At 36.5% G+C, this 72,089-nt stretch overlaps 1 long non-coding RNA gene and 1 other non-coding gene across 3 annotated transcripts; both read right to left on the bottom strand.

Moving 5' to 3' along the window:
- Positions 1-5,903: 5,903 nt before the first annotated feature.
- On the bottom strand, positions 5,904-6,007 carry LOC123572667 (small nucleolar RNA U13). Its single transcript, XR_006697217.2, has one exon. It is a non-coding gene; the product is annotated as a small nucleolar RNA U13 (small nucleolar RNA).
- Positions 6,008-16,011: 10,004 nt separating this feature from the next.
- LOC107129193 (uncharacterized) lies at positions 16,012-35,287 on the bottom strand. 2 transcript variants are annotated; one of them, XR_012433152.1, is made up of 3 exons: positions 35,166-35,287; positions 18,219-18,290; positions 16,012-16,483 (listed from the first exon to the last, which is right to left on the bottom strand). It is a non-coding gene; the product is annotated as an uncharacterized lncRNA (long non-coding RNA). The 2 variants fall into 2 exon arrangements; XR_001489418.3 differs by having other exon boundaries at positions 16,012-16,949.
- Positions 35,288-72,089: the final 36,802 nt, after the last annotated feature.

Consider the following 72,089-nt stretch of genomic DNA (forward strand, 5'->3'; position numbering starts at 1 on the left):
TTGAGATGAGGTAGGAAAAAAGATTACTCTCATACACTATTGGTGGGAATGTAGGTTGATACAAATTTTTTGGAGCCAGTTTGGAAGTCTTTTTCAAAAGTTAATTGATAATTTAAATCTTAGAATTTAGTCCAGCATACATCATTGCATCTGTGTTATCGGGGGAAACCAGCCCCCAATAATTCAATGTTATTTCACATAGGTTCTTTTCTATTTCCCTAAGTGCCAGCTGGTCTGAGAAATAAAGGGAAAGAGTACAAAAAAGATAAATTTTAAAGTTGGGTGTCCGGGGGAGACATCACTTGTTGGCAAGTTCCGTGATACTCCCTGAGCCGTAAAACCAGCAAGTTTTTATTAATGATTTTCAAAAGGGGAGGGAGTGTACGAATAGGGTGTGGGTCGTAGAAATTACATGCTTCACAAGGTAATAAAATATCATGAGGCAAATGGAGGCAGGGCGAGATCACAGGACCGGGGCAAAATTAAAATTGCTAATGAAGTTTTGGGCACACATTGTCATTGAGAACGTCTTATCAGGAGACAGGGTTTGAGAGCAGACAACTGGTCTGACCAAAATGTATTAGGCGGGAATCTCCTTGTCCTAATAAACCTGGGAGCACTACAGGAGACCAGGGCTTATTTCATCCCTTATCTACAATGGTAAAAGACAGATGTCCCCAAAGCGACCATTTTAGAGACCTCCTCTTGGCAATGCATTCTCTTTCTCAGGGATGTTTCTTGCTGAGAAAAAGGATTCAGTGATATTTCTCCTATTTGCTTTTGAAAGAAGAGAAATATGGCTCTGTTCCACCTGGCTCTCAGGCAGCCATACGTAATGGTTAGCTCCCTTGTTCTTGAACATCGCTGTCATCCTGTTCTTTCTTCATGGTGCTCAGATTTCACATTGTTTAAACAATTTGTGCAGTTAAAGCAATCATCACAGGGTCCTGAGGTGACATGCATTATCCTCAGCTTATGAAGATGACAGGATTAAGAGATTAAAGTAAAGACAGGCATAGGAAATCACAAGAGTATTGATTGGGGAAGTGATAAGTGTCCATGAAATCTTCACAATTTATGTTCAGAGATTGCAGTAAAGACAGGTGTAAGAAATTATAAAAGTATTAATTTGGGGAACTAATAAATGTCCATGAAATCTTCACAATTTATGTTCTTCTGCCATGACTTCAGCCAGTTCCTCCATTCAGGGTCCCTGACTTCCCACAACACTGTGTAAAATGAAGCATGCACAGAAATATTTTTTGCAATATTATTTATAATAGTAAAAAAAAAAACAAAACTAGAAACAAATTTAATACCAATCTATGGCTGCACAGTTAAATTCACTATGATGTTGGAATATTATGTAACTTTAAAGAAAAATGAAATAAATTACATTGGAAACATGAAATGACCAAGCAAGTGTTAAGTATGAAAAAGCAAGTTACAGCAAAACTTATTGATCAAATTTGATTAAAAAAGAGGAGATCTAACTAGCTGCTACGATCTGATTTGTGTCTACCTAAAATTTATATGCTGAAACCTAATTCCTAATGCAATAATATCAAGAGGTGGGGCCTTTGGGAGATGAGTAGGTCATAATACCACTATCCTCAAGAATAGGACTAATGCCCTTATAAATGAGGCCCAAGGGCTCCTTCAACCACATGAACACACAGCTAGCAGGGACCATACCTGAAGCAGAAGGCCCTCACCTGATACAAATCTGCTGGGCCATGATCTTGGACTTTCCAACCTCCAGAACCATGGGCAATAAATTCCATTGTTTATAAGTTACCCAATCTAAGGCACTTTGTTATAGCAGCCTGAATGGTACTATGACACTAGCCTACTAATGAGATATAAAAGAAGAATGTCTGTAAATCTACATGAAAAATGTAACCTGTAATGACCTCTGAGGGGTGGGTTTAGTGTATGAGGAAAGAGGAAACAATGGATCATCATCTCATTTTACCTAAAAGTTCATCAAATCACTTGATGTTTTTAAATAAGTAATATTTTATTTTAAACGTTTAAAGGAAGAGGTTTTTTAATTTTAAAAAGATAAAAAAGAAAGAATAATTATATTCTTTACATTACAGAATATACCAAAACCAGTAGTACATGGACACAAGAGGTAGATCTAATGGTGAAACCTAAAAGATCTAAAGGGTTTCTCACAATTAGAAAGATCACTATAAAGATAAAGCATCTGAAAAATTACTGACTAGAGTACTTGCCTTTTCATTTAATGTATATGTTTGCATAAAATATGCATGTGTATTTTAATATATGCATATAAAATTAGACACACATGGGAAATATGACAACAGGGCCAATTTTCTGAATGACAACATGTTTTACCTTATATGTATTTGTGTAAAGTTTCTTTCTTTCCAAAGAACAGTAACTGTGTTTAACCATAAAGTAAAAAATTAAATTAATTTTATATGATTGCTATATAACATCTAACAATCTGGTGTTGGACAACAGCCTGCACATAAGGAAGTGTGTCTTGTTCAGCCTGACCAAGGACAGAAGAAAGGATGCAGCAGCACAGGAAGAATAGATTTTCCTTCTACCCTTGTTTGCTTTGGCATTATTAGATCCAATAATGAGAACCTGGACTAGGAGATTGGATATTGATTATTTGCATTCTCTGTATTTAGCTGCTGGAGAAGGTGAACTGGGGAGAGAACTGTGTTTGGTTATCAACTTCGCATAGCCCAGTAAGTGGATTTTTAGATTCTGAACACTTTCCCTTGAATTGTTCGACTTTTCTGCCTTGGAATTGCATCTGTCCCATGAAGGGGTAGGGTATTGCCTTTTGCATCTGACTAGTCACCCAGTTTCTGGGGAGAAATGAGGTTACTGCTAAGCTGTGTGGATCACAGACATTTTGTTTGGTGAGTCTGTTTGGGAATCTCCAGGCAAGTGGTGGAAAAACTGGTTCCAAGTTCATTGTATCCTTGTTTTTTTCTGACTATGATTTCATTCGGTAGGAAACAAGTGAACTTTGACCTCTCCATGGGGCAGACACATGGCAGGTGCTGCAGACTCAGTGTTGAGCACCACAGTGGAGAGTGCAGGGAAGTTCAGCAATAACTTATTTATAATTCTATCTGATAAAAGCTGCAATGCAGAAGTGTGTTATGGACTGTATTTTGTTCCCCCAAAATTGATGTGTTGAAGCCTTAATTTAACCTCTAACACCTCGGAATGTGACTGTATTTGGAGACTGGGTCTTTAAAGAGGTAAAATTAAAATGGTGCTATTTGGAGGGGCCTTTATCCAATCTGATTGATGTCCTCATTAAAAAAGTTGATACGGACATCCTGAGAGACACCAGGGATGCTCACATGCAGAGAAAAGGCCATTTGGAAGCCAAGGAAAGAAGCCTTGGGAGAAATTAAACCTGCTGACATCTTTGATCTTGGACTTCCAGCCTCTAGAGCTGGGGTTCTTTCTGTATTTGAGTAACCCCATCTGTAGCACTGTTGTATGGCACCCCTAGCAAGCCAATACAAAGTTCAAGGTGCTCTTAGAAGGAGGAAGGACTGCTTTCCACCGGGAGATCGATCTGAAGAATGATTGATGGTTAACTGTAGGGGTCCTGTGAATGCAGTACAGTGAAAGGATCCTAAGTGAAGGGAGAAGTCATTCAAATATTTAAACAGGGCATTCCTATGATCTCTTTGAAATTTTTTAAGTAAATATAGCTACACCATGGTAACCAGTGAGGATCTTGGGTCAACAAAAGAGACTGAAAAGCAGTGCACTGGCATCAGGAAACGAAACAAGAAGAGTGTGCCTTACTGAGAGCCAGAAAGTCGAGTGGTCCTCAAGGCACCTTGAGATCAAGAGGTTAACTAGATGTTGGAGAGCTTGGTGACTCTGACTAGAACTTCTGATGCAAGTCCAAAGTTTAAACCAAATTCAAGTGGCCCGAGGAGGGAATGGGAGTAAGGAACTGGATGTTCTGTTATTAGACAGCCCTTTTGAGAAGGGCGACTGTCAAAGACAGAGGGAGTTTGAACAGCCGCTGGTTATTTGGAGGGTGACACAGCTAGCTTCAGAGTCCTCTAATACCATACAATGGTTTTCAGTGTGCAGAAGCAGCAGCAGCATCACCTGGAAACTTGTTGAAATGAAAATTCTTAGGCCCCGCCTCAGACCTACTGATCAGAACCTGTGGGGGCGGAGCCTAAAAATCCCCTGTCCTAGAACAGTCTTTCAGGTTTACAGAAATAGGCTGACTATAGTCAGAAGAGCCCTCATCCCTGATGGAGTTTCCTTCCCAAGTTTTAATGCCTTTAGTTCATTTATTGCTGTTTCATAAAGGGAGATATGCAAAGTGTACCCACACTGCCATCCATACAAGAAATAGTAGTGGGTGGGCCGGGCGCGTTGGCTCACGCCTGTAATCCCAGCACTTTGGGAGGCCGAGGCAGGCGGATCACAAGGTCAGGAGATCGAGACCACGGTGAAACCCCGTCTCTACTAAAAATACAAAAAATTAGCCGGGCGCGGTTGTGGGCGCCTGTAGTCCCAGCTACTCGGGAGGCTGAGGCAGGAGAATGGCGTGAACCCGGGAGGCGGAGCTTGCAGTGAGCCGAGATCGCGCCACTGCACTCCAGCCTGGGCGACAGAGCGAGACTCCGTCTCAAAAAAAAAAAAAAAAAAAAAAAGAAATAGTAGTGGGTGAGTCTAAGAAAGGTGAAGCTTCTTGCCATAATAGTTTTGGGAGCTTACTGTCTTCAGTTATATGTTAGAAGAAGTTTGATTTTTTTTTTTTTTTGGTGTGCTTGTTTCTTCTCTATCTACTTTCGAATCTCACTTGCATTGACTTAATATAACTTTTGTTATGTGCACTCAGTTTATTTGAGGAATTTTTTTTTTTGCTTGTATAACCTGTCTCTCCCTCTTACATACAGTAATTTCTCCCTTGAATAATTGCTTAACACTTCTTTCAATTTTAAGCTCTGAAACACTTATCTCCTTTATATTAACATCCATATACCCATCATCTTTTCATACCTTTTATTAATTCAGACTTTTGGAAATTCTGGCATTAACCATTTATTTCTCCTATGGCTTTATTTTGTATTTATTTGTGTTTATCATATCTCTGAATTTAGCAATGTCTTCTTTACCCACATCACACTATCACCATCAGCACATGTGGCTGATGGTGAGGAATACAGAGAGGCCTCGTGCCTGTGTGTCAGTGCAGAGCTTAGCATGTAATCAGACACAATGCCGGTTAGCCGTTCTTATCACCATGAGGGGACTGCAGCCAATGCTAACAATGGCACCTCACCAGACTGTGCTCTGCACTGGAGCTTCACTGTTAATTGACTCATTCAGTCTTTCAAACAGTAGTTAGCTTTTTGATTCCATGAGCTTGATTTTGTTTAGCTTTATAGGTCTCATGTGCACAAAGGAAACACCCCTCTTTTGTTCTTTCTTTTCTCAGCAAGAACGATAAAATAACCATAATCTTTTCCTTGTGTATTCAAAATACTCTGACTGAAAACAAACTTAAATTCTAGAAAGCTTTATAATGATTTAAATTACAATGGCACCGGTTTTTTTTTCTGCTTGTCATTATCTTCCTAGGCTTTGTCACTTCCATGGCAACACATACTGTATTTTACTTTGTGTTTAAAAATTATTTATGCTGAGCCATAAACTAGTTTTTTATGAATATTCAACAATGCCTTCCAAGTGGCAAAATGTTCTGAGCCTTGTCTTAAATCCTTCCCACGCACAACTTTTAAAATAATGCTTTGAAGTGCAGTGCTGATCATGTCGCTCCTCTGCTCAAACCCCATCAGTGGCTCCCCACTGTAGAGCAAGGAAAGCCTATACCCCTTGGTCTGACCTCTGCCTCCTTTTTTTCTCATCAGATGAGTAATGCACCAACATCATAACAAGGTTTGAGGATGGCACTTCTCACACATAAGCATGAAAACCCAATCATCACGCTTAGAAACTACGAAAGGATCAGACTTCTGCCTCCTTCATAATCTTGTCTCAACTTGCCTTTAATGTCTTTCCATCTCACATCTGACCTCCTAATATACATCTGAGAATGCCTCGTCTATAAACTACAGACGGCTTATTAAAAGTGGCATCAACAATGAAGACTCTATTACATCACAGAAAGGAAGTATGAAAATAGGAGGGCAATGACTGTTTACTTTCTCTGCAATTCTCTTGGTGTTCCCTTAATAGTCCAGGGATGGTTGTTCCCCTTCTAATGGTCACCTGCTGAAGGGGCAGAATAGAGAAAACTCATCTTTTGTCTAATACCATGAATGAGACAAACCTTCTCTGAGCCTTCCAGCAAACTTTCCTTGGTATCTATTAGACAGAGTGTGTTTCACACAGACCACACACCTAGACTGAAGAAGGAGACATTCAGAATTGGCCGAAGCTAATGAGTAAGCAGCTTGTGGCTCTGGGCAGATTCCTGCTTTCCACAAAGGACATGAGTACTCAGAGGAAGATGAAGAAAACCAGAGTTCAGTTGTTGAAGAAGGGAGGAGATAGCTACTGTGTGAACAGCTTTGTTGACATGAATGACACAGTTGGTGGTCTACACCCTAGTTTTCAGACTAGGGCCAGGTGCAGTGACTCATGCTTGTAGTTCCAGCACTTTGGAGGCTGAGGTGGGAGGATCACTTGAGCCCAGGAGTTGAAGACTATCCTGGGCAACATGAAAAATCCCCAGCTCAACAAAAAATACAAAAGTTAGCCAGGTGTGGTGGCGCACACCTCTGGTCCCAGCTACTTGAGAGGCTGGTGGGAGGATCACTTGAGCTGGGAGGTCAAGGCCGCAGTGAAGCATGAGGGCGCCACTGCATCCCAGCCTGGGTGGTAGAGCAAGACCCTGTCTCAAAAATAAATAAATAAAAATAAAAATAAACCAAAACTAAGACTAAGAATCATGTATTTCTTTGTCACTACAGTTGCAATCCTGGGAGAAGGAATTGTACTCACCCCTGGAAAAGCCTGTATAATATGTACTGTATCTACTTCTTTTCGAAATCAGATTCCTACACTAGGCCTAAGATACTTGAAGCCACTTATCTCACCTAGGGTCCTTCTGACCTCTTTTGGCTAATGTCAGTCTCTTTCATGGAATCCACCTCCTGCAGGTTTCTGAGGCAGAGCTTATTTGTGACTGATGGGTCCTAGGAATGCTTCTCCTCTGGATGCTTTCCAGTGAGCAGATAGCACTCAGGCCATCCTATGAAGAGACCAAGCTGGCCCATTCCTTCCGCAGGCTTTGGAATCAACTGGCAGCCCAAGACTCCATGACAGTTATTATGCAGCAGCTCCTGGATGTATCTACCTGTATGCTCTCCTATGTTGTTGTTTATACAATTTCTTTTCCCTGGATTGCAGCTGTTACCCTTCTCCCCTCCTTAAATCCAAGTGTGTATTTGATTTGTGTAGCCAAGTAATATTTTATTTAACAAATTTTCACATGATAAAAACATAAAAAAGAGGTGATTTTTAGGGGATCAATGAAGTTGGATTTTTTTGGTCACAAAGTAGAAGTATAGGTATAATAAATTTACACAGAATTATTTTTTATTTTCTTTGAGGTAAATCAATGACAAGTATATGACTATAGACTGATATTTGTCTTTAAAACTGTTCATTTATATATGTAGAGGTACTAACTTAATAAATGCATTAATGAAGAAAAATATACAAGTTTATACATATTGGACAGAATAACTTGAATTATTGTTAATAGAAACATCTCTAGAAGTGTTTTCTTCTTTTGAGATGTTAGAATTTGGTCATATAACCAACAACATAGAGAATCACTCACATAGAGGAAATGTGATACTAGCCAAATAAATCCCTTGCATTATTTACAAGAAGCATTAATTATTTATCCACTAATTTAATTGATTTGAACTATAACCAGGAATCAAACATAAGGGCTTTTTGCAGTAGGTTTAGAGCTTGAAGAATTTAATCTCATGAGTATAGTAAATGAACTTGTTCTCCATATTACTCCATCTCCAGTAAGCATAGCTTGAGAGAAATTTCTATATTAATTCTGTCAATGTTCATATTATTTGAAATGGCATGTAAAACACACATGATTAAAGTTAAAATTATTGTTTTATTATATCATTGAATAATTGAAAATAAAACTATTCACTAATCTGAATAAGACTGAATACAATACCTATTCTCTTTTACTAGATACCCTTCCTTTTTCAACATAATTGTGTTATTTGTTTACTTGTTTGATTTTTACTCTTTAGAACCTGCCTAATAAGTAGTGTATTTCTTGCAAACACCTTTAACTTTGATAAAGTAGGCACCACACACAACATTTTAAAATGCTATCTTAAAATATTGATAATACTTCCAGGTAAGAGGCAAAATGTATGTATTTCATGTTTCCAAATAAAGTCTATTTCTACTTGTAAAACGTTATTTTTTTGAAAATTTTCTTTTATTGGGTACTCAGTGACTAATATATAACATAAAATATTGTAACTTTTTGCAAATTTTATTTTATTATAAATGAAGAAATTGATATATACTTTCATCTTCCTCTTAAAGTGTACCTTCCTAACTAACATGGCGCCCATAAAACCAAATGATCCAGTAGTCATTTCTAATGAATTATATGATATTCACATATTTGAACTGGTCCTGGGAATTTATAGTCTGTGATGACTTTTAATCCAGGAAGACTTGATTCACAAGCTCCCTGCCATTCTAGGAAGGTTCTTGTTTTAGTCTGCACTACAGAAGTGCCCCTGCAATCTCCCACTAATCGATCAACCTGAGCCTGCCTTGCCTCTACTCATATAATACAACCCAGGGAGTCTTCTGGGGCCAGAAAACCAATTTGCTTCTCTGTGAATCTGTACAATGTTTGGAATTTGTCTGAGTTGACAGTAAAACTACTTGACTGACAAGGTATGCTGACAGATCCCCCCACCCCCGCACACACACACTGCACACACACAATCTGATAAATGGGGGGAAAATATATAAAGCTGTGGTAAATTCACTAACGGCCTAACTCGGTAGGAGAAGAGATCAGCAATTTATAATTTTAGCAAGAATTTTTCACTTGCTATCTCTATATAAAGGAGGAAGCTTTCTCTATCTTAATTATTTTTCAAAATGTAGCCTCTGACAAGGTCAATCTTGACAGATGTCCTCTATAAAGAAAAATGGTTGCGGTATGTTCTCCCAGAACAGTGCTTTCTGTTGGGGAAGCTTGATAACAAAAGCGCTCGAGTGGAATTTCAGGGCATTTTCCTGTGTGCCACTGAGGAACACTGGTCCAGCGGCTTCCTCTGGTTACTGCAGCCATCAGTCTTCTTCTCTCTTTGTCAAGGAGGTAGTCTTCATCATGGTCCATATGTCTACCTCCCAGGGATATCAAGCATCTTCTTTTGTCTTAAATGATTTTTATAGCTTCCATTTACAACGATCACGGAGGCTTACAGTCTCAGCTGAGATTCTTCAAATTTGTGTATTCTTGTGGCATTTGGGGTGAGATATAGTTAGATCTAGGTCGTATTTAAGATCTATCTGAAAACTTTCTCACTATTAGTGGACAAATGCTGCATCTCATAAGATTCCCAGGAGCCTACAAGATCATGGCAAAAACTGTGGCTGGAAATTCCAAATATCATTCCTCCCAGTTGCAAGTAAAGGCTGAAGGCTTGTTCTGATTCTTCTGACTATCCTCCCACTGCCTCTGATGGGTTGTGGGTGGTCACAATGTTGGCTCAACAGTGAGGTTTGAGTGACTGAATACTGTAATGGGTATATGAAATATGGAACTTAAAGGTTTCCTCCTTTGAGCTGAGCTGGAGGTGTCTGGTAGGCTGCATGTCATGAGTAGGAGGTTCCACTATGTGTTCTGGCAGCACCATATACTTCTCTTTTGTAGCACTACTATTTATAGCACTATTAAATTACTGTCTCCATAATAAATCTGTGAGCCTTATGAAGGCAGAGAATGTACAATTTGCTCACCATAGCTTTTTTGGTACCTAGATACACTCCACTGAATCAATGTGTGTATGTATGAATGAAAGATTTAGTAGTTCAATGTCTTATATTTTAGAGACTATGGTATGCATATATGTACATTTTCAAACCAGTATATTAAGTCATGAAATAGTCCCCACTTATGCAGTCATATTTTAATTATTTGATTACTACCCTAAATCATTTGATTTCTAATAACTCAAATGCAGATATCTCAAAATGCTAATAATTACATTACATTTTCTTAAATATCAGACCTTGTGAACTACTTAGTAAAAGTACTAAGGAACACAAAAATTCCAGGGGTTATTGGATTGCTTTCAGGCTACTTCATTTAGGCTACCTTATTCAGTAAATTATTTTATTTTGCACCTCCTTTACACTAAAAGAGATTAACATATCTTTATATTTCAACTTCTGTTTGGCCCCTTGTGTCAAACATGGCGCACTGCAAAATACTGGTATGATCTACCAGATTTGTCAAAGGATAGTTGATAGTGCTTTCAACTGAACACATCCTTTGTAACTTTTAATAAAGAGTAATAACATTTTATATGCAGTAAGGTACAATAGCCATTGAAAACACAATATTCTCCCCAGGATCACTGATATAATAGCACATCCCTTTTCAGTTGCTGAGATTTTTGTAATCGTCTTTTTCGTTCTTGGTTAGATAAAAACTTAAATGTTGTTTGCCGAATAAAAAATTATATATTGTTGATATTTCTCCAATACAAGGAATAATTTAAAATTATCAATCTTTTTTCAAAAATAGCAATGCAAGTGGGGAAGTAAATGTGGCCCTGAATACAGAATAGGTGAAATCATGTCATTACTTTTTTTCATAATCAAATGGCCCTGAAAAAAAAAACTAAACACTCTTCACTGGTTAACATGATTAAATGAAGATAAGGTTCTCTCATTTCCTCTGAATGGGCAACAAATAAATAAAACACAAATACAAAACGCTCACGGATACTTTGTACAAGAAGTTAGAAGAATAGTAGTGGCTGTTTTAAGTGTAAAAGAGGGAGAAGAGAAACGCAGGGAAAGGGAAAGGGAAAGTAAGAGGGAAGGAGGAGGAGGGAGGTGAGGCCTCTCCCGAGTCATAAGCAGCCCTCTCTACATATGAGCATCCAGACACACCCATGCCCACCGGAAACAGCAGCCAGCCAGTCACACACCTAGGCAAAAAGCGGAAATAAACGGCTTTTATGGAGCTATTACTTCTAGGATGTATAATGCATTGTGAATAAGCAATTACTCGAATAAAATCCTAGTTCATTCCAAATGTTAATTATCTATTTTTCTAGATATACGAAAAACAAGCTTAGTCAATTCCCCTTTTTATTAATTAATGCATGTTTAGACATCCGGTTTATAATGTTAAGTAAAGAGGCTTGCATCTTTTTCCTTAAAGCTGTACTGACTGTGAGATGCGAATGTCCCAGGAGGCAAATAACTAGGCACTATCAAAACTACTGCTCCCATATTTCATTGGTAGGGCCAGAAAGAGACAGATACTCTGTCCATGCAAGTGAATCCCTCTTTCTATGTGTGTATCGCACATGGCCATGCCACCTTCTCTTTCCGTTTCTCCTAACCAGGCTCAGCCTGCACAAGAGCATCCCTGATCATGCAGAACTGAGTACAGATCTCAAAGGGAGGAAGGAAGGGGGTTAACCTCCCAGCTACCACAGCGCCTCTCTTCTCACATCTCCTTTAGGAGTCTTTCTTCTCCACAGTTGCTCCTTTCAGCTTCTTAGCTGCCAGTTCTGTCATCTTTCTGCCTCTGGATTCAGGGAAAAGCCGTCAAAGCCTTCTAGACCCATCTCTTGCATTTCCTAATCTTCCCTCACCAACTCCACGCAGATTTTCTTCTTTCCAAAGAAGGGTAATTTAAACTATGTTTCCGTCTCCAGCTCTAAATTTTGCATTCTTCCAGCCCTACTTAGGTATGTCTTTAAAAAGACGGAGTAACTAGGAAATATGGGGCTTACTTATGAAGCCAAAGGACTTGGCCTTTGCTAGGGGATACCATTCTGAGTAGGCAGTGGAGCCATTTACATGAGGTAGAGCAAATAAATGAGGTTGAGTCACATGAAGTGACCAGTGTTGGACTGATTTTGACCTACAGTAATGGAAACTTCATATGATCAACCGAATACATATATTTTTCTAGGCACAAGTTTAAATTCAAAATGAAGAGTTTATTGCCTGCACTAAGCCATGGTGGGTCTGATAGAATTTTGTCAGCTTTAACATACACAGTGCTGTCTGTAGGAACTTGAACTGATTGTATCATCATCACAATGTTTATCTCCTTAGTTTTCCTTCTTGGTGAGGTCTGTTAACAGGAAAGCTATACTCTAAAATATTTTAGAAAAGTTTATTTTAAACCTCTTTTAAATACACATATTTAAAATATGGTGGTCAGATTACAGTTTGGTTTTACACATTTCAGGGAAGCAGGAGTGACAGGCAAGGATGTAAGTCAGTATGTGCAATGTATACATTGGCTTGCCCTAAAAAAGTGGGGGCTTACAGGTTATAAGTGGATTCAGAAATTCTTTAATTTTCAGCTGGTTAAAGGAGTGCGGCTTTCTCTAAAAATTGCTGTCAGCAGAAAGGAATATCTAAGATTAGGATGCTATGTCAGAGTCAGCCACAAGATGCTGGGTCAAAATGCCCTGTTTAGCCAGATTGATGGCCTGCAGGCAGGACTTACCCTGGTCTGGCATCACCTTACATCTTGGTTTTAATTTGGTATCTTATTGTCCATGAAATCCATTCTATTAGTCTTATAATATTTATTTTAACATTAATTCTGGGCAATTTTGTCTAAGCTCCTTAAGGGAGGGGTTATAATGAGCTGTATCCAACCTCCCTTCCCATCATGGCTGGGAACTCAGTTTTTAAGGTTTCTATGGGATCCCTTTGGTCAAGAGGGAGCCCATTCAGTGGGTGGGGGATAAGGGTTTTATTTGCAGCTCACAAGTCCTCCTGTCTTCCGTGGTCCACAGTCCAGAGGACACAGGCTTCACTTAACCAGACGTCCTGACAACAGCCCACAAAGGTCAACACTATTTGCTTTCTGTATTGGTGATATTCTTTGAGTTCTCCTCTGCTATCTGCATCAAATTTTCACTGTAAGCTGTAACTTAGCAGGTAGAATTAGCCTTTTAAAAATTATTTTAAAATATGTTATTTAAAACACTCTTTCTCAATGCCTTTTAGTTCTCACCTTATCACCATGGAGTGATAATGGCCCCTGAAACCATTTCCTTCATGACCTTTGCTTGTATCTAAAATTATCTTGATTGTTTTTATTTACTTTTATTCACAGTACTCACTTGACTTAATTCTCAAATAAACTATCTGAACAAAGAGATTTTTTGTCTTATTCACTGCTAATTTTTTAGCATAGAGAACAGGACTCAACAAAGATGTATCAATGGATAAGTAGAAGATTAATTGACAAATACACTGGCTTCCACTGGGAAACCACAGGGAGATGAGTATCCCTGGTGGCTGGTAGACCTGCCTGTGGTCCTCCCCACCCAGTGTGCCCACCACCAACCCAGCCACTAAAAACCAGAAGGAGACTTGCCCAACATCCACATTGAAAACGAGTTTCTCCTGCCTCAGCCTCCTGAGTAGCTGAGATTACAGGTGCCCACCACCATGCCCAGCTAATTTTTGTATTTTTAGAAGAGACGGGATTTCACCAAGTTGGCCGGGATGATCTCGATCTCTGACCGTGTGATCTGCCCACCTCGGCCTCCCAAAGTGCTGGGATTACAGGTGTGAGCCACTGCACCTGGCCCATAATAATTGTTTTTAAAAGCTTATGCAGAAATGTAGACAATATGCTGTTGGTGCACATACAAATATGCATGAGCATATACATATAATATACATGTACAAGATATGTACAATATATAGTACTCGAATGTATATATATATCTCATACATAGTATATGTAAATATAAATTGCATATGTGTAATAAATACAAATGTATAATGTGTATTTCATATGTACATACCAAATATATATACATATACATATACATACACATACAATTGCAATGAGATTTAAAATTAATCTAAAAACATTAAAAAATTGAAAATTAAAATTTTGTATTTTTATTATGCATTGAACATATGGCATCATGTAATGTAAAAACAAAGCAAAATTCTGACTTTTTAAAAATAAAAACTGTAATCTGACCTCAACATTTTGTGTTTCAGCAACTGGGAGACCAAGCCTGCCTCCCTGCTGGACTTTCTCCCTCCTGCAGTTAATGCTCATCTAGAGAGAAGACAGATATTGTAAATCACCATGACTTTATACCTCACTTCTCATTGCTGAAGGTTTAGCATTATTATTTCCATTGGAAACAACAGAGTTAAGGAAGAAACCAATGATTTTCCCCATAAAGGGGATCAAGGAAGTAACCAAAGGAAGTGACATTTCGATTGTTCCTTTAAAGAGAAGCATCTTTTTAACAAGTAAAATGTAAGCAAAAGTGCAACTCAAGCGCTAGTATCCACATGGCTAAAAGCAAGGAGGCATACTTGTTTTTGGCATCTTTAATGATCACAAAATACTAATAGTGGTAACACCTTTGGAAAAATTACTATGGGCCAGACTCTGTAATGACTGATTCACTTTGGGTTTCACATAAATCCAGTCCCCCAACATGGTAGGAATATTTTTCTTCTTTCTAATCTCTCTTTACGTCCCCTCCCGCACCCTGCTTTGGGAAAACGAATAGTTGCATTTGGCAAACTCTGCAGAAATGTTAAGTGGGATGAAATGTCTTTTGGGTGGGGGCAATTGGTCAGTCTCTTTTTCCTTTCAAGACTCTGAGAGGTGTAGATCAGAGGGAAGCACTCAACTGATGAGAGGGAAGGTTTGTTGAGGAAGCTTATGATTAAAAGCCTAAGAATAGTAGATTTTCTATACTGAAATTTTAGGTGCATTTATTAACTACCACTATGGCAAAAAGGCATTAACTGAGCACCCATTAAGTGCAAGGAATACTAAGAAAATTCAACATAATCCTTGCTTATAGAGATCTCCTGGTGGGGACAGTGTGTTGCACATTGTTTGGTGAGCTATCTGTTAATATGCCTGGCTGGCTGACTGAATGAGGAGTTGATGCCTGTGCACAGAGGAGTGCAGAATGCCTTTGTGGGCACCGAGCACAGAGTTGAGACCAATTAGAACCTCTATTTGCAATGAAATGAGCAGATACATATGTTTTATATCTGACCAAAAAAACAAAAACAGAAAAAAGAATATTTAGAAAGCATGTCTGCAGGTGATGTAGTTTTTGTTTGTTTTTCGTTTTGTTTTTTTTTCTTTTGATAGAGTTTTGCTCTTGTTGCCCAGGCTGGAGTGCAGTGGTGTGATATCGGTTCACTGCAAACTCTGCCTCCCAGATTCAAGTGATTCTCCTGCCTTAGCCTCCTGTGTAGCTGGGATTACAGGCACCTGCCACCACACCCTGCTAATTTTGTATTTTTAGTAGTGATAGGGTTTCACCATGTTGGCCAGGCTGGTCTTGAACTCCTGACCTCAGGTGGTCTACCCCTCTGCCTCCTAAAGTGCTGGGATTACAGGTGTGAGCCACTGTGCCCGATGTAGTTTTAATGCCAGTTTTTGCATTGCATGCTCCATTACTGCAGCCTGTCCCCAGATGAGTACCTGCTTGCCTAGAGCATGATTACAGGCGCTGCACTGCAAGGGAGACAGTAGTGAGGATGAGCCACTCTGATCATTTATTTTGGCCACATGGAGGTGAGAGGAAGGAAACATTGCAAGAGGGAACAAGATATCGCTAATACAAAAATGCTTCTTTTTACTTGTCAGCTGAGATTCCACACATAGTGAGGTTTCGTTTTCATCACACAAATGTTTGAGGAAGAAAAATTCCTGACAAGTCATATTAAGACTGTAAAATATTTTATTAAATATTAGTATTTCATTAAAGAAATGGTAATGTCAAACATTATATGAGAAAGAAAAAAATAGCTCAATGCAAATGAAAATTTGATCAAATGCATACAAATTAGAAACATTTTAAAATATGTTAATTAAAATTACAGGCTTTATTCCCATTTCATGATTTACTATCCTGGAATGCTGTTCACATGTAATGAAGGAGGTACTATTAAACAAAAGTATTGAAAAATAAAATCCTGTTTACTTATAGGCAGTGGTCAGAACGAATCGCTTTGCTCCGGATTCCCGACTGCAGTACTTGGCAGCTGTTATTAAGAGCCTCACATCCTTTCCTCACGTCTTCCCACAACTCAGTTCTTTTTCTCATTGTTCTCTGCATTCCAACCCATGCACTTCATCATTCTTACATCTGAGGCATCGGCACAGAACAGGGCATTCTAGGTGCAGGTCAGCAGAAGTGTCCTGAAATGGAGCGTAATGTTCCTGCTTCATGACATTATGTCCATATTGTAGCTCAAAACTGTATTAGTTTCCTTTTGGCTCAAGTCTTCAGACAAACAAATATGTACATTATTTGGCCTCCAATAAAATCACGACTTTTAGAACTTTGCCAGTATATCTTAACATATTAAAATTTACATACTCTCAAATAATGACATGAATTATTTATTGTTCCAGGCATTTGAAATCATATAGGTTAGCAAGGAAAATATTTTGTATATTAAGTATATGACATATTATTATATACTAAATCAAGAGTATTATTGTTGCTGTTGGAAAAATGCTATATATGATGAGTGTATTAAACAGGGTAAATGCACATAAATTTTTCCTTTTCCTTCCACAGTATAGACCTCCCTTTGAAGACTGGCAACCTGGCAAGGGAGATTATTTTCCAAACTCTTGAAAACATGTGAGGACTCATAATCTGTTACATCAATAGAACTTGAAGAGAATTGAAGAATATCACTTCTGTGCCAGGTAGCCTAACGGAAAAGGTTAAGCTCTGCCGTTAGGCTCCACCCTCTTTCCTCATCCAACAGCTGTATGGAAGGATACCAAGGCTTTAGGAGAAGGTAAAATCCCATGATGGGAGAGGCCTGAGCACCTCACAGTGTGTGGAAACCAAGTCCTCACCAGGAACACATGCAGTAGGCCTATGTGTGCAAGGCATTCATCTCCATTGTTGGAGCTGACCTTTTGGGTTATTTTGTAACAGCAGTTAAAATTACCTTGTTAACACAACAGAACACTGTCAAAGGAATGCTCTATGGTGCCAACCCACTATTGCCTCGAAACAGAGATTACTTCACATATTGGTCAAAAGTCTCCAGAGAAACAGCAGCAATAGGATAGATGTGATTTTCATAGATAGATAGATAGATAGACAGACAAATAAATGGACAGACAACTAGGCACAGACAGACAGACAGACAGAGATATCAATAGATAGACAACTAGACACACCAATAGATAGACAGAGATAGATAGATAGTTAGACAACTAGATACAGACAGACAGATAGAGATGGTGGATGGATAGATAAATAGATATATATATAGATCTAGATAGAGATAGATAGAGATAGATATAGATAGATATAGAGAGATAGATGGACAGATAGACAAATAGACACAGATAGACAAATAGATAAATAGATTGATAGATATAGATGGACAGATAGACAAATAAACATAGAGAAAAACAGATAGATAGATAGATAGATAGATAGAGATAGATAGACAAATAGACATAAAAAGACATAGAAAGATAGATAGATAGATAGACAAATAGACATAGAAAGATAGATAGATAGATAGATATTTTAAGGATCGGATTGGCTTATGTAGCTATGGGGCTGGCAAGTCCCACATCTGTAAGGTAACCTGACATCTGGAAACTCAGCAGGATTTCTGTGGTAAGATCTGGAGGCAGAAATCCTTCTTCTTCGAAAGCCTCAGTTTTTGCTCTTAAGGTCTTTGATGGGTTGAATGAAGCTCATCTGCATTATCAAGGATGATTTTTATTTTACTTAAAGTCAATTGATTGTAACATTTATAAAATACCTTCAGAGCAGCATTTGGATTAGTGTTTGACCAAAGAACTTGACACCATAACCTGGACAAGTTGACACATGAAATTAACCATCTCACCCCCTCCGCCACCAGCTCACACAGAGGGCCAACTCCATCCTTACCTTTGATCATGTAGGAATGGGCACCTGACCCTGGGAAAATCCAGCTAGGGCCGATGATGTACATCTTGTGACCTAAAAGGAAAAATATACGTTTTACCCAAAGTATTTTTTGCAGTAATTTTCAACTGGGAAATATGAAAGCTGGGTAAACAAACAGGAAGGCAAAAGGCAGAAGCCTGTGTAACTTTAAGACAGGACCAAGACAATCAAACTTATGTACCAATCGGCATTATGAGGAAGCAGCAAATACAAGGTGTTCAACTACCGGAAAGAGCCTGGCTTCAGAGAGCATCAGAGATGACGTAAGGTAAAAATGGAGATACCAGAAAGAAGGATGATGATGCTGTCTCAATGCTAATTGCAGCTTCCATGAAATCTATCATAACTGAAGCTTCATTTTCAAATAACCTGTATATCCTGAAAGCAACTGCTAGTGCCCAACTAGTGATGGCTTGGGTATCTGCTTTTCTTTTAAACAAAAAGCGCTAACTAAGAGAAGCCAATAGGAAAGCTTGGCTAGATTAAGTGTTGTTTAATCTCATGTTTGAGAAACAAATGGGTGCAGTAAACAGAGGCAAAAGTTCAAACACATTGTGCATTTTTCTCCCATTCCAGTCTGTGCTCCACTTCGCAAGGAAAAAGGGAGAGAAGGTCCAAAAAAGAATTCTAAGGATGGTAAAATTTATGCTGTCAGCAATAGGAAGCCACAATACTCTGCTGACACTGATTAATCTTGAGTGAGTACAGTGTAGAGGTCATTCAGTTTTCACTTAAAAAAATTATTTATTTATTTGTTTTATTTATTTATTTATTTATTTATTTATTTAGAGAAGACTTTTGCTCTTGTCACCCAGGCTGGATTGCAATGGCAAAACCTTGGCTTACTGCAACCTCTACCTCCTGGGTTCAAGCAATTCTCCTGCCTCAGCCTCCTGAGTAGCTGGGATTACAGGCACCCCCACCATGCCCAGCTAATTTTTTGTATTTTTAATAGTAATGGGTTTTCACCACATTGTCTAGGCTGGTCTCAAACTCCTAACCTCAAGTGATTCACCCACCTCGGCCTCCCAAAGTGCTGGTATTACAGGCGTGACCCACTGTGCCTGGCTCAGTTTTCACTTTTAAAAAAAATTGTCATTGGATTTTCTGTGAAGTAAGCATGTATTTTTTAAGTAAATACAATCAAAACAAAAATTAGGTACTTATCTTTGTAAAATATGATACAAAGGTAAAAAGCAAAAAAGTCAAATGGTAAAAATGTAAGCAATGCCTTTAGAATTAATGAATGTAGATTCAAAGCAACCAAAATGTCAGACTGGATTTGCTTAAGATCCTTCTGGAATGTGTGGCTAGATTGTGGGGGTGTAGAGATGCACACAAGCCAAAGCATGAGTTAGAGTTGGCACCACAGTCTAGGCTGACGCAAGGCCATGGAGAGCCAGTCTGCGTTTAGGGCTGGTGTGGACGATGACAGATACAAAGCATGTCAGGTAGGCTTCGTGATGCTTTCCATCAGCTACAGTGTGGGAGGAATGACAAAGGAAAGCTAAACATGGCTTCCAAGTGCCTGACTTCAGCAATTAAGCCGATATTAATTATTTCTCTCAGAACATAAATGCAAATATGTTATGGATAGCCTACTTTAAAAGAAAAGGCAATAGGGTTGTTTTGAATTGAACAAACACATATAAATTCTCAAGTAATTAGGAATAAGAACTGGAATTACAAACGTTTTTAAAACGTTTTAAAAGATTAAGAGAGTTGCCCTCAACGGTGCTCTAAAATTTTGTTTACGAGAGAGCATATTTGGGGGTTTATGGCTGTAATATGAAGAGGGAAGAGAGAATACCACAAGCTGCTCCTTGCTTACTCTTTATTCTTTTCGACAATTCCAGGGAATTACTGGATATTGAGTTGCTTGGATACTACCATGTGAAACGCAGACCTGCCATGACCCCCATTTAAGTAGTGGAAGTTGGAGAACTGCACCTCTGGAGTTGGCTGAACTTCAAATCAAACTGCCTGAAACCAGAACTCTAGTGCTGACTAGTTACGTATGTTCTGCTTGCTAGTGTCTTGATTGGAACACACTCCATTTTAAGTCATCTACATTTAACATAAATATTTAATCAAAGTTGTCAAGTGTGCTTTGAAGTATCAGGCAACAGTCATTTTTCAACTCAGGTGTCTAGACTAATCAAACTTTAAGAAAGAGTGCAACATTTGTAATGACACTATCATTTTATTGAATCATTCTAGTTAAATTTGATTTCAGTGCAAAAATCACAACATTTGCTTTTCTCTGATAGAAATGCAGCTCAGAACTACAATTTTCATTTTGATTGAAGGGTATACAGCTTGCGGTGTTTTGGGCTCCACATGAAATTCAAAACTATGTGACTCTCATTCAGACCCACATTCCATGACCCTTCCTCTAAATTGAGAAAGGAAAGGGGAAACTTTTTTGACATCAATTCTCTACCTCCCCACTTCTGTCAGGCTAAATTTCTGCTTTGCTGAAAGAGGTAAATCTTTTGCTAAAGCTGTTGAACTGCACAGATAATATCTCCAAAATATTATTCTCAAAATATCAAGAGAATGATGTTATTGGAGGTTATATTATCCTTCACTGACTCCCAGAGTTGAGGTGAAGATTAAGTTAGATGGTATACATGGATGCTATTGATGGAATCACTATTAGAAAAAAAGAAACTATAAAAATGTTCAACTTCCATTACAACGTTATTGAAAAGAGCATACGTTTGTTTGTTCCAGTAACTTTTCTAAAATTCTTTAAAGAACATATTTGATTATATTGAGATATAGACTTTTTGTTATTGCCTGACTCATGAAAGAGGTACCTTTGGACATTTTAAAAGTATACGAGTTTACAGTACTAACAGATTGTTAAAACTGAATTGCTTTGGTTTGGAGCAGAATTATTATTAAATAGTGGTAAAAATGAAAATCAAAAGAATGTTTTCAAAGCCAAGTAGAGAACGTTTGGTGTAATTTTCCAGCAATAAGTCCCAGGAGAAAGCCTTGCCCAAGATTTAGCCAATGGGGCAATTGCTCACTCAAGGCCTTGGTTTTTTTTTTGCCCAAGTGTATTTCTGTGACCAGCGCACGGGGTAGTGTGACAGGAGGCAGCCAGCCAGATAAAGCTATGGTGGTAAAGTAATGACATCAGGTTCAGAGAAGGAAAACTGCATATACTCATATGGAACAACCAGTAAATAGATCAGATCCCAAACAGCATTCTTCACAAGCCACAGGCAGAGATCGTGCTTAGCATTGGGCCGCATGTTCTACCCTGCCAGGTACAGGCATTCCTGCTCAGTCAATTGAGGTTGGATGTTTTCCATCAGAGAGGAGTCTGGCCCTCAGGTCCGCAGGAAGTCGTATGAAATCAACAACAGAAAACAGAAAGTAAGCTGGTGGCATCTGTGAGTTCTAATGTGCAAAACTCTAAAATCCAAATGTCTGAAAGTCCAGAATTGTCTGTGTAAGTTTGAGGCAAAGCTGAAGAGGAGATCGAATGATTAAGAGTGGGTAAGCTGGTGTCACTAGGTCAGGAACCGAAGATGACATGGCAGTGAAGATGTGTCCTGCAGGGCTGGGGCTGGACAGACATGGAGAAGAGGAGTCGCAAAGCTGGAAATGCATGCAGCCAGAAGCTTAGGTTTCAAAAGGCAACATATTTTAAGATGTGGTATAATTTTGTTGGCCAGTTTTAAGCTGTTTTCTCTAAATTGTGTAAGCTTCGGCAGATCCCCTAAACCTAGATACAGCCCTGAGTACATGTGTCTGGAGAGGATTGAGTGTTTGCGGGATGAGAATAAAGCAACTCACATCAGACTGTAGCCTCTTAAGGGCAAGGTATCCCACTAGTGCCTGTAAACAGCTGGCTTCTACAGAGACATGATGTGGACATTGACTTTATCTGTAATGTATTCTGTAATTTAAGTTAATATTTACCATTTTTATCAACCTTGGCTTGAGGACTTTAGGCTACAGTGAAATGGCAGATTTAAAATAATGTACAATACTGGGCAATTTAGATGAAACATTTTATTTTCCATATTAAATTTAAAGGACAAGTTGACTCTCCCTTATCCAAAATGCTTAAGACCAGAAGAAGTATTTTGAATTTTGGATTTTTTTTTTTATATTGGAGTATTTGTATTATCCTTCCTGATTGGGCATTCTGAATCCAAAAATCCAAAATTTGAATTGTTCCAATGAGTATTTTTTTTTTTTTTTTTGAGAGGCTTCTTGTCAGTACTCAGAAAGTTAGAATTTTGTACCATTTCGGACTTGGGGTTTTTGGATTTGGACTATTCAACCTGTACCAATTTTGTACCTGCTACTATCCTACAATCTCATGTCTCCTTCTCCCTTGTGTGGCCAGCAGACTGTGAGTAAAAAATCCATGGGGTATTTCTGTGTTCATGCATTTGTGGGATGATTCATCCCTAAAAGACAGCTCAAGGCCTCTTCAAGAATCCTCCAACTTTCTCATTTCCTGAAGTTCTATATATTTTCATTTGCTACTGAAAAAGCAAACTAAATTTCATGATTTGCTGTTCATTGAAGAGTGTATTTTTCTCTGGAACATTGTCATATGAGTGTGTGTGTATGCATGGATGTGCATAGTTTACATGGGCATGCATAGTTTACACTGTACAATTTGTTTGTTGACTTACGTTAGTGTATTTCTGTTTTAATAGTTCCATGGAACAGAGGTCTTAATTATATCAGGCCGATTCATACAATTGACATTTTGTATTTTACACAAACTTAGTGGTAATGGTGATCTATTTTTTCTTAATTTTAGGTCACTGAAAATTAGATTTGATTTTTGTAGTTCAGAGAGTAACTCCTTTATCAAGTTTGATATAAGATGTTTCTTGATATGAAACAAAAATTATTAATATTGACCTTACATGTTTAGAGAATTGGGTTTTGGAATTTAATAAATATTTTCAAAAATCATAGGTAGATTTTACCAAGTATGTATATACACAGCCCTATATGATTTTGTCATTGATGCACTTTCTGAATGGTTTATTCCCACGCATTTTGAGAATGAAAGTTTTAGAGACATTTAAAAAAAAAAAAAAAAAAACTAAGCAGCAGAATCCTATTGACTTGTCAGCCAAAGATGAACTCATTTTCTTCAACTCCTAATGCTCACTGACCAAAATCCATTTTTTTTTTTTCAAAAAGTCAAGGACTAAGAAAAGATGTTTTTCAAGAAACACTGCAAGTTACAGATTAGAGAACATTTAATCAATCCGATGATTGGAGATAATCCTATTACAACAACAATCTTATCTTGGTTGTTTCCTAACAGGAATGAAAGAAAATCTGAGTGAAATAAACCCCAAAAATTTAAATGATAAACTTACATTTATTGAAATAGTAACTCAAAAAATAGATCGAACTTGATGAGTATTTTGTGCTAGTTGCTAGGGATACAAAGATGATTAAAATAAACTCATATTAAAATCTGTTAAACCTGTAAAGTAAAATGAATTAAAATCTGTTCTTTGAAGAGTTAGATAAATAAGCAAAATAACAATTAGTGTAGGAAAAGTGATAGTTTTGGGTTAGGGCAGGTGTGTAGGGAAGCACTTCTCAATTTCTTCTCTAAGATTCTCACTTACTCTCCAAATGTCAATGTGCCTTAGGATTTTATCCCTGGCCATTTTTCCTTTACAGACTATTAGCAAGTCTTGTGTGAGATTAGTCTTAATTGGCAGCTGTAAGCTGAGAGTGTCCATATCTCTATCTCCAGCCCAGATTCTCTGCTAAGGGCCAGTCTCACATATTCCACCTTGCATTAGCCATCTGCCAAGTAGACAGCCTAGACCCCTTTCATGTTCATAATGGAGAAACAGAACTCAACCAATTCTTTCTCTCAAATTTATGTCCTCTCTGGTCTCAATAATTTATTCATTCTACACACACACACACACACACACACACACACACACATGCACACATATATAACTTATGTCGGATCCAGAATAAGTTATTAAGAATAAAAGTTTAATAGAACAAAATATGCATTCATGGAGCTTATAATTTTTTTTTACACAAAACTAAATTATCAGTCACTTTTCTGATAAATAATTTGAATTGTGGAGTGTTCTAATCAAGCCTAATCAAGACAAGTAATAGTCATCCAGGTTACTTAGCAGACATATTACTAGCTTTGATTGGGAAGTGCAGAAAGAACTCTTTAGTAAGTTGTATTCCAGTGATCAATCATCCCCCATCATATTTTATTATAATTGCAACCCTTATCATATCTGTGATTATTTGGATAATTTATTTGTTTACTCCAATGGTTCTCAAAGTGTATCCTATGTATTCACAACACTTTCAACAAGTTTACAAAAATTGAAAACAATTTTTAATTATACTAAGCCATCGCACTCTGCGATGGCTCAGTGCATGTTGTGCAGTGGCAGCAAGCTGTACTAGCAGCTCATTGAACTCTTCATTTGCAATACTTGCAGTAAAACAAATAAATAAATACATAAAGCCAGTTTTACTTAAGAATGTCTGTTAGCTGTGAGTGGTGGCTCACGACTGTAATCCCAGCACTTTGGGAGGCCGACGTGGGTGGATCACCTGAGGTCAGGAGTTAGAGACCAGCCTGGCCAACATGGCAAAACCTTGTCTCTGCTAAAAATACAAAAATTATCCAGGCATGGCGGTGAGCACCTGTAATCCCAGCTACTCAGGAGGCTGAGGCAGGAGAATCGCTTGAACCTGGGAGGTGGAGGTTGCGGTGAGACGAGATCATACCACTGCACTCCAGCCTAGAGGACAGAATGAGATTCTGTCTCAAAAAAAAAAAAAAAAGTCTCATGATGAAGCACAAAAAGTTAATTTCACTGTATTTTGAGCTATTAGTACCGGTATTATTAATGTCCTGTGCTATGAAATAGAAGTCTGTGTTAAGCACTTCCACAGCATACCAGAGTATGACGGAATTCTTGAGGAAAAGTGCTCGTGAAATTAAGTTGTGAACTGGACTAGAGACTTTTTCATAAAGAATCATCTTTGCTTGAATAAATGACTGAAGATTCTTTATTTTTTTGAAAATGAATAAAGCGAGCCTATCATAAAACTGATGGTATTTTGTTGCCAATAATAAAATTAAAGCTTTGTATTTGCTACCGTTGACAGCTTCCCAAGATTTAAAGTCTTTTTGATGATATTTGAGATGATACTAACAAATCCGATTATATATATAGTGTAATCAAATGTGTCAACATTTGGAAGATCTTCATAAACCTGTGATTCACTATTTTTCAAATGACTAATACATGATTTTACAGAATCATGAATGGGTAAAAGATCCATTCAAAGTGCAAGATGAAAGGATTTGTATATAAAGGAGTCTGGAAATTTCACTGATACGACTTCAGATCCCACATTGCAATTCATCTTTATGAAGCTACCCTTCAGTGTAGTATCAAATAATAACTGAAAGGTTATTAAAGGTTATTAAAATATGCCTACCCTTTCCAAGGTAGATTTTCTTTATATACTTCATCCAAAACAACATATAACAGTATTTAACGCAGACACAAATATGAGAATCCAGCCATCTTCAATGAAAGTAGATATTACAAAAATTTGCAAAATTGTAAAACAATGACACTCTTTTCATTGTTTTAATTTCTTTAAATGGAGTTATTTTTTCATAAAAATATTTTCATGTTAATATGTAATGACTTTCTTGTTATTTAAAAATAAATAAATAAATAAAATCTTAAAATTCCACAGTGTTAATTCTGACTACAGTAAATATCAGTGGATATAACTCACATAAACAAAAGTTTTTACAAGATCTCAATTTTTAAGAGTATAAAGTGGCCCTCAGTCCTAGGAGTTGGAGCAGTACTCACTGGCCAGATACACTGTCTCTCCCCATTAGAAGGTAAGGATCATGAGAACAGGGACCTTGCCTGACTGCCACCTCTTTTATCTCCGCTTTGTGGAACACGGCTGGCAAATAGCACTGAGAAGAATTTCCTCAGCTGTCCATGCTTGCACATTTGGTTTTAATTCACCACACCCCAGTAAATACTGACCTGCAGGCCAGCAGCTTCTTTCCAGCTATTGGCTGAGTCATTTTTACATGCCATGTCCAGGCCACTCAAATATCTCTTCTTCTTCCCTGGGCTAATCAAGTTCTCACAGAGCACATGAAAGCCAGGAGAGATGAGATGATATTTTAAAGTTCTACAAATATTATTTCTTTATTTAGGAAAGATGTACTTGCGGATGATCAGCCACAAAAATGGAATCCAAACTTGATTGGAATACTTTAAATTACCCTGCAGTTTTTAAGCATAGGGTCCTGGCAGAACTTTTAAGAATTAACTATATCTGCCAATTTCTTTGTCTAATTATATTGAAGATCGTATTTACTTTTCCTATCTTTGTATATTGTGGATTTGTAAGGATTGCCTTTCTGAGAGTTGTCACTTCTTATCAGTTAAAACTTCAGAAATGATGCAGGCTCTCTTAATATATTCCTATTGAAAATTACTCTGCAGTGGTGTTGTAACCACAATTAATTGGTTGCAATTTGATTTGGGATCCACAGGAGGAAAAGGTGAAACATGATTTCCAAGTAGTTATGTTTACCATTATGGTTTAGTGACATGTGTTAGCCATACAAATGCAAAAGCGACATAACCTAGGGACAGGATTCTAGTACTTTATGCATAGAAGCAGCCAAGTGATTCTCATTAATGTTTACAGAAGTTAAACCCACCGTAAACCTTAAGGCAATGATTAGAACATATTGCCTGGTGTTCTTACAAGTAAACACCATCTAAGAGAGAGTAGTTTGGTATATGAATTTCAAAAATGACTGTTATTCATGTGAACACCCACTGGAGATCAAAGTGCATCTAAGCACAAATAAAAGTTTCTTAGTTTTAACTAGTAGTTAGGAGTTTTTAAAAGCTGTAACTCAGTAGAGAATGTCTAAGCAGAATGATGATCACAAAAGTAGTAGCACATATCTGCTGCAGTGACTAAATATATCCAGGACCTAATTTCTTTTTCCTTAAATCTGAAATATTGACAGATTTTCTACTATGTACTTCAGACTCAGAGTAGTACTACACGTAAGTTGCTAAGTGTAGGGTGATTATTTTTTAAATGTCTCTCCTAGAAAGCTAAAAAGAACAGAAAGAAAGCCACAAAAATAACTGTTTATAAACTGTGTACTTAAAAGGAAATTTGATTCTGGCCTTTTGCCTGGCTGAGAATAAGCTGGGAAGTTGTTACTCCATCCTAACAACAAGTGAAAAGCTGAATGAACTGAAAATCAACAGTCCTTCTTAGACCCACCGAAAAGTGAGGTCTCAGGACGAACCACTATGCCTAAAAGTGGAGAAACAGACAAACAGATAATGAGAATCACAGCATAGTGAAGCAGAAATCTCTGCAGGAAACAGTACCAGACACTTCATGTTATACTTTCAACAAAAAATTACAAGGCATACTAAAAGGCAAAACATACAGCTTGAAAAGACAGAACAAGCATCAGAACCAGACTCAGATATGGCAGGGATGTGGGAATTATAAGGCTAGGAATATGAAAGAATAATGTTAAAGGCTTTTTTGGTAAAAGCAGGCAACATCCAAGAACAGATGGGCAATGTAAGCAGAGAGTTGGACATTCTAAGAAAGAATTAAATACATTCTAGAATCAAAAACATTGTCATGGAAAAATTTTAAATGCTTTTAATGGACTGGACATGCCTGCGGAAAGAATTTCCATACTTGAAGATATGTCAATAAGAACTTCCAAAATTTAAAAGTAAAGCAAAAATTAAAATAGAATATTAAAGTATCTGAGACAATTACAAAAGGCATAACATACAAACACAGGGAATGCAAGAAGAAAAAGAAAGAGAAAAAGGAACAGAAGAAATATTTGAAATAATAATGACTAAGAACTTCACCAATTAATGTGACACCAAACCACAATTTCAGGAAGTGAAGAGAACACCAAGTAGGATAAATGCCAAAAAGAAAAAAAAGGACAAGAGGAGAGAAGGAGAAAGCCCTACACTTATATTCAGGCATATAATATTCAAACTGCGGAAAATTCAAAATAAAGAAAAAATATTGACTGAAGCCAGAGGGAAAAATATCTTATTTATAGATGAGTAACTATAAGAATTACATCAGATGTCTCAGAAACCAGGCAAGCAAGAAGAGAAGAGAGTGAAAAATTCAAAGTATTGAGGAAAAACCACCAGTCTGTAATTCTGTACCGTGCAAAATTACCCTTCAAAAATGAAAGAGAAACAAAAGCTTTCTCAGATAAACAAAAACTGAGGGAATGTATTGTCAGTAGACCTGCCTTGAAAAAAGTGGTTTTTAAAAAAGTTCTCTAGAGATAAAAAAAATTATACGGATCAGAAACTTGGAGCTACATAAAGAAAGGGAAGCTTTAGGGAAGAAATCAGTGAAGATAAAATAAAATCTTCTATTGCCTTATTCTCAATTGAGCTAACAGACAACAGATTGTTCAAAATAATAATAACTGATACATTCTATGATTATAGCTTATGTGTAAGTGAAATGAATGAGGGTAATGATACATGGCATGGGAAGGAGGAATTAGGAATATAATACTCTAGTACACATATAAAACATGTAAAATAGAATGTCTCTATAATAGTCCTTTAACATAAGAACATGTGCCAGGTGTTGTAAGAGAGTTAAACAGTGAGAAGTAATTTAAATTGGGTGGCTAGGGAGGGCCTCTCCAGGGAAGGGTATTTAGGATGAGACTGGAAGGATGCATCAGTTAGCCAGATGGAGAGCTATGAAGAGTGTTGTGAGCAGAAGCGAGAGAATGTATCAAGTACCATGCATCTTGCTTCATGAGAGACACCGAAATAGAAAGAAGCTGCGAGATATAGAAGAGGAGCCCAGGGCAAGCTGGAGAAGGAGGTCGATTCAGTTCCTGCAAGGACTTTTAGGTAATGGGATGCTGGTGTGTTGAATTTTATGAGATGTGTTGACCATGGGTATGACATGATCTTAGTTATGTTATAAGATAATTATGTTTGCTATGTGGAGGATTGATTAATTGTGACAAAGCAAGATCGAAAGTACAAAGAACAATTAAGAAGCTACTGTGTAATTTCTGTGAAAGGTAGTAGCTATTTGCTCTAGGTACTTACAAGTGGTATGGAAAAAAGTGAATAGATTTACACACACATACACCTGACATAAAAACAGAATTGTTATTTCTTGGCTTGTAAATTTCTAGCCATATTAGTTTTACTACAACATCGGCATAGAAGAATCAGGTGACGAAGGTCAAATTTGAAGACTCTAGAGCATGCTCAGGCCCTATCACAAAGTAATGGTAAATAATACTTCGTTCTCGAACAAAATAAGTGGAACTTTCAGTTTGGTTGTAATTTCAGTAGCATAGGTTCTAAGTAAAATCTGTCTTTCTAGATAATCTCTGAAATCATCTTTTTCTTTCTTTGAGAATCTGCCTTTTAAAACTCTATTTCAAGGTTCTCTCTCATTTTCTTCTATTGGTGACATGGCCTCGTTTTCTGTCAAGGAACCAACTGTTCTAAAATTCTTGAATCCCTGCCAATATATTTGAATCTTCCAGATTTAACCATTTACCTTTATCTTCATATGTTGCTGTTCCTACATACCTTCAATGAATTTTAAATGATGTAGTATTTTGCTTAAGTCCATGCTGCAATAAATACCCCGGTACATGCCCCCTGATGCACTTGTGCAAAACATCCCTAGGATATCTCATTGAGCAATTCTCAGCTGGCTCCAGGAATTCAGAAAATATTATCCTGCTGTCTCTGGCTTCCATTAGTATATGGGGAAGCCCATTGTTGGTCTAATCACCATTCTTTTACAGGAAATCTCTGTTCTCTTGGCTGTTTTAAATTATTTTCTTTGCTTTGCTTGTTTTGTAGTTTTATTCTGTACTTTCATGTACCTGGTGTGATGTTTGCTAGCTTTCCTGAATTTAAAGATTCATTTTGCTCATTAGTTTTAAACAATTCTCACATGTTACCTCTTAGACTATCATCCTGCTCCATTCCTATCTTTTTTCTCTCCTCCTAAAACTCGGATCAGTAGTATGTTTGACCTTTTCGTTTTCTCTCTTATACCTTTCCATCTCTCTTTTATATGCTTATTTCCTTATCTTTGGGTTGCGTTCTACATAATTTCTTCAACACTAACTTCCAATTCAGTAATTGTCTCAGATGCTGTTTATTATATTGCTAGACATTCTGCTATGCTCAATTCCTAGTCTGCCTTTTCATTTTTAGTCAAAACCTTTGTTTATTTAAAAATCATATTAAGGAAACTTACTGTATAATCTATAACTGATCACTCAGAGACCTTCTGTGATGCTCAACCATAAAGAAAAACCTATAGACACACTGAAAATAGAATATCCTTACAGTTGCCTCAGTGGAAAGTCTTGTGCATAATTTCTGCCCGCAGAATTAAATTCTGACCCTTCCACTTACTAGTGAGGTGATTTTGAAAAATTTTGTTGACCATTCTGAGTCTTAGTCTTAATATCTGTGTAAGATAGTATTAGTTCCTATCTCCAAAGAATGTGGTGATGATTAACTTAGCAAACATATATTCAGTTTTCAGAACAGAACATGGAAAACAGAAAATACATTTGCAAAAAGGAAATATGAGGAAAAAGAATCAGCAACTGATTTTTTTAAATGTCATTTAAAAGCTACAGCTTTCTCTAACGATGGCTCATTGGCTCTGTTAGCCTTTAGAAATAACTACATAGCAAATCACTAACAGAGGAACAATTAAGTCAAATTGTGAGTCACTCATTACTGCAGAAAAAATTAAATTGGAATTTTTAGAAAAAGCTATATGACAAAAAAATTACCCTTTATTAAAATGTGAGAATATCTGCAACATTTAGATGGGAAATCAATAGTACATGCTAAATCAAGCCATTGCTGTGGCTGCTCACAATCCACGCTGAGGTAGAATGCCCCTATGTGGGTTCTGGGAAAGAGGTTTGTTATTTGGTAGTGATGACAGCCGGGGGCCGCAGAGAAGGGAGAAACATCAAATGAGAAATGCATCCTCCACTTGTGGGCTGGGAAATGTACTTCAACACTGCAACTGTTGTTGTTTGCCCCAATTTAGCTGTGCTGGACATTGGAAGCAGGGGCCAGACACCTCATATCCACAGGGAATATAACTGAGTCTGCTTTGCAAGAAACTCAACTTTAGATTCAAACAGCACAATTATCAAAATAGAAAACAAAGTTAAAATTCTTCCCAAAACAAATACCTTGCCCAGATGGTTTTATAGGTGATTTTTTTTTTAAACCAAACATCCAATACACAAATACTTAGAATTTTATGTAAATTCTTCCAGAGAATAGAAACAAAAATACTCAGCAATTTTATGAATGTAAAAGATGCCACTCTTAGGTAATTAGTGTGAGGGATTTATTGTGTCTGTGTCCCAGTGGAAATACAAAAGAATGTTTGTGGCAACATTGGTTGCCATGGCCTCAAGGGGAAACAGTTCAAATGTCTAACAACTGATGAATAAATTTTGGCTTATTGACATAATATATCCAGAGGGGAAAATAGTGAATCAGAGCTAGACATCAGCCTGGACAAACTCAGAAATCGAATGTTGGGGAACAGAAAAAGAAAGTCACAGAAGGCCTGGGCATGGTAGTCCCAGCACTTTGGGAGGCTGAGGCGGACAGATTGCTTGAGACCGGACGTTCAAGACTATCGTGGGCAGCATAACAAGATCCCTTCTTTATAAAAAAGTATAACAATTAGCCAGGCATGGTGGCACACATCTGTAGTCCTAGGTATTGAGGAGGCTGAGTTGGGGAAGACTGTTTGAGCCCAGGAGGTCAAGGCTGCAGGGAGTCCTGATTGTGCCACTGCACTCCAGCCTGGCCTGGGTGACAGAGCAAGATCCTGACTTGAAAAGAAGACACACAAAATGACTGGTTTATTGTAAAGTCCAACCAGGCAAATCTGAACAACATATTGTTTAGAGAATCATTCATAGGTGGTAAAACCTTTAAAGAAATTCAAGGGAGTATTTTAGAGGAACCTAGGCTAGCAGCTATTTGCCCCACGGTGGGGGTGGGGAGATGATATGATGTAAGGTGTGCAGGGCAGGTTTTAAAAGAATTGGTGACTGTCATGTGCGTCCGTGTGAAGAGACCACCAAACAGACTTTGCGTGAGAAATAAAGCTTTTTAATCACTTGGGTGCAGGCGGGCTGAGTCCGAAAAGAGAGTCAGTGAAGGGAGACAGGGGTGGGGCCGTTTTATAGGATTTGGGTAGGGAAAGGAAAATTACAGTCAAAGGGGGTTGTTCTCTGGTGGGCAGGAGTGGGGGTCACAAGGTGCTCAGTAGGGGAGATTTTTGAGCCAGGATGAGCCAGGAAAAGGAATTTCACAAGGTAATGTCATCACTTAAAGCAAGGACCGGCCATTTTCACTTCTTTTGTGGTGGAATGTCATCAGTTAAGGCACAGCAGGGCATATTCACTACTTTTGTGATTCTTCAGTTACTTCAGGCCATCTGGGCCAATACGTGCAAGTCACAAGGAATGCTATGGCCTGGCTTGGGCTCGGAGGCCTCACAGTGACATCATTTCTTAAGATGGATACATTGGTTTTAGTATCATTCTTTAAGCTTAAAATACACTAGATAAAATATTTTGTAATTTTGATAGGTTTAATAATTAAAAAATAATAAAAGCTAGAGGACATTTGAAGGAAACGATTTAGACAGTTATTCCATATGTCATTACAATATTATTAAGATGCCCCTTTAGTCATTCCTGTTCTGAAATTCAAAGCATTTTTAATTTCTTCAAAAGGAAAGACAAATAAAAAATATTTTGCTTACACAATTGGCTGAATGATTTGGAATACCTTTGCAGAGTGGTTTTAATTCAAATTCAAATTAAGTGGATTAACTGTGTCCTCTCTCACAGATAAACACTTCCTTTATTTCCTCCATGTTGTACTCCAAGCATTTAAACTATTTGCTTTCAGAAAGCTATTACCTTTCTTGGCTTGATACATAATTTCCAGATATTCCTGGTCATACTCGTAGATTTGAATGGGCCCAGTTGACATCCACATCTCATGTGTCTTCTGAGATACTAACTGAAGCTTGCTTCACTCTCTGACTCTACAGAGAATTCCGGTGGATGTCAGATGAATGAACTGGAAATGCAATCATTTAACAGTGAGCCAAAATAGGCCCTTTCCCTGAAAGTGATTTTTAGAAACAGTGTTTTCTGAAGCAGAACATTCTGGAGTATACGTCCCTCAAAGCATTTGGATCCTTCAGCTTAAATGCGTATCTCTCCCCAAAAGCCATTACGTACTTTGAAATTCCGGAGTGCAAAAATTTGTTGCTTATAAATAGCATATTTATCTGTTAAATATCTGCAGCTTATGGGCCTTCATTCCTTTTTTATTCTTATTGCCCTGAAGACAATTTCTAAAATGATTTTAGAGATGTGGAGTAGTAAATGAGGTATTCCTGAGAGACAGCCTGAAGTGAAAGCAGTTTAGTTTGAAATGTCCCAAGTAATCATTTGGTTTTATATATGTGCTTCAAGGTAGGTTAAGGTGGGACAAGAGAATGAGGGTTTGCTCTTGCACCTGTAATTAAAATGGCAGAATCTCAGAGTTTCCTGGAATAGAATCTCATGTCAAGTTACTAAGAAACATATAGTGCACTTTTGGCGTTACAAGCCAACTACTGACAATGTGATGCAGGTTTTGAATGAACAATTTGTTTTGTATTTTGTCCTAATATGCTTATAAAATCGTAAACTATTTGTATTAAGAATTACAATATTAGTTTCAGAATTTATTCATTTTCACGTGTATTAATTTTTCAGTGATCAGCACTTAGCTCTGTTTCCTGCTTTCCGGCGTGCTAACTGGTTCAAAATAAAATCTAGAGTTAATGAAAACTATGTTCTTAACATAATGGTTTGAAGTATGTAATTTTCTTCCGGTTAAAACAAAATAAGAGAAATCTTATGTGAACAGTCTATGATCTGAAACATTTATTATGGCTTTATCTTAAAATAATTTAATGGGTTACTGTGTCTACTTCAACAGCTGCCTTGAGGCTTTGTTTGTTTGTTTGTTCAAATGGCTACCATCAGTCAAAGGAGACAGGCATAGTCAGCTCATTACAGCCTTAGCTGATGTACTAATGTAACTTCTAAGTAGGCTTAACATCACAGACTTTCAAAATGCTTAGCTATTAAACAATAATTTTTTCTTAGCTGTATTTAGAAAAAAATGAGGATTTTGATCTTTTCTATATGGAAATGATGACCTTTAGTAGAAGAAAATTCTTTTTATGTATTTACAATTACTAAACTCTACTGCTTACAAAACTTTGATTAGAAAATAATGTTTAAATCCTGTAGGTGGATATCTATATGCATATTTCTGAATTTGAATATGTATGTATATATGCATAATGACAGAATAAAGTAACTTACATTTAAAATGTAACATTGATATATAATATATAACAAACATATATGAATGTAAATATAGATACATAAACATATATGCAAACATATAAATATAAATATAACATATACATATAAAATATATGTAAATACATATAAAAGATTTTTTACATACAAAGTATCTTAAAAAGAGTTTGCTTCAAGCTAAATATTTTATATGTGTATTTATATTTATATTTCTACCTTTCTCACTTTAATATATTTAAAGTGACAGTTCCTTGCTATTTTTGCATAATGTTTGAGTATTAATTTACTATTAATGTGTTATTTTCTTGGTATCTGTAATAAGAAATATATATCGTTGTCTTTACCCTCAGATCTTTATCCTGAGATAGAGTTCTTAAAATCCTTGCAGTAGGGGTGCTGAAGGAATCATTTGTTCTGTATTTGTTCTTTAACCCTAGTTTCTGACACAGAGCTCCTTTGTAATGTCCTGAGTGACAGGCGCACCTTTTGTTCTAACAGCGTGGCTCTCAGAGGGCTCCTGGATAACCTTAGCATGAGGGCTGGTTTCCCTGGGAACCAATCACCTGTGTAATGAGGGGGTTGGAACTTTCAGCCCCACTTTCTAACCTCTAGAAAGGGGAGAGGAACTGAAGATTGAGTTGATCATCGATGGACAATGATTTAATCAACTATGATTGCATAATGAAGCCTCCATAAAAACCCGAAAGGCTGAGTTCAGGAAGCTTCTGGATTACTGAACACATAGAGATGCCTGGAGTTGGCTCCAATCCAAAAGAGGGCATGGAAGCTCTGCTTCTCCCCACATTGCTTGCCCTGTGCATCTCCTCTCTCTGTCTAGCACTTGAATCCTTTGCAATGTCCTTTATGATAAATGGGAAGATGTAAGTAAGTATTTAGCTGAGTTCTCTGAGTTGCTCTAGCAAATTAATGGAACCCAAGGAAGAGTCCTGGGAACCCAGGTTTATAGCTGGTCAGTCAGAAGCTTGGGACTGTCACCTGAAGTGGGGGCAACCTTCTGGGGCTGAACCCTCACTTGTGGGGTCTGGAGCTTCCTCCAGGTAGAGTCAGAATTGAACTGAATCACAGGACACCCCGCTGGTGTTCCCAGAAGCATTGCCTGTGCTGGTGGGAGAAACCCTCACACACATTTTGGTAACCAGAGGTAAAGTGTTGCATTGAGTGTGATTGACTGTGTAAGAATGTAGGCGGAGAAAAAGTTGTTTTTTTTTTTTCTTCTTCAAATTAATTTACTATGAATGTGTAAATGTGTTGTTTCATTGAAATATTTCATACAAGTTTCTTCTGAACCCCAGAATTAAATTAAATGTCAACTATATAGACCAGCTAGCTCTATGTGAAAGAGTTAAGTGCCATCCAATATTTCTTCTGCCTCTCTGTTGTCTCAGACAACCGATCCTGCCATCCCTCAGGAACCTTTAGACAGGTACTACGAGAGTCACGCCTTGTGAGCATTTCCCTAAGTTTCTGTTGTATGTGTAATTATAAGGCCATCTAAAACATGTGTACTCATTTTAGAGGAATCTGTGGTTAAAAAACTGAGCATGTAGAATCTGTTCTTTTCACTAAGTAATAATTTTAATAATCCAGAAGAACACTGACAGGCAGGGTTTGGAGAACAGCACACTGATGTCCCCGATTTTCAGGACAGCATATTGCTGACACCTAATCAGACACCCATGACAGGGCTGGGCATGTTATCATTACACAGAAATACACTTAAAGTGATTTTTAATTTGGGGTGTATTTCCTAACTGTTGAATTTAAGTAACCTCTCAGTTGAAATGTTCAGCATTATCTGGAATTTTTTTTTTTTTTTTTTTTTTTTTTTTGAGACAGAATCTTGCTCTGTCTCCCAGGCTGGAGTGCAGTGGCGCGATCTCGGCTCACTGCAAGCTCCGCCTCCCGGGTTCACGCCATTCTCCTGCCTCAACTTCCTGAGTAGCTGGGACTACAGGTGCCTGCCACCACACCTGGCTAATTTTTTTGTATTTTTAGTAGAGACGGGGTTTCACCGTGTTAGCCAGGATGGTCTCGATCTCCTGACCTCGTGATCCGCCCGCCTCGGCTTCCCAAAGTGCTGGGATTACAGGCTTGAGCCACCGTGCCCAGCCATTATCTGGAATGTTAAGTGTCGGTGACTCAAGAGTATTTTAGATTGCATTTATTATAAGTGAGTTCTAACTGCCATTCAGTATTGTAATAGAGCTCTCATTTTAATTATTTGTACTTTGCCTTGTACAAATAAATAAGTAAATAAATATGGTTTCTAGTTACACTAAAGCAAATTTTATGTCTAAATAATTTGTATATTGACCTATGATTATATTTATAACTCTTTGTTTAGAGACGTGTAATACAGTAATTTTACCACGTGCATAATAAATATTTGTTTAAAAATAGAAAACAACAAAATGTAGGGGTTTTAAAATAAGAATAAAAAACAAGATAACTTTCGTTTTACCTTAGTTATCTTTCTTCTTTCCTGTATTTTTTGTGAGTTTATTGATGATGAAGTGAATTCTCTGAATCTTCCTTGTAAAATACTTTTTAAAAGTACTATATACTTCTGAAGAGGCTTTACATATTTATTTGATTTTCATCTCATTTATTTATGAAACACATGAAAATAGATATAAAAGAAAAGGCATTATTGTAAAAGCTGTTTTGAATTTGCATGAGTGGATATGCACTCCATTGTTTTAACAAGAAATGTATCATAAACTTTTGTTTGTACATTTGTGGTTGCTTTTTGCCATTAAGGCTAAAGTATAGGATGTGGTGTATTCTGTTGTTCGGCTCTCACATATCCTTTTGTGTAGCATCCTATATGCTAAGAGCAGGTTTTGCAGACTGGAGTACATGACTCAGGCTCCTGGAACCTGGAAGTGGCTATGGCCAGGAGCACGTTGTAAGGTAAAGGCTGGCCTGGTGGACACTGCCTTCCACCGTAACCTCAAATCACTTTATGTGCAGATTTGTTGACTTTCTGAAGTTGAATGAGACGGAATTAAGCGATTCTTATTCTTACTATTTTTCACTGATATCATTGAAGTCAACTCTTAATCTCCAATTGAAAAACATAATATTTTAGCTTTATTTGCCCTGCCTGGTCAGTTGTCCAAATGGTAATGTTTCAATCCTATGTCTTTTCATCTTGGTTATTTTCCTAATTATGATTGATTTTGTATTTTGAATCTATGTGCAGCTCCCAGAAAATGTTTTAGCAAGTGGGAAATTTGTAAAATATACTAAAAATTCAAAAATAATATATGACTGTTTTGTAACAATGTAATCATTCAATACATGAGATAACTGCTTCTTTCTTGTTCTTTGTCTCTGCAAGATTATTATTTAAATATACTCATTTCTGCTTATAAAATATAACACACATTTATTTTGGAAAGATTAGACAAAGAAAATATAATAAGCCAATATTTTTATCCAACATCCCTTCACTCAGAGAACCTCTGAAAACATTTTGTGTAGAGCTTTTCAGTTTTTCTTCCTTTAAAGCACACACGGCTCTCACACTACATTGTAGTTTCATGTCTATATTCAGCTTTATTTATACAGCAACATAGCATGAGAACTTGCCCCTGTGTTTATATATATCACAAGAGCTAGTTTTGCATGGAATTTAACTAAGAATTCTCCTCTTACTGGATTATGAAGCTATTTAATAGTTTCAACAACTTTCAATAATATGAAATTAATCATGGTTCATAAATCATCCTGTGCATACTCAATTATACACTTAGGTTGTGTCTTGAGATATTAAATTAATGAATCAAAGTGCGTGAACATTTTTAAGAATTTTTATATATATTAACATGTTGTCTTACATGTGCACACACCTACACATAATAGCATATAATTTCATCAAGAAATTGGTCATTTCATCAACCTCTACTGAACACCAAAAATGACCTCTACTGTATATTAAAAGTGAAAGGGCACAGTCAATTTAGAAATTAGGCCTAATGAGCCCATTAACCAAATGGGCATTAATTTGGTTCTAAACTTGCTAGCAAGCAACAAATGGCACAGGGCAACCTTATGACTATATAATTTGTGATGCCAGAGACAGAAATTCAATAGGAATTCTTAGAAGGCAATCTTTCTAAAGAAGCTAAAAATGATTGTACATATTTATTATTGATACAAGCAGTTTTTATTAGGTGGTTTCTTTTTAAAATTATGAATATGGAGTGCTGGAAACAAGTTAAAATGTAATTCCATAAAATTAATTTTCCAGAAGGTCTATGCAGTTTTCTCAAATTGCCCATATTGCTTTTGGTCTCCAAAGACAGATATGTAGAAAAGTAAATTTTAGTATAGAGTTCCAGTGCAGACGGGTTGAGCTTTCTTTCAAAACCCTGTCTTCTAAAAGCATGTCTCAAATGAGCTTCTCTTCAATAATGGGTGATGGTGAGTCAGAGATTATACACTGTATTTTCAGTGGAACTACAGAGTAAATTTATGCATAGGGCTTTTTTTTTTTTAAACATAAAAGAAAGGAGTGATGTTAAAAAAAAAAAAAAAAAAAGCATTTTACAACTCAAGAAGACATGAATTTCATCATCTTTGTTCCCAGAAAGAAAATGCATATACACAAGACAAAGACTAAAACATGATCCTTTTTTTTTTTTAAACACAGCTGCAGATTCCAATATAGAGCTTGTGAATTAGATAGCTTGAGTGGACACAGCTTTTTGCCAAAATAGAGGTGTCCTGGGAGTATAGCAACCAGAGAACTAGTTGGTCATTTGTTTTTCCTCATGCTCTACTGACCTCAATCTTTCTCTTACAATGCTCGTGTTTAAAGTATTGTAGAATAGGAAAAGAGCTCAAGAACGAAACAGCAGGTGTATACAATTCTCAGACTCACCCATCCTGGGCTTTCTCTATCATTTACATATACACTTTGCAAACAGTTCTAACTTTTAACATCATAGCCGGCCTTCATTCAAAAGATTATTAGGTAATTTAGAAACAAATTAAAGTGAGAAGGGGATGATACCAGAGTACCAGCAATATTTTATTGGAGCAGAAGCGTTTAATTGGCTTGTCTATAGATTACTCCCATAGTATTGATTTCGTATGTATAGAAATGTTATTAGGATTGTTCTCTATGGAATCATAGGTCAATAAAAAACCAGTAATGTTATAGATCCTTTAATGTTATTCCTTATAAATAGAATGTTCTAAAGTAGAACGATGTGTCTGAAGCTATTCATTCCTTATGTGTCACAGATGATGTGACAATCATCATGCATATCTATTATTTTAAAACAAGGCAGCATCAATTTATTTCTTTTCTTGTCATCATGGGGGAGAAGAAAAGGTAAGATTCTCTTAATTAGAGAAGATAAATTGTCATCTATATATCTTCTAATATTATATACACAAATTTATAAATTTGAATATTACTCATCATGATTAATTGGGGAAAATTCCCTTAAAGATTAAAGATTCAAGGATAAGTATTCTATGATTATTACATGCTGAAAAAGAATAGTCTTATATATGTAATGCTTCATTTTTAAAACTCTATTAAATTATTTCTTTCAGTGTGCTTTCATTATTTAAAATTCTATTTCATCCAGCAGAATCAACAGCTCTTTTTTCTGTCGTGTCTGTTCTGAGATTCTCTCACAAGCAGCTGCTAATTAGGAGAGCCTGTGGTCTCAAGCCTCTGTACAAAATCTCATTTGTCAGCACTGGGTGAAACAGTGCAATCCTGAGAAAACAAAGGTGTATAAAAGAAAAAGAAAAAACATAAGACATGGATTATAGGGGGAATGCAAGATTTTGTTTCTATAAAAGTGCTGCAAATGTTTTACAGTTTGTTTATCTTTCAATTTGGGAGTCAAATATTAGTTTTTAATTTAACTAGTTAAAGATATTAGTATTTTACTTTATGGGTTCATTCCTTATATTCATGATCAAAAACACTCCTCAACTTCCGGTGCAAATCGGCCTTCCTTTTATATTCTTATAATCTCCATTCCAAAGAGCTTCTCTGAGCGTGCTCCTCATCTTAGGCCAGACAACACCCGTTCACCACTATTTGGCTCAATTACCTATAGAGTCATCCTTGACTCTTTTTCCCTCACATTCTATACCCAAAACATAAGCAAAGTCTGTTGGTTTTACCTTCAAATACACCAAAAATCTGAGAATTTCTTCTTACCACTAAAGTCACTACCTTGGTGCAGGCTGATGCTATCTCTTGTTTAGATTATCCAAGTAACCTCCTCACTGGGTGCCCTGCTGTAAACCCTGTGGTCCTACCCCTTCTGCCACCTCCTCCCATCAGCTGTGCGAGTGACCTCCTGAAAATGTAACTCAGATTTTGTGTGCTTTTTCACTAATAACCAGCCGTCGGTTCCTCTAAGTGCTTTGTTCAAATGCCACCCTATCATCAAGGACCTTTTTGACGACTCCACATTATTAGTATGTCCTATTGCTCACTCTCCCAGTTACTCTGTTTTTTGTTTTTTACTAATTTTTTTAAAAAAACTTTTGATTTGCAAAATTATTGTAAAGATAATAGAGAGAATTTCCATATACCCTATACCAACTTCCCCCAGTAGTAACATCTTATATAAGGATGATACATTTGTCACAACTAATGGACTGCTATTGAATTTTAAGGAAATTCCTTACTTTATTCAGATTTCCTCAGCCTTTTTCACAATGTCCTTTTTCTGTTATAGGATCCCATCTAGGATGCCACATGACATTTAGTCATCATGTGTCATTAAGCTTCTCTTGACTATGACAATTTCTCAGACTTTCCTTGTATTTGATTACTTTGACAGTTTTGAGGAATAATGGTCAGGTATTTTGTAGAATGTCCCTGCAATGAAATTTGTCTGATGTTTTTCTCATGATTACACGGGGCTGATGTGTTTATTGGAGGAAAAACGGAGAAAAAATATCATCCTCATCACATTGTATCAAGAATACCTCTTATCAGTATGACTCATGATTGCTGGTGCTAAACTTTATCACCTACCTTGAAGTAGCTCTTGTCAGTTCTCTTCTCTGCATAGTTACATTTTTAAAACAATTAATTTTCTATATTGTATTCTTTGAAAGAAGTCACTATGGTCAGCCCACGCTTAAGAAGAGGGAGTATGCATTTGGAATTTTTCTGCATAGAAGATTTATCCTTTCTCCATTTTGTTTGTTTTTATTTATTCTACCATGTATTTATATCTACGTAAATATATGGATATTTATTTTATACTTAACATTAGACTTCAAATACTACTTCATTTTCTTGCTCCAATTGTTTCAAATTTGGCCCCTCGGAGCTCTTCATTTTGCTTCTGAGTTCCTTTGATATGCGTGTATCTTTGTGGGTTTTTTCTGTTTGTTTGTTAGCACTATTTTACTTTCTGGCACAACAAGGTAATCCAGATTCATCTTGTGGATTTCCTACCACAGTACTAGATACAATCAGTCCTTTCTCCAAGGATTCCTCATATTTTTTATTGGAGAAATATGTTAGAAACCAAGATCAAGGCACAAGACTGTCTCCAGGGTATTGTTTCCAGGCCCTATCAGCTGACAGAATAAAGAAATGTACGTGTATATACACATCTGAAAAGATGTATACAAATATATATCTTGGAAAGATATCTACACTCCCATGTTCACCGCAAAATTATTCACAGCAGGCGAGATATGGCAACAACATACATGTTCCCTGATGTATGCATGGAGAAAGAAAATGTCATACATACATACAATGGAGTAACATTCAGTCTTAAAAAGAGAAAGAAATTCTGCCATATGCAATACCATGGATGAACCTGGAAGACATCATTCCAAGTGAAATAAGCCAGTTACAGAAGGACAAATACTGCATTATTTAACTTCTATGAGGTATCTTAAATAGTCAGACTTATAGAAACAGAGTAGGATGGTGGTAGCCAGGAACCAGTAGGAGGGGAAATGGGGAGTTGATGTTTGACAGGTATGAAGATGAATAAGTTCTAGAGAACTGTATGACACTGGGCCTAGATTCAAAAATATTATATTGTGTACTTAAAAATTTATTAAGTGTGTAGAGTTCATGTTATGTGTTTATACCACAATGAAAAATGAAATAATACAAACAAAATATTTAAATATAATCTATATTTAAATATAAATAAAAATAAGTGATAGTGAAGAAAACAAACAAACAATAAACATGGATTTTGACACATACTTAATGTATTATATTCATCATTATATCATCATGTAGAATAGTTTTACAATCTCAAAGAATCTCCTGTCCTTCACATACTCAACCCCACTCTCCCAAATCTCTTGAAAAAAACTAATCTATTTACTGTCTCTATAATTTTGTGTTTTCCAGAATGTCATAGAATTGTAATTACACAGAGTGTAGCCTTTTCAGACCGCCTCTTCCACTAAGCAATATGCATTTAAGATTTGTCCATGTCTTTTCATGACTTATTTATTTTAAAATTATTAATATTATTTCTTATAGATCTTAGTTTTTTAGGCCAGTTTTAGGTTCACAACAAAATTGAGCAGAAGGTACAGAGATTTCCCATATCCCTCTAACTCCTCTATGGATAGCCTATTCCATTATCAACATCCCCCACCAGAGTGGTGCATTTGTTAGAACTGATGAGCCTACATTGACACACCATAATTGCCTAAACTATGTACTATACTTTAGGTTCACTCTTGGTAATGTACATTCTAGAGGTCTGGACAAATGTATAATGACATGTATCCACCATTGTAGTATCATACCGAATAGTTTTATTTCTCTATAAATTATCTGTGTTTCACCTACACATCTCCCACTCAGCACCTGACACCATTGATCCTTGTACTATCTCCATGGTTTTGCCTCTTCCACAGTTGCATGTAATTGAAATTATACAGTATGTAGCCTTTTCAGATTTGCTTCTTTCACTTAACAGTATGTATTTAAGTTTCCTCCATGTGTTTTCATGACTTCATAGCTCATATCGCCTTAGCGTTGAGCAATATTCCATTGTCTGGATGTACTACATTTTATTTATCCATTCACCTACTGAACGGTATCTTGGTACATATGAATAAAGCTGCCATAAATATTCATATGCAGGTTTTTGCATGGACATAAATTTCAACTAATTTTGGTAAATACCAATACCAAGGAGCATGATTGGTGGGTTGTATAGTAAGAGTACGTACTTTTTGTAAGAAACTGCCAACTCTCTCATTCTGTAGGCAGTTTACTCTGTTGATAGTTTCTTTTACTGTGCAGAAGCTCTTTAGCTTTATAAGGTCCCATTTGTCAATTTTTATTTTTCTTGCAATTGCTATTGGCATCTTTGCCTGTTCCTGTTTCCAGAATGGTGTTTTCTAGGTTTATCTTCTAGTGTTTCTGTATTAGACTGGTGCAAAAGTAACTGCTGTTTTGCCATTTCACTCTGTCACCCAGGATGGAGTGCAGTGGCATGATCTCAGCTCACTACAGCCTCTGCCACCGGGGTTCAAGTGATTCTCCTGTCAGCCTCCTGAGTAGCTGGGATTACAGGCACCTGCCACCGCACCAAGCTAATTTTTGTAGTTTTAGTACAGAGGGGGTTTCACCATCTTGGCCAGGCTGGTCTTGAACTCCTGACCTTGTGATCCACCCGCCTCAGCCTTCCAAAGTGCTGGGATTATAAGCGTGAGCCACCAGGCCCTGCCCAGCAATTACTTTTGCACCAACCTAATAGTTTTAGGTTTTATGTTTAAGCCTTTAATTTATCTTGAGTTGATTTTTGTAGATGATATAAGGAAGATGACCAGTTTCAATCTTCTGCATATGGCTAGCCAGTTATACCAACATCATTTATTGAATAGGGAGTTTTTTTCTCTATTGCTTGTTTGTACTGACTTTTTCAAATATCAGATAGTTGTAAGCATGTGGCTTTATTTCTGGGCTTTCTATTGTGTTCTGTTAGTCTATGTGTCTGTTTTTGTAGTAATACTATGCTGTTTTGGTCACTGCAGCCTTGTATTAACAGTGTAATTTGAAGCTGAGTGATGTGATGGCTCTAGCTTTTTTTTTTTTTTTTCTTTTTGCTTAGGATTGGGTATTTGGGCTCTTTTTATGTTTGATATGAATTTTAAAATAGTTTTTTTTTTTTCTAATTCTGTGAAGAATGTCATTTGTAGTTTGATAGGAATAGTACTGAATCTGTAAAGTGCTTTGGGCAGTATGGCTATTTATCAATATTGATTCTATCATTGAGTATGGAACTTTTTTCATTTGTGTTTATCATTTCTAATTTCTTTCAGCAGTGTCTTGAAATTCTTGTTGTAGAGATCTCTCACCTCCCTGGTCAGCTGTATTCCTAGGTATTTTATTATTTTTGTAACTATTGTGAATGGTGTTGTGTTCTTGATTTGGCTTTCAGCTTGGATGTTGTTGTATAGAAATGTTACTGATTTTTGTGCACTGATTTTATATCCTGAAACTTTGCTGAAGTTATTCATATCTAGGAGCTTTTAGGCAGAGTATCCAGTTTTCTAGGTATAAAATCATATTTTCTTCAAACATAAATAATTTAACTTCCTCTCTTCCTATTTGGATGCTTTTTATTTCTTCCTCTTGCCTGTTTGCTCTGGCTAGGACTTCCAGTACTATGTTGAATATGAGTGGTATTCAGGGGCATCCTTGTCTTATTCTCAAGGAGAATGCTTCAAACTTTTGCTTTTTCCATATAAGGTTGGCTGTGGGTTTGTCATAGATGGATCTTATTATTTTGAGGTATGTTCCTTTAATGCCTGATTTGTTGAGGGCTTTTAACATGAAGATTGCTGAATTTTATTGAAAGCCTTTTCTGCATCTGTTGAGAAAAATCACATGGTTTTGTTTTTAGTACTGTTTATGTGATGAATCACATGTATTGTTTTACGTGTGTTGAACCAACCTTGCTTTCCAGGGATAAAGCCTACTTAATTGCAGTAGATTAGCTTTTTAATGTGCTGTTTGATTCAGTTTGATAGTATTTTGTTGAGGATTTTTGCTTGTATATTCATCAGGGATATTGGCCTGAAGTTTTATTTCTTTGTTGTGTGTCTGCCGGGTTTTGGTATTGGGATGATGCTGGCCTCATAGAACGAGTTAAAGAGGAGTTCCTTCTCATCAATTTTTTGAAATAGTTTCAGTAGGAATGGAACCAGCTCTGCTTTATGTATCTGTTAGACTTCAGCTGTGAATCCATTTGGCCCTGGCCTTTTTTTGGTTGGTAGGCTTTTTATTACTGATTCAATTTCAGAGCTCATTACTGTTTATTCAGGAATTCAGTTTCTTCCTGGTTAAATCTTGGGAGGTTGTATGTTTCCAGGACTTTATCCATTTCTGTCTCTGAGGGATATTTTGCATCTCTGTGGAGTCAGTGGTAATGTCTCCTTTGTTGTTTCTGACAGTGTTTATTTGGATCTTCTCTTTTTTCTTTGTTATTATAACTAATGGGCTATTAATCTTATTATTCCTTCAAAGAACAAACTACTAGATTCATTGACTTTTGTATGTTTTTTCTCTTCCTTCAAGAAGAAGTTTTTAATTTTAATTCCAGCTAAATATGTTTTTCATGAATTTTACCTTCATTATTGTAACTAAAATGTTAGCATGATACCCAAGGGGAGTAGGTTGCCTCATGTTATCTTCTAGATAGTATTTTCAGAAAAAAATTTGAGGGGACATTATACTTAAAATCAATAATACACTGTTAAAAAGAAACTGAGAGGGAAAAGCATCTTACATATTAGGAACACAAATTCAAAAACAGTAAAAATTATATTTCTGAAAATCGGATTAGATATAAAGAATGTAAAACATGGCCATTCTACCATACCTTAAAATAACAGAAAGAGTTCAAAATTAGGAGTCAAAATTTCTAGGAGAGATGCAAGACATATAACAGTACTCTATATTGTAAGAACATATGAGAAAATATAAAGAAGACAAAAGAAAAAGACGCCATCAAAAAAGCCAGGGAAGAAAACTTTACTGAACTAAGAATAGATGTAGTACTCAAATGGAATATGTCAATTGAATATTGAGAAAATTCTCACTTGATAGGATAAGGAAAACCAAGAGAATCTCCTACAAACTTTCAGAGAGGAAAGAAAATAAGCAAGCACTTGCAAAAGAACAACAACTAGCTTAGCACAGGATAAATGCAATAAGGCAATGAAAACATTATATAGAACTCATAGAAAAAATATATAATTTTAATTTATTATTCTACATTCCCAGCCAAACTTCCATTAAAGTGTAAGTTTAAGTCAATAGGAACACCACAATGCACAAATTTTGGAATCAGAAATACATTTCTCAATTTAGTAATAATGTAAAAAATGCAATAATGAAAAAATTTTAAAAATAATAAAATAAGAAAGTCATGAGGTACAATTTTAATAATGAGAAAGAAATACACACTGATCATACTTACCTCTTACACATAGCAGTAAAGGGTTGTGTTGATGAGTTATAACATACATTCTACAGTTTTTTCTTGTACATACTGAAAGGACACAAAGATAGATGTGTACCCGCCCCCCACCCGCTACACCCTTGTTCTGCTCTCTAATCTTTGCACGTACCAGAGGTTTCGTAAGTTCTGTAAGTACATGTTTTTCTTTCTGAGGCCAGGTCACAAGGAATGTTTAAGTAAGATAGCCAGGTCACAAGGTGTGTTTAAGCAAGATAGCCATAAACTGGTCGTGCAACCTGATGCAATATAATTAACTGCCTTTGTGTAAAACTGCTCTTCCGCCTCAAGGGTTGTACTGAAATATCAGAAATGGCGGGAACCAATCATAGTTTGCCAAATCGCTTTGTTCAAACTCCAGCCAATCATACCTCTAATTTGTATAATGATTCTATGCCTACTTTCCTTAGACTATATAACATTGTTCGGAGCTCAGTAGGGGAGCTCTCCTGCCCGTCTCGTTTCACGAGCAAGTGAGAGCTCCAGGTTCGAACCTGTAATAAAGATCCTTGCTGCTTAGCTTTGACTCTGGACTCTGGTGGTCTTCTTCGGGGAATAAACGGTCTGGGCATAACAATACTAGAGTGGAAAGAGAAGGGGACCATAAAAACTTTTATGTGTCTGCTTGTGTGTTGCTTCTCCTATAGGATAAGACTTGTTATAAATTACTTAGGAAGTGCATTTATAAGACACTTAGGTAAATGAAGCCTGGAGCCAAGCAGAGGTTATGCAAGGAGGGCAAGAGGGAGAAGGTGAGTAGATGTGGGTGTTAGAACAGCTGTATTTTGTGGCTACTTTAAGCTGATTATCAACCTAAACAATTAACAAAGTATGCTCGGATACAATACCTCACGTGTGAGATTCTGAGGGATTGATGTTTGACATGATACAGAACTGCACTGCACCTAGACTGACCAGATGAGTCCTACATTGGACGCATCTGGCAATCAACTAAAGTGGAGTTTGGATCCAAAAGTTGCAGGGCAGCTGTGTGAGGCACTACCACTGCCTTTAACACCCCCGCACCGTCCTTCCATCACACCTGGGAAAAGTCATCTAGGTTTAATCTGAACCACAAGTTACAGTATACATTAGCTAACATATGAGTTGATGTTTTTTAAGTATAAGAAACATACTTTTGATCATATAATTGTGATGCTTAGTGCGTTTGTCAAGCATATTTGTAAAGTGAAAGCGGCAGGATGCACCAATTGCTGACATAAACACAAGTAATAATCTAGAACTCAAATTTCAAAAGATCTAAAAAAATTCACATGAAATAAGGGAAGGAAATAATTCTACATTCTTCTATTCTTGCTTGCATGGACTAATTTTTGAGTTTGTTAGAAAAATAAAGACTGATAACAATTAGTAAAATATGGAAGGTATCCATTAGGAGAAAAAAATAACATCCAGAGCAGGCAAAGGTTAGTTGTAGTCTAGCAAAAGCTGAGAGATGGGAAAAGTAGAAGTGTAAAATATATGTAAGACAAAGTAAGAGCAGAATTAAGAAGTACATAATTATTTGGTTTAAAGGCAAATAATTTCTGATTGAATAGTTTTCTAAAAGAGATACACACTACATGCAATGATTATATTTAAACCAGAGAAAGACTAGTGTGAGAAGGTTATGTGTCCCCTCCAAATCTCATGTTGAAATGTAATCCCATTGTTGCAGGTGGGGTCTGCTAACTCGTGGGTGATTGCATCACAGGGACGGATCTCCCATGAATGGTTTAGTGCCATATTCTTTGTGATACGGGAATTCTCACTCAGTTTATGTGAGATCTGGTTGTTCAAAACCCTAGGACTACCCCTCACCACTCACTCTCCATGTGACATGCCTGCTCCCCCTTCACCTTCCACGATGATTCTGAGTTCCCTGAGGTCCTCACCAGAAGCAGATGCTGGCACCACACTGCCTGTACAGCCTGCAGAACAGTGAACCAATTCCACCTTTTTTAAAAAGTAAATTACTCCTCAGCATCAGATATTTCTTTAGATACAGCAAAAATGGCTATAGGCAAAAGGACATATTTGGGATGTAATGGCCCAGAAAATAAACCACCTGTATTATTTTTTCCATAAAATTAAACAAACAAAGAAAAAAAAAAGCAAAACAAAATGAACCATTATAGTTTAGCTCCAAAGTTTTGGGACAAGTTTTCTCTGTTTTGTCAGAATATAGAAATGTGCTTTTCATTTTGACTTAAAATATTTTGTACTCTGAAAACTTAAAGTTAACCTGCATAAGTATGTATTTTCATTTCCAAAATGAACAAAATAAAGAGGAAAAGGAGAGAAATAGAGAGTGAGGGAGACAGTGCAGAAATGTCTCCATTACCCTGGTGTGTAGGGGGAGAGCCTAGTTTTCAAAATTCAGCATAAATTTAATGGTAGATCAAAAGAGCAAGAGAAATGGAGCAAAGACAACCAATTTGCTGTAATGTCTAGCCCCATAACTCAGAGCTAGATTTGCTTAAATCCTGAGCTTCAAGGAAAGATGGGCTTAAGGCTCTGTGAACTTATATGTAAGGAGCACCTGGCACATTAGAACCAGCCTTGCATGCAATTTCTGTCAATGGCACCACTCAGTTCTGTTAGAATTAAATCTAGTTAAGAGCCTATGAAATATCAGACTTCTTTCAAATCTTAGCCTTATCATTACAGAATCCTGGGTTGTTTCTTTTCTATCCCACACTTTCTCAATAAAATCCCTTAACATCTGACTCTAATTTTGTTCTACTCTTTTATATTAAACCAATTAGATAATCCATTAAACAAATGGGAGGAAATAGCATTAATGATATGTTGCACTTGCATTATGAAGTTAATTGGATTAACTAAATTAGCTCTTTTATATTCAAGCTTGCATATGTTTTTAATGTTGAAAGCAAGAAATCATCAAGAAAACTCCCATTTCTGTGATTTTCTCTCTTCATTATAAAGCAGAGGTCAGTGACACCACATACTGTCAACAAGCCTAAAGTTTAAAGAAAACAGAGAGAAAAAAATAAAGTTAAGGAGAATACAAAATAAACAAGAAAAGAATCATAGAAGTTTAAACAAGATATAGGATCTGTAATTCCATCTAACTTTGCTTAGGGAGTAAGAGTAGCAAAACCGTGCAGCAAAATGATTCTGGACATTTTGTCTGGCTTCAAAATAACACGACATTCCTGGGTAAGACAGCATTGGGATCACGGATAAATTCAGGGTCCATAGTTTTCTGTGGTATGAAAGGGCTTTGCATGAGAGTAAAACCCTACTCAGGAAATCTTGGATACCTTGCCTCAAGGCCCGGATCAGCCTTAAATTCAAGTTATTCAGACACTAACAACTGTGGTTGTTTCATGACACAGCCCAAGTTTCCCAGTGAGAGTTAATGCTGGAAATTTCGAGTCCAGGTAGAAGCTGATGTGTCCTCACTATCCACCGGAGAAGCCTGATTATTCACCTGCACATCAAAGAGCACATTGCACTTGGAAATTGTACTTTCTAAAGTATGTAGATGATTCATTCCATGGAGTGTTCAAAAATAATAGCCTAGTTCTAACATTTGTATTATAATATTCAATTATTTTATATTTAGAAATAAAAATTGTTTTTGGATTATATTAAAATTTTCTGTTAAGAGGCAAACTTGGAATGCCTGTGAGTATACAGTTCTTGATTCAGAGCAATGCTAGTCATCACCAAGGTGCACAGATACCCATTAAAAGGTAAAAAGAGGTAAGAACTTATAATGTGCAATACTTTCATTTTATTATTATCGTTCTAGTGAATAAAGCTTGGTGTTCTTAGTCAAAGACTGAATCTGACTTTTATAGAGGAAGGTAGTAAAATTAAATGATTAATTATGTATAATACTTTCAATAATTTGCCTAAAAATTCAGATATTAAGATGCAAGTCTGAGTTGCAAATAATAAAAGACTTCAGAAATTCAGAATTAAGTGTGTTTCTATATTGTAGATAATTATAGGCATTTTTTCCCATAATTGTCACACTGTATACACACATGTATATTAGCATATGCAGTTACATTTGAACACTTACTTTATTTACATAACATATAGCATATGTACATCTTAAAACAAATCAGGGATCTCAGTCAATTGTAAATTTTTTATCCAAATGATTGCAACTCTCAACAAATTACTTTTTTCCTTCAATTTTTTCACGTAAATAAAACCTGGATTATGTCTACATAAAAATATAGTAGATTGCCCAGATAATAATAGAGTAAAATACTAATTCTGCTTCTTTTTGTTCCCTCAAACTAATCACATGCAACAAAGATCACAAGAATCAGTAAACTCTTTTTACTCTGGAACTGGGAAACATTCATAACCAGAATTCCATTTATAAGAGAGCTCTGACAAGTGCTTTGGAAATAGGTTAAATTGCAGAAATGCTGAGAGAAGACGGAAGCCTCCTGGGTCACAGACAGACTAGGCAGAGTTCAGTGTCCACATGCAGTGGGAATGCTCTGTGAGGCAGGACCAGTGACCCCCCACTCCGAAGTTGCAATCATGTGGACAAGGGACAGGAGCTGCCTGAACCTCCTGTGCCATTGCTGATAGATGGATGTGTTAGCAGATACCATAAATGAAGAGTTTTATAAGTGCAATATTACATTTTGGCAAGAGTGGCTTGAGATTAGTCCTTCCATACACTTACCTTCTGAATTAACTATTCTAGTAAAGTGCAATTTGGTGAGAACTGAACTCTGATCATTTTGTCTAGCTCAAATTCCTTTCTAAGGGGTCTGGGGAGTCACACCTTACATACCATAAAATCTCATTAAATAGGTTTTGTTGTTGTTGTTGTTGTTTGTTTGTTTGTGTTTTGACTTGGAATATTGTGGGTGACTTTCCAACCTGACTCTGCTATGGCAGCACATGACGGATAGCAGACTCCGTTTACTCAACTTACGTATTCCTTTCTACTGAGCCCAAGTCTTTAGACAAAGCTGAACTTTTTCAACCAATTGCCAAATAAGAATTCTCAAACCCACCTATGACTTGTAACTTCCCACTTCAAGATGTCCCACCTTTTTAAGTTGAACCAATGTATACCTTCCATGTATTCATTTATGATTTTGCCTGCAATTCCTGTCTCCCTGAAATGTGTAAAACTAAACTGTAACCCCACCACTTGGGTGGTCTTTTTTAGGACCTCTTGAAACTGTGTTACCTGAGCCGTAGTCACTCATATTGGCTCAGAGTAAAAATCTTAAAATATTTCAGCAGAATTTGGTTTCTCCTCCATCACTGGCAATCCACCCTTAAAATGTGAATCCAGTTGGAATCCCACACTGAGGAGATGCACTGGGTGTTCTCATTTTGTTCATTTTGCTCCAGTCTCTATCCTTTACCCCAAGCCCAGCCCTGGGAGGCTGACTTCTGTTTGCTATGTTCTCCCTTCTTGCTTCCGGTTAATTCGGTCAGCAGCAACATAGGTAGAAGATTAAGACTCGGAGAAAATTAGAGCTGTGCTCCTCCAGGGAAAGATAATCACATGGAGCGGCTATGTGGTATGCGTGCTTTGTGTGATAATGTTTAAAGGATACCTCCTCCCACCAAGTGGAATTATTTGATGGTGTTTTCTACCCACTTTGCCAAATTATAAGCAAGTAGTTCTTAAGAAATATAAACATATTGATACAAAATTTGCTTTTGAACAAGTTGTTTTTGAAAATCTTAAAAAAATGTGGAAAACATGCTTTTACCTTCAACCTGTTTACAAGTTGCTTTTGTAATGTAAAGCAGTGCAACTAAGTGGCTTGTGTTTGAGACAACTGAAGCACTGACAAGGAGCTGTGAGAAGACTCCAGGGGGCTCCTTAGCCAAGTTTCAGCACAAAGGCTTCATGACTGAATGCTGACAAAGCATCAGTCTCAGTACATCTCACAGAGAATAGAGTTTTCAGCGGATCATCACACAGACTGCAAGCAATTCCCAACTCCTCGTGCAGACTAGAGAAAAATGTTATACAATGGATGCATGTATCAAGACATCAAATTGTACCACATAAATGTATACAATTACAAAGTATCAATTCAAAAAACTTAAAAAGAATAGAGAAATGTTGTTAACAGAGGTCACTGGAACACAAGCTGAGATCAGCAGCTGGGGCAGTGAAACACTGATTTCCCTGACAGCATACTGTTATCACCTATCCTCATCTCCTTCCGTCTCCCTCATTAGCTCACTACACGCTTCGCTTATCAAGAACGTAGTCGTTGTACTAACGAAGTGTGTATGTTATTAGAAACATGACAATGTATTGCCTATATTTTACAGCCCAAAGCCAAGGGTTTTACATTTAATTTTGCAATAATAAAAATAAAACAGTCAAAGAGAAATTTGGTTTCAGACCAGGTGTGGTGGCTTGCATCTATAATCTCAACATTTTGGGAGGCTGAGGTGGGAGGATCACTTGAGCCCAGGAGTTAGAGACCAGTTTAGGAAAACATAGAGAGACTTCACCTTTATAATAATTATAAATAAATAAATAAATTTGGCTCAACATCCAAATAAGGGGCGTAAAGTTAAATTCATAATATATATATGCATATATATACATATTTTTTGAGACGGGGTCTCACTCTGTCACCCAGGCTGGAGTGCAGTGGAGTGTTCTCGGCTCACTGCAAGCTCTGCCTCTGGGTTCACGCCATTCACCTGCTTCAGCCTCCCGAATACAAAATTTTATTTTTAAATGACTTTTTAATTACATAATTAACATATGAAGAGACACAAGCAAATAAGCACAAAATCCATTACAGAGGATGATTAATTCTCTCTGTTGGCTTCCGATCAAATTCTAGTTCCATATTTATTTTCTGGAGCTGATCATATATGTTAGTTTCATATGATACATTTAGACACGTGTCTGTGCATATGTGTACTGATATAAATATATGTTACTGTGTTTAGGTGTCTTTTTAAAGGATATATGTTGCAACATATACATATTTTTTATAATATATTTTGGGAAGCTATCCAAGGAAGTTTATGTGGATCTAGCTATCTACTGTCAACTATGAAAAAGTATTCCACAGTACAAATACAGCAAAATTTAATAGCCAAAAATTAGTATTTAGCATACGTTGTATATTTTGAGTAAATATGTATATACATACACACAAATGTATTCTCAAAATATTTCATTTGTTTTGAATTTTGTGAAGTCCTTTGTTCCAAAAATTTACTTAATTTAAGTAAGTTAATAATAATAATACATTTTCATTATGGCATTTTTGCTATTTGAGAAAGACTTTTCCTACCCCCAAGATTCTATATCTATGTGGTTAGTAAACTGCATTTTTTTGTTTCATTAATTATATTCTTCACTATTCAAATTATATAAATACTTTCTATATATTAATATAAATAACAGTGGAGTTATAAAAATTAAAAATAATTATAAACATAAATGATAAATTTACATAAATCTCAACCTCATTAGAAAGTAGGATAAAAATTAGAACAATAATGAAATAATATTTTTCATTGCTAAAACAAGACAGTTTAAACTTTGATTATATTAAGTTTTGATTTATGAAATATTAAATTGATACAACCTCTCTCAAGAGCAATTTTGAAGTAATAAATTATTTCTCTCTGCAATATAATTTCTAGTTTGATATCTAAAAATATAACTACACAAAAAAGCACAATGTTGTCTATTTAACAATTTTTAATAGCCAAATTTTTGAAGCAATGTAATACCTTTAACAAGAGAATGTTAAACCTTTTGTGTGATTATGCAGTATTTGTCTTTCTGTGACTAACTTATTTCACACAGCATAATTTTCTCTGGGTTCATCCACATTGATACAATGGCGGAATTTTCTTCTTATGTCATATTTTCTTTAATCATTCATCAGTGGATATTTAAGTTGTTGCCATATCTTGGCTATTGTGAAAAATGCCACAATGAACATGGAAGTTCAGATATCTCTTTAAGATAATGAATTTATTTCCTTTGGATAAGTATCCAGACTGGAGTTACTAGATTATATGGTGATCCTATTGTTAATTTTTTGTGTAGCCTCCGTATCGTTTCCATAATGGCTGTACACATTTACATTCCTGTCAACAGCATATGAGGTCTTCTTCACATCCTTGTTAACACTTGGTGACTTGTTGTCTTTCATAAAAATATTTTTATTTTTGATGCATTACATTTGTATGTATCTATGGGGTACATGTGAAATTTTGTTACATGCATAGAATGTGCAATGATCAAGTCAGGGTATTTAGGGCATCAGTCTCTTGGGTATTTATCGTTTGTATGTGTTGGGAACATTTCAAGACTCCTCTTCTAGGTATTTTGAAAAATGCGTCACATCGTTGCTAACTAGTTACCCTACTCTGCTATCAAACATTAAAACTTGTTCGTTTTATCCAACTATGTACCCGTAAACCAACTGCTCTTCATCTCCCCTTCCTTCAAAACCATACACCTCTCCCAGTCTCTGGTATCTATCATTCTACTCTCCACCTCCAAGGGATCAAGTTTTTTTATTTCCCACATATGAATGAGAACATGGGATATTTGTTTGTCTGTATTTGGCATAATTCACTTAACGCAATAATGTCTAGTTTCATCCATGTTGCTGCAAATGACATAATTTCATTCTTTTTTATTATGGCCAAATGGTATTTTATCAGGTTGTATGTATATCATATTTTCTTTATCCATTCATGCATTGATAGACACTTAGATTGGTTCCATATTTTTTCTATTGTGACTAGTGCTGTAATAAACAAGGAAGTGCATGTATCTCTTTGATATATTAATCCCTCTTTGTTTCGATAAATACCCAGCAGTGGGATTGCTGGATCCTACAGAAGTTCTATTTTTAATTTTTTGAGATATCACCATACTGTTTTTGATAGTGACTGTCCCAATTTAAATTCCCAGAGTTTTCTTTTCTGCCCATCCTTGTCAAAATCTGTTATGTTTTTTCTCTTTGAAAGTAGTCATTCTAATGATTAGTGATATAAAGTGTTTTCTCACATATCTGTTGGCAATTTGTATGTCTTCTTTTGAGAAATGTCTATTCATGTCCTTTGACTGTTTTTAAGTTTTATTTATTTTTTTACTGTTGAGTTATTTTTATATTCTGGATGTCAGTTTCCTGTCAAGTGAGTAGTTTGCAAACATTTTCTCTCATTCAAAACGTTGTCTCTTTACTCTGTTGTTTCTTCAGCTGTGCAAAAGATTTTTAGTTTAGTCTCATTTGTCTATTTTGTTGTTGTTGTTGCCTGTGCTTTTGAGGTCTTAGCAGTAAAATCCTTGCCTAGACTAATACCAACCAATACCCTGAAAGTTCTTACCAGTAAAATCGTTGCTTAGACTAACACCCTAAAGAATTTCCCCTATGTTTTCTTCTAGTAGTTTTATAGTTTTAGACTTATGTTTAAGTCTTTACATCATCTTGAGTTGATTTTGTATATGGAGAGAGATAGGGGTCCAGTTTCATTCTTCTGCACATGGCTATCAAGTTTCCTCAGAAGCATTTATTGAAGAGAAAGTTTTTTCCCCAATGTATATTCTTAATGGCCTTGATGAAGATCAGTTAGCTTTAGTTTAGTCATTCTAACAGGTGAGGTGATATTTCATTTTGGCCTTAATTATCCCCTGCCTATTTGTTTGTCTTCTTCTAAGAAATATCTATTTATGACCTTTGCTTATTTTTAATCAATTGTTTGTCTTTTTTCTATTAAGTTGTATGAGTTCCTTATTATATTTTGGATCTTAACACCTTATTGGATATATGGTTTGAAAATATTTTCTCCCTTTTCATAGGTTGCCTTTTCATTTTATTGTATGTTTTGTTTGACATACAAAATCATTTTAGTTTGATGTGGTCCCACTTGTTCATTTTTGCTTCGGTTGCCTTTGTTTTGATATCATATCCAAAAGACAATTTTTGAGACTAATATCAAGAAGTTTTTCTATTTTGTTTTCTTCTAGGAGTTTCACAGTTTCAGGTATTATATTTATGTCTTTAACCCACTTTGAGTTTACGTTTGTGTGTGGTTTAAGACAAGGGTACAATTTTATTCTTTTGCATGTGAATATCCTGTTTTTCCAACACCACATATTGAAGGGACTAACTGTTCCACATTGTGTATATTCTTGGAAACTTTTTCAAAGAGTAATTGACCATACATAAGTGGGTTTATTTCTAGGCTTTCTATACTGTTTCATTGGTCTGTTTTTATGCCAGTACCACACTGTTTTAATTACTATAGTTTTATAATATAATTTGAAATCAGGAAATGTGATGGCTATAGCTTGGTTGTTGCTAAAGATTCTTTTAGTTATTCAGGGTCTCTGGGGTTCCATTCCAGTTTTATTTTTTTCTATTTCTGTGAAAAATGTCATTGGAATTTTGATAGGGATTGTATTGAATATGTTGATCACTTTAGGTACTATGGATATTTTGCCAATATGTATTCTTCCAATCCATGAGCATGAGATATCTTTCTATTTATTTGTGTCTTCTTCAGTTTTATAATCTATATTTTAAAGTTGTCAGTGGACAGATTTTTACAATCTTGGTTAAATTTCTAAGCGTTTTATAATTTTTTATGTTGTGAGTTTGTTTTCTTACCATATTTTTCAGATAGCTCTTTGTAAGTGTATAGAAACACAACTAATTTGTGTATGTTGATTTTACTAAATCAACTGAATTACCAAATCAACTTTACTAAATTTGTGGATCTAACAGTTTTTTGGTGGAGTTTTTAGTGCTTTCTGTACGTAAGTTAATGCCATCTGCAAACACAGAATATTTTACTTATTGACTTCCAATATGGTTGTCTTTTATTTCTTTTTTCCCCCTTTTTGCCTAATTGCTTTGGCTATGATTTCTAGTATTTTATTGAGTAGAGGTAATGAGAGTGGACATCTTGTCTTGTTGATAATTTTAGAGAAAAAAATTTAGTTTTACTTCACTGCGTACATGGTAGGTATAGTCATATATGTTCTTTATTATTTTATAGTACATTTCCATCTATACCTAATTTGTTGAGAGTTTGTATAATGAAAGGGTGATGAATTTTATCAGATGTTTTTTATGCATCTATTGAGATGATCATATGACTTACAATCCTTCATTCTATTAATGTAGTGTATTACATTTATTAATTTGCATAGGTCAAACCATCCCCGCATCCCAGGGGTAAATCCTTTTTTATTTATCATAACGTATGATCCTTTTAATGTAGCTTTGAATTTGGCTTAGCAGTATTTTGTTGAGAATTTATGCATCTATGTTTCCAGGCTGGAGTGCAGTGGTGTGATCTCCACTCACTGCAACCTCTGCCTCCCAGGTGCAAGCAATTCCCCTGCCTCAGCTTCCTGAATAATTGGGATTACAGGCAGGTGCCCCCCGCACAGCTAACTTTTTGTATTTTTAGTAGAGATGGGGTTTTGCCATGTTGGCCAGGCTGGTCTTGAACTCCTGACCTCAAGTGATTCACCTGCCTTGTCCTCTCAAAGTGCTGGGACTACAGACATGAGCCACCCCACATCTGGCCACTTTGTCTGGTTTTGACGTCTAGGTAATATTGGCCTTGTAAAAGGAGTTTGGATGTGTTTCCTCCTTGACAACATTTCAGAAGAGTTGAGAAAGACTGGTTTTAATTATCTAAATGTTTAGTAGAACTCACCAGTAAAGCAGTCAAATCCTGGGTTTTTCTTTGTTGTGGGTTTTTAAATTACTGATTCAATCTCTTTATTTATTATTGTCCTCTTCAGATTTTTTTTTCTTCATGATTCACTGTTGGTAGTTTGCATATTTCTAGGAATTTATCCATTTATTCTAGGTTATCCAATTATTGGAGTATAATTGTTCATAATAGTCCTTTATATTTGTGATTTATGTGCTATTAATTGTAATGTTTTTCTTTTTTTCTGAGTTTATTTATTTGAGTCTTCTCTCTTTTACTCCTGGGACTTCCATAATTCATATATCAGGTCTCTCAATAATCTAATAAATTCCATAGGCTTTTATTTTCATCCTTGTCATTCTTTTTTCTTTTTCTACCTTGACTGGATAATTTTATCCACAGGGTTCCATATTTTCCATATGCTTCCCAAATTCTATTTCTTTTTTGTTGTTGTTGTCCTCTGGATTGTTTCATGTGACCTGTCTTTGAATGTATAGATTCTTTCTTCTGCTCGATCCAGTCTGCTGTTGAAACTCTCAATTGCATATTTTATTTCATTCAGTGTATTCTTCACCTCCAGAGTTTCTGTTTGATTGTTTTTATAATTTCTATTTCTTTGTTGAATTTCTTGTTTGTTAATATATTATTTTCCTGCTTCTTGTTGAGTTGTTTATCTGTATTCTTTTGTAACTCACCGAGCTTCTTTAAAATTATTTTGAGTTATATATAAGGCAATTTATAGGTCTCAACTTTTTGTGTTTGGTTATTAGAAATTTGTGCTCCTTTGGTGGTGTCATGGTTCCTTGACTTTTTGTGTTCCTTTAAGTCTTGCCTTGTTGTCCTTGCATTTGAAGAACAGGTAACCTTCTCTCCTCTTTACTGACTGGCTTCAGGACACAAATGCCTTCATATCTCAGCCTGGCTAGAGATTCTTAGGCTCTTTCTGACCTTTTCTATGGATTATCTTCTCCACAATCTTTGATCCCTTTTGAAAAATAATTTTTATGATTGTATGCCTTCTCTCAATCCTGCAAAGCCAGGCTGGTTGCTTGAAGTCTTCAATTTGTTTTTCCTGGAGTGATGCCCTGCAGTACATAACTTTGTGTCCTTCTTCCCATCTCACAATGTTAAGCCCACTGTCTAAGCATGCTCGAGAGCTATTTGTAGAGGCTCACAATTGCTCTCTGCTGTACTGTGTGGGGAGCCAGCCTTCGAGTGACAGGGAGTGAGGTGTGTGATGCATTGGGTATGCCCGTGAGGCCTTGGCAGGTCCTAAGGTAAGTTTTTTTGAAGTGGCTAATGTGTGGACTTACTGATGTAGTACACTAAGTGGTTAGTAGGATCCAGCTTTGGTTGAGTTCTGAGCCTCTGTGGCTATGTCTTCTCTGTTCCCCACTCCCAGCCCCTCCCAACCGTGATGATTACCTCAGCATTCTGGGTGGGATGAGAAAAAGTGGATTTTTGGGGCAGCATCTCACATAGCTGGGAAAGCTGAGTGCTCACTCACTACACTCTCACTTTATCCTGTGAAGGAAATCGTGTGTCAACAGCGTTTGTTGACACGGAGCTGTGCTGCCTGTGGGAGGGGTGACAGGAGTAAAGTATCCTCTTCAATCCATCTGTTCTCAGATTTTTTTTGCTCCAATAGTGTGTTGGATTTTCCTGATTTGACTCCTGGACTTTCATATAGGTACTCTCGTCTGCCAGTGGCTGTCAAAATTGATGCTTCTGTGCAGAGATAACAGCAAAATGCTCCTATTCTGTCATCTTGCTGATATTACCACAACTAGCAGTGGTTTTAAGCATCTTCATTTTATCGATTTAATATTATTTTAATTTTGTTTGCATTAATTTACTAAATCGCTTTAACTCTGTATTTTCACAGAAATCCAAAGTCTGAGAAATTCGCAGTTTACATTGTGAATATTCAAGTAACAGTGAAATAAAGATAATTCAAGTTAATATGTAGATTCCACAATAATTTAATATATTTTTAAACGCATTACTCAGAAGAGAGAAATACTTTACTCTGAGGGTTATAGACACCTGAATTTGGATGTCAGATCTAACACATTTGTTGTTCATTCTTATTAATGAAAAACTATGTGGGAGAGGAAGTCACTATAAATTATTCATCAAGGAAGGACAAAATTAAGAAAACACACTAGGAAGTATTAACACATGTGCTGTGAATGTGGAAGAAACTTGGCAGGAAGTCAGCTACAAGCTAGCCAGACTGTCTCGGTACAAGGGGCAAAAACCAGCATTCAGTATTTGAGAATGAAGAAGTAGTTAAGACACTGGAAGCTATGGTCAAATGCTTCTGACTGATTCAATTTGCAAGTGACATAGAATATAGGAGAACATGCCCCATGTCTTCTTTACAAGCATTGAGGCTAATTTCATTATTTTGTTAAGAATTTATACCATTTTGGCAGTCCTCTATGCTATGACAGCAGTTGATTGCTATGACAGCACTTGATTTCTCTTCAGTTTGCCCACAACACACAACAAAGGAAGATGCAGATAGTGAGAATGAGGGAAATCCTAATGAAAAATAATGTAGATGACAGATACAAACAAAATAGTTCACATTGTCATGGCAAAAATTTAATACTGGACCCAATAATAGACTATATTGATAGCAAGAGGATCTATTTTACTTTTCACTCCTTTCTGTGTTGCTGTAGCATAATTTAATAGAAGGAAATACATTTAACTTTTTAATCATAAATATCTATGTATTTGAAAATGTTTCTGAACCGCTCAATATAGTCACATCTAGGTAGTTACAATAATTGTAAAAATAAGTAATGTAAGATATAAAATTTTAAATAGTTTAACCCTAAAATAACCTATTTTATTTATTATTTAATACTATTTTAATATTAAAATAACCAATCATAATAAACAAAAAATATTAGCCACATTAAAATTCACCTTAATAAATATTGAAGAATTTAGAAGTTTAAAAAACTCTCAGGACAGGCCAGGCATGGTGGTTCACACCTGTAATCCCAGCACTTTGGGAGGCTGAGGCAGGCGGATAACCTAAGGTCGGGAGTTCGAGACTAGTCTGACCAACATGGAGAAACACCGTCTCTACCAAAAATACAAAAATGAGCCGGGCATGGTGGCACATGCCTGTAATCCTAGCTACTTGGGAGGTTGAGGCAGGAGAATCACTTGACTCCGGGAGGCGGAGGTTGCAGTGAGGCATGATTGTGCCATTGCACTCCAGCCTGGGCAACAAGAGCAAAACTCAGTCAAACAAAACAAAACAAAACAAAATCTCAGAACAAAAAGTTGTTATATGACTATAAAAGCTGTATTTTATGTTGAAATTCCTAAGATAGTATGAACTTTTTTATTCCTTCTAAAAATATCAAATGTAGTTGTTTTTATAAATGCTTGTAATAGAGTTATTTTGGAAGTCGAGATTGTTACACATTTTACCTTGGATATTTAAACGCTTTTTTGTTGCTTTCTCATTTAGTAATGATAAAAAGCATTCATTTCTTGTTTCTGTATGCGAAGCTTTTAAAAATTTCCTGGTATATTGTCGGCAAGGGACCATTAGAATACTAATAATGGTGGAATAGTAACTTTGATTTTGAAATTCTATTGCTTAAGATTTTGTTTCATTCCCTTAACATGCTGAATATTGAAGCATGTTAGTACAATAATTACAAACATTTCCTTGAAGTCATTTTATCTGTCCAAATTTAAATAGGGAATTGGCTTCTGAATATAGAGCACTAGTTCTTTTGATTATCCTCTGAGTGCTAAATTTTAAAGCAGTTTTTATGAAAGCCAGTGGAAGTTTTTTCTGGTACCAATTCATTTTTATTTTGACTTGATAATGAGTGCTTATGATCCTGATATGAACTTGAAGCAAAATACTTGAATGTATAATATTTGATGAATTAACAGCAAGGATAAGAATGCATTATTATGTTGTATGGATTTACCTTTAAAATAAATCAGTAAGTATTTAAAGCAGATAATTATCTTTTTATTAAAATGCAATACTATTCTGTTGGTCAATTTTCTAGAAATCATTCTGAATTGCTCTTTTTGTCATTGTGCCAAATTATTTGTGACATAGTAGAAATAATTATGGGAAGTTATTCATTTTGCCATTTTACTTTTAAAAATCACACCGTATTAAAAAATTGGTGCCACAGTTCATCTCATCTCCTAGCCAAATGAATAGTTTCTCCCCACGTACAAACAACGTGATTTAAACTTCCAGGATAAAATCGATCTAGTCAGCAGTGGATTCTCAAAATATCCTTCCATCTGGGCTGGGCATGCTGGCAAGCACATGTAATCCTAGTGCTTTGGGAGGCTGAGACAAGAGGACTGTTTGAGGCCAGGAGTTCCAGATCAGCCTGGGCAATGTAGTGAACCCCCTCTACCCTCCATCTTTAAAACAACAACAAAATGCAGCATCTGTAGTCTTAGCTACTCCAAAGGCTGAGGTGGGAGGGTCGCTTGAGCCTGTGCGGTCCAGGTTGCAGTGAGCTATCATTGCGTCACTGCTCTGCAGCCTGGGCAAGAGACTGGGACCCCGTCTCAAAGAAAAGTGCTACCACTTGGGAAGCGATAGGAAAAAAAAAAAGCTGAGAGTCACAACAAAGAAGGTAAAGGTTACCTGTGCACTTATTTCTAGATTTTGGAAAGGATTTCCTCCAAACAAAGGGACAGTGAAGGAGGAAGCAAACACATAATTAGCTGCTGAAGGTCTAGTCCTATACATAGGAGGGATTTAGGCCTCCCTGTTTCCAGCACTCCAGCTTAAAGATTCATAAAACCAGGCAGCCACACCTTCTCTGCATTTGGGATGCCCACAGTCCTGAGTCCAATGTTACCCATCGTGGTTCAGTGTCCCACATCTATGAGGAACTCATGTTCAGGGACAGAGCACAGGATGAGTAGAGAAAAACAGGCCTGCCCCTTGCACTCTGGGACCCATAGCAGGGGCTCCTGGAGCTCCCCGAATATTTTAGACCACATGAGCCTCTGGAGAGAACAGCTGAATCAGGAACAGCCTGGTTCCATAGAAAGGGAGTCAGCGGCAGAGACCTTGTTGTTAATCTTAATGGGGGAACTGAGTGCTGGAGGGTTTGGGGTATCGTGGGAAGGAAGGAGGATCAGGATAGAGACCCATGATGTTGCCCTTCAAGGAAAAATGAGGTTGTGTTTCTGTGTGTGTGACTTCATGAAGCATTTTCCCACTAACTCTAGTCTCCTATCTGCATCAACAGTGAGTCCCAGCAGCAGGCAGGATTTGGGTTCTGCTATAGTTTAGATTTTAGCCTCCAAACGTCATGTTGAAATGCGATCTCCGGTGTTGAAGGTGGGGCCTAGTGTAAGGTGTTTGGCTCATGGGGGTGGATCTCCCATGAATGGATTGGTGCCGTTCCTGCAGTGCTGAGTGAGCTCTTACTCTATTAGTTCCTGAGAGTTACTTGGAGAGCTGGTTGTTAAAAAGGGCCTGGCATCTTCACTCTCTTTCCCTTGCTTCCTCTCTCACCATGTGATTTTTACACATGTGGATTGCCTTTCACCTTCCATGGTGCCTGGAAGCAGCCTGAGTCCCTCATCTGAAGCCAATGCTGGTGCCATGCAGTACAGCCTGCCAAACCATGAGCCAAATATATATGTTTTCTATATAAATGACCCAGCCTCAGGTATTCCTTTATAACAACACAAGTGCTGAAACAGGTGCTTATAGAAATACATCTTTCCATTAATCAGTAACCAGGTAACCTGGAGCTGTAAGGAGAACAGAGGCTGGAACAAGAAACAGTGGGCCAACGTCAAAAAAGTGGTGTCTGATATTTGAATTAAAATGAGAGAGCACTGGTATTAAAAATACAAAAATTAGCTGTTTGCTTAGAGCTTGATGATGTGTAGACAGATGTTTAAAAAGTCAGAAAAAACCTAAATACTATGTGCATGTGAAAAAAATGCGTACAAGTTGTGGGCAGCTTCAGTATGCTAAATCAGTATTAGTTATAATGCTTTCTATTTTCTTATGTAAATTTTTTGTATCTTTTGTGTTCTCTTCAAAGAACAATTATTTTTAAAATGAAACAGGTTATTTAAAATATGGAGGATTAAATGGGTCTTAAGGTGTTTAAAAATGCAATCCATATTTAATCTAGAGAAAACATTTGGTGTCTTCTTCTTCTTCTAATATAATCTTTTACAGTTGCATGTTCTTCATGCTGTGTGATTGACTTTGTCTTTACTAAAAATCTATTTTTCTTTTTTATTCATCTATTCTACATAATCTCACTGTTGTAGGAAAAAAAAATGGGTTCTTGCCACATGACCAGGATAATTTAGGCACCTGAACACACTGTAGGGGGAATAGGGCAGGGGCTGTTGGGTGAAAAGGAAAAAAAAGGAAACAGGGACTCTTAGCAAAGTGAGAGAGAGTCCTGCCTGAGAGATTGAATCCCAGGTTCCCACACAGGAACAGGAGAGACCACACTCCTCTCCGCTGCAAATGGCATGAACTTCCGGAGGCTCCACCTTGTCCTGTCAGTGTGCAGGTAGGTCCCTTTTTACTTGGCTGTTTCAACACCTAATATTGGAAAGACTTCCCTAGTTCACAAGACAGTATGTATAACTTCTTATTTAATCTTTGCAACTGTACTGAGGCATAAGTAAAGTGGGACTGACTCTCACTGCTTTAGAGATGAGGAAGCCAATCAAGAGATAGAGGAAGAGATTGCCTGGTAACTTAAAACTTCACTTAAAAAAAAAGCTGGCTCAGATAGCTTCATGAGTGAATTCTACCATGCATTTAAAGAAAACCAGTCCTTAACAATCTCTTCAAAAAAAAAAAAAAAAAAGAATAATACTCTACACTTCCCAACTCATTCTATGAGGTCATCATTACCTTGATAACAAAACCAAAGACATCACAAAGGAAATAAAGGAAAATGAAATAAAAATAAGCAACAAAGCTACACCCTAATATCTTTTATTAATACAGAGGCAAAAATATTCAATAGACTACTACTAGCAAATAAATTCCAGCAACATATAAAAATCATTATATAACATAATCAAGTGGGATTTATCCTAGGAATGCAAAATTGGTTTAATATCCAAAAGTCAACTAATGTAGTATACTATATTAACAGAATGGAGGGTATATTAAATGTGTCTTTTTATTTTTCTGTTTGTTTATTTCTTCTTTTTGATGCTTTCACATGTGGGCCTTGTAGACACTGGAGGAACTGCTCCTCCCAGGGCTACCCACTTCCTAGAGACAGCAAACCATCTACCTCCAAGAACACATTTTCTGTGGAAAAAACCCACCCAGCGCCCACACATCCACCCACCTTTTCCCTTGGTCTGTCACTATTCCCCAGGAGCAGGTGTCCAACAACTAGATTACTGGGACAGTTCTTAAGCCTCAGAGCCTGCTAAAATGATTCAAACCATCCAATTCCAAGACTGCTTAACCTTCCTTGCCTGATTTTTGTGGGAACCAGAACAAAAGTCGCCACCCACTTTTCTCCTCAATCCCTCTGTCTTCTGACAGATCGCATTGCTTCCCCGTGTGCCCTGCATGGCAAGCCATCCATCCTGCTTCTAGGAAACTCTGAGGAAACTAAACTTTTTGCTTCATGAAAGTCATTTTCATGTTTGTGTGTCTTACTTGTGAAAGGAAAATATCTTGGCCCCTTTAAGCTGGGAACTGCTCAGGGCAAATCTGCCTCCCATTCTATTCAATTCTACCTCTTTTTACTGAGGTAGATGCATATCTGATTGCCTCCTTTGGAAAGGCTAATCAGAAACTCAAAAGAATGCAACCATTTGTGTCTCACCTATCTGTGACCTGGAAGCTCCCTCCCCACTTCCAGTCTTCCTGCCTTTGCTTCAAGTTGTCAAAACTTTCCTGACCCAACCACTGTATTTCTTACATATATTGATTGATGTCTCATGTCTCTCTAAAATGTATAAAACTAAGCTGTGCCCTGACTACCTTGGGCGCATGTCAGGATTTTCTGAGGCTGTGTCATGGGAATCCGTCCTCAACACTGGCAAAATGAACTTTCTAAATTAACTGAGACCTGTCTCAAATTTTCAGGGTTCACACACTATACATGATTTTTAAAATTGTAGGTATCCGTAAGACATAGGGAAAAGCCACATGATTATCTCAGTAGACACAGAAAAAGCATTTGACGAAATCCAAGGTCATGATAAAAATACTCAACAAACTATAAATAGAAGGGAATTCTTTCACTATTATAAAGACAAAAACACCCACGGTTAACACCACCAGGCTTAATGTTGAAAGACTGAATGTTCATCCTCTCAGAGCATAAACACAAAGATGTCCATTCCTACCACTTGATTCAGAATTGAATAGGGGGCTCCAGACAGGACAATTCATCAAGAAGAAGTAAGAGGCATCCAGATTAAACATAAGGAGGTAAAATTATCTCTATTTGCAGATGTCATGATCGTATACATAGAACATGTTAAGAAATGTACTAAAAAAATTTTTAAATATGAGTTCAGCAGGCTGCACCATCAGTATACAAAAGTCATTTTTCCCTATACCCTAGTCTATTAGTTTCCTACTATTGTTATAACAAATGATTACAAGTTTGGTGGCTTAAAAAGGACTTAAATTTATCATCTTTTAGTTCTGTAGTCAGAAGTATGGCATGAATTTCACTGGGCTGAGATCACAGAAGTATCAGGGCTGTCAGCCTTCCTGGAGGTGCTGTAGGATAATTTGTTTCCTGGCCTCTTTTAATGGTTATGGGCTGCCTATATGCCTTGCCTCATGGTTTTTCCCTGTATCACTCCAACCTCTGCTTCCATTGTCCCATCTCCTTCTCTCCCTCTAGGAGTTGGCTGGAAAAAGGGAGTAATTAGTACTGTGTACGAAGTTTCTTTTTAGAGTGATACATGTATTCTCAAATTGATTATGGTGATGATTGTCTAACTCTGTGGATACACTAAAATCTATTGAATTGTACACTTTAAATGGATGAATAGTATGATACGTGAAATTATATCTCAATAAAGCTGCTAAAAACAAAGAAAAAATAAGGACATAAGCATGAACAGTATCTTCAGATAAAGAAATACAAATGAATATCAATTTCTGCAAACTGATAATTTTTACAAAACTCACTTTTATTATTCACAATTGTATAATTCCTTTATAAATATTTTAAATTCACAGCAAAAATGAAAGGCATGATGAAAGAAAACAAAAGGTAGAAATCATTGAGAAAAAAATACCACCAAGAAATAGTTATAGTTCAAATATTAGGATATAACTAGGATTTTCTATTAAGATTTTTTGTAATGAAGACAAGTTAAGGAAATCTTGTATAAGTTGTACAGATACAATTGTTCAAACTTCATTGTAAATATGTTTACTTTGGTAATTTTAAGCGTAATTTAACACCTAAATGAACAATTATTAGAATAATCTCATGTGTTAGTATGCTTAAACAAAATGTGCAGAGTATGACAAAAAAGATCCATGATATTGCAAGCACTTATGAAAAAGAAAGAGATAAACCTCATGAATTGATGAAATATTTTAATTGTGGTTTTAAAATTTGGCATTTAAACCTGCTAAGGTCTAGGGCAGCTCTCAGCAATCGGTGAGAGCATAAATGTTATTATGGTTTTTAAATGAGTTATGAGCAACAGGATAAATGAGTGTGGCTTTCCAAATGCCTGGGTATAAAGTTTCTCATTGAGACACTGACGGAAATTAAGAGGGTAGTAAATTTACAGCATAGTAAGATAAATTTTTTTTTATGCAACAGATAGTCACCTTGTAAAATTCATAGCCACAGTAAGATAGCTAAATAAATATTTAGTCTTGGTAATTTTATGAGTAATAATAAAGGTTTGTGTTAACAAAGACATTGATAAAAGTGCTGGCAAACAGATTGTAATAAGTGAGCTGTGATAAAAACATAAACAGAAGCTAATATATTCATGAGAAGACATTTGGTCCTGAAACATACCAAAGGGAGAGATTTGAGATTGAGATGCGCTTTTGGCTATACTGAGCGATAAGGTTATTAACCTATGAGTGTTCATTTACCTGTGTCCTATCCTAGACATACCAGGCTAGAAATGTTTATTTTCTTTGTGCCGTTCCTTAGTATATATGGGTGACTTTCTCACTTGGAAATTATGTGGAAAGGACTTGGCTTAACTGATGAACTGTTACATGGCAGAACAAGAGGCTCTTTATTGTTAAGGGAAGATTATTTATCCAAATGATGCTTTGGGAAAAATATTTAAAGGAGGGAGTAGTATAAGAACATTATAAAGACAAGTATTTTCAACTCAATGGTTTTGCTGAAAACTTGACTTGGAAGGTTTAGATTAACAGAATATAGTATCAGATAGTATATTTTTAATTTACTTTTTCAAAATATTCCATTAGAATACTCATGAAAAGTATACCAATCTCCAAAATAGTACCAAAATGTATAGAGAATATTTTAGGCCAGAGCCCATCTGTAATATTTACTAATTTTAACATTGATGGTAACAGAATACTAAAATTAATAGACTAATGACTATGTGTTTTTGCATCTGAAACAGAATATCAGTGCCCCCAAAATCATAAGAGCTAACATTTATTTACTACTTACTATGCACCAGCAGTATTATAATTATTTTTACAAGTGTTAATACATAGAATTCTATAAGGTGCATAGCAGTATATCACCATTGCAAATTAGGAATGAGGATCTCAGCAAAAGGGTAAAATAGGAAGCTTTACTCCCCATTGCATAAATTTTAACTAGCAATGACACACAGATAAGAACATCTTGGTGAAACTGGGAATAAGCCTGAGTCAGTCACCTGCATTATCCACAGAGTTGTATATGTATATAAAAAATGCATGGAAAGGGTAAGATAAATAATCCCACTTTGATCACATTACACCTCTCTCCCAAGAAGGCACAGCACCACAGAGAGAATTTCCTAGGATCATGATTACTATGGAGGAAAAAGAGAACTGGAAGTGGAAATCCAGACTCTTTAGCATTCTGAAATGCTTCCCAGGAAGCCCACTTCAGTCTCATCTGAAGAGAAACACAGTAAGGAACAGCACAAATAGATCACCTGGGGTCAAGTAGAAACAAAGTGAGAAGGTAGAGCCTGCAGCAACCACCATGAAGATCTTGGTGGTAAGTCTTTGTAGTTGGCAGCAGTGATTCCTGATCAGAGGTACCAGCTAACAGCATGGCCCACGTGCAAAACTGAGCTGGTCACTCTCAGAAGTAGAGGGATGTACTACCTGGCTTACAATCTTAGATAGCTAGTCTCCAGGACCACCTCTGACCCTGTCCTGGGGCCCTAACCAGGGAGGGAGATGGCCAGTGCAGCAATTTCTGGTAGAGATTAGGAGCTAGATCTGCTACACCTGGAAATTTAAACAATCCGCAGATAAGCCTCAAAGACCACTCCATGGTCCAGCCCAGACAGAGAGGCAAAACTGAAACATGCATTTCTAATGTGCATGGCAACTGGTCCCATCCATTCTGATCAGCAACTCCACCTAACCTCAGGGCCCCTCTTGCAATCTTGTCCAGCTGCTGAACTCAAAGAGTAGTGCCACGTGGCCAGGCAATGCAGCCTATGGCCAGCTTAATCAGAGGTGATTTTAGGGCCCATCCAGCAACTCAGCCTTATTGCAGAGCTCAGCCAGTAGTTTTGCTGAATAGCAGATCTCAACAATGTCTCCCACCCAAACCCAAAGCAAAGACAGCAGCCCAGGCATCTAGAGAAACTAAAAGCAACCTATTCCTACCCAGGGCCTACCAGCTGGCTTATCCAGAATCACAGGCTACACTAAATAGTGAAAGACTATCCCTGCCAAAGAACACTTGTAAAAGCTGCAAAAGGAGCCTCCTCAAATGTGTAGATGTCAGAGCAACAACACAGGGGTTACAAAGACTCAGAAAATCACGACACCTCTAAAAGAAACTAACAAAGATCCAACAATGAACTCTAAAGAAAGGGAGATTGATGAAACAAAAGAGACGTAATTTGAATAATCCTTATAAATAAGTTCAGTGAACTACAAGAACACATGGGTTAATAAATTAAATAAAATTTGAAAAACAATGCATTTATAAAATGAGTTTGACAAAAAATAGAAACAATAAATAGAAATCCTAAAGATGAAGAATAAAATGACTGAACTGAAAAATGTAATAATAGAAAGCTTCAACAGCAGCCTTGATGAAGCTGAAGAAAAAATTAGAACATTTAAAATTATTCTGGCGGAGGAGCAAAAAAAAAAAAAGAATGAAAAAGGCTATGAGAATCATGGGGGGAAACCATCCAGAGACCTAACTAACTTATAATGGATCTTCAAGAAGCAGAAGAAAGAGAAAATGGGCCAGAAAGCATATTTAAAGAAACAACGACTCACAACTTCTCTAATCTGGAGAAAGGACACAGGTTTCCAATCAAATTCAACCCAAAGAGAAGCTTATCAAGATATATAATAAACTATCAAAGACAAAGAAAAAGTTCTGAAAATAGTAAAAGGTAATAAATACACCACATAAAAAGAGGGTCCCAATATGACTATCAGCAGATTTCTCAACGGAAATCCTGCAGGGCAGGAGAGAGTGGGGTCATATATTTAGTGTGGTATGGTGAAGGAACAAAACCTGCCAACCAGTAATATTTTACCCAGCAAAGCTGTCTTTTTGAAATGAAAGAGAAATAAAAACTTTCCCAGAAAAATAAAAGCTAAGGAGTTCATTATCACTAGATCTGGCTTAAAGGAATTGCTATTTTATATATATATATATATATATGTGTGTGTGTATATATATATATATATATATGCACCCAACGTCTAAGTACCTAAATATATGAAGAAAATATTAAAAGATCTGAAGAGGGTGGTAAACTGCAATACAATAATAGTGCAATATCCCTCTTTCAGTAGTGGACAGATCATCTAGGTAGAATATCAATACAGAAACATTGGACTTGAACAACACT

The sequence above is a fragment of the Macaca fascicularis genome, chromosome 3 (genome assembly GCF_037993035.2).
Source record: "Macaca fascicularis isolate 582-1 chromosome 3, T2T-MFA8v1.1".
NCBI classification, from domain to species: Eukaryota; Metazoa; Chordata; class Mammalia; order Primates; family Cercopithecidae; genus Macaca; species Macaca fascicularis.